We start from the raw sequence: 71,179 nt of genomic DNA, 5'->3' as shown, positions 1-71,179 counted from the left end.
AGAATTATTGGTAGCAAGCAGGGTTGCCACATGCCAACGGCCCTAGCGTACTGGAATCCTGAAGCTAGGAGATGCCGATGGCACAATAAATGGATACTAACGGACAGGGACGTGGAAAGGCGAGGCCCGGCCAATCCACCACTGCTCTGGGACCGGCCGGGAGCACGAAGGCCAGGAGCTGAAGAGCCCAAAGAGGGGGGCGGCACGTGGTCACGGACTGTTGGATCGAAGACGACACCGGATTTTCTCTTACGTGCAGTGCCCCGTCACTTTCCAGTTTCCAGAGCTTGGGCAGGCTGCAAAACCCATCCTTCTCAAGCTCCAAGCCAAGACCTCGTCATAGATTCCCTTGTTTGCATACGTTGAGGTTGAGGCACTCGAGGGCTTGAGGCAGGATTTCACAAGGATTTCCGTAATGCGTACAGTTACCTGTAATTCCTGCAAGATTATTGCGAAACTTCCGTGTTAAGAAGCCATCGCTGGGAAGTAGTGCGTGTACCGAAGGTCAGCCGGACATGGCCCTTCAGCCCGTCGTCCGCTCGAGGCCTCGAGTGTCCCGAGCCTTACACGTTACTCCACGAAAAGGAAAGGGGAATTGGAGATGGAGCTGGTGGAGTGGACGGCGTCTGATCTCTGGTGATGATCCAGTCCAGGTACTGTACAGGCGCCTGCACGGTTCGTTCTGCATCAGCCAGGTCGTACTAGTCGGTGTCGCCTTGGGGTTGGGGATGCCTGGGACGGATTTTTGCTCGTCTGCACGTGGAAGATTCCATGGGCAGGCAATCGCGATCGCGACCAGTGTGCGGTGCAGGCCGGCAGGCACGTACGATCGATCGTCGGGAGCCGGGACGGAGAAAGAACTACTATCTACGAGAAGGCCTTGACACGCTCACGTCGAACGCGAGCTACGCTGCCCGTGCTGCCGTGTCTCTGTCAGCCAGCTGACCAGTTTCCTCTTGGACCATGAGTGAATTGGTGAGTCATGGTCATGGCAATTTGGCAGCTACGGTACCCTCTCGGAGTCTCAGCGGAAAAGCATGTGGCAGCTACGGTACCCTCTCGGAGTCTCAGCGGAAAAGCTTTACCAGTTACCAAAGTGGGCGCAGGCTGGTGATTGGCAAATCCTCTGCCGGCCGGCGGTTTTGACACGAAGTTTTGTGTGTCAACGATCGGGCGGCCCGCGAAATTGCACTTTCCGTGGAACGAAGGCCCAGAACTGCCATGCATTGCAAATTCAGGCCCATTAAAACTAGCTTCTTCCCGCGCGCGAGGAGTTTTTTTTTGTGTCAGGCCCAGAACTGAGCGCGCGGTTCAGCACAGAACTTCAGGCCCAGTTTGTGTCTTGTTGTGTTTTAGATTTTTTTTGTTTTACTTTCTTTATTTTTAATTTTGCAACAATTTGTCCTACTAATTTGGTTCATGTTGATTTTTTAATATATAAGTATATGCTTTCGACAATTCAGGGAACTCGAGCCATTGATTTTCCAATACCTGATCCAACAATTTTAAGAAGTCAAGTTCAACAACTGTGAGGCCACCTCCGTGGTGAGTGGTGGCAATGCAGCTAGCGTTAAGACAAGCTAGGCAGAGCTGGCAGTTAAGTATAATCGACGGCAAGCAAACAAAATTTCAGTCGATTTATTAGGTAGGCAGTGCTTATTTTTGTGTACGAAAGCTGAACTAAAATTGGAATTTCACTCACGCTTAATTGTTGTTAAAAAAGGAAATATGGATCGGTAAGATGGAACATACTACGTCAACCAAAAGAACAGGGGATATGGATTCAAGATCTAGATTACAAAACAAATGCCTGTGGCTGTTTAAGTTATGTAATCAAGAAGATTTATGGCATGATTTGCTTAGAAAATATATGAGGAATAAAATTTTATCCTAGATAAGTAAAAGAGCAGGGGATTCACATTTTTATCAAGCCTAGTAGGGTAAAAGATGAAATCCTCAATCTAGGAAGGTTCAACCTAGTTAGCGGCAACCAAATCAGATTTTGGGAAGACAAATGGTTAGTACCAAAAGCTGAAAGTACAATACCCTAATTTGCTTAATATGGTACATAAAAAACATGCAACTGTGGTAGAGGTACTTAATTTGAGTCCACTCAATGTCTCCTTTCGGATAGCTATAGTTGGGGACAAGTTAACTGAGTGATATAGCCTTGTTGCACGATTTGCACCTATTAATCTAAATGAGGTGTTGGATTCTTTTGTGTGGAGCTTAAAAAAACGGAGCTTTCGCAGTTAATTAAATGTATAAGCACCTAGTCAATAACGGTATTAAAGCTACGCAAGAAATTTGACATATGAAAATTTCTCTCAAAATAAATTTTTTATGTGGTATCTTAAAAGAGGAGTGATCCTAATAAAAGATAACTTAGCTAGAAGGAATTGGAATGGTAGTAAAACTTGTTGCTTCTGTAGCAATTCAGAAACTATCCATCACCTATTTTTTGAGTGTCATTATGCAAAATTTTTATGGCGTGCAATTCACATTGTGTTTGGTACAGCACAGAACATCTTTTTAATAGCTAGTCTAAAGTCTAAGAGGGGGGGGGGGGGCAAGCACAATTTAATGATATTGACAGGAGCTGCAACTATTTGTTAGGCAATTTGGCTCACAAGAAATAATACCGTGTTTAATCATTGCAGACTAAAAAAAATTCAGGTTCTATTCAGGAGGACACACTGGCAACGATTCAGGGCTCTGTTGCAGCACATTGATGACCGGAGAGTTTTTCACGTGTCTTACGCTCATTAGTTTCTTATCCTTCCCTTCCTCTTTTGATGTGAAGGTGCACATCACTCATAGAACAAATTTTAGCTCCTGCCACATCGAATGTTTGGACACTAATTAGGAGTATTAAACATAGGCTAATTACAAAACCAATTTCACAACCCCTAGGCTAAATCGCGAGATGAATCTACTAAGTCTAATTAGTCCATGATTTGACAATATGGTGCTACAGTAAACATTCGTTAATGATGGATTAATTAGGCTTAATAGATTCATCTTGCGATTTAGCCTAGGGGTTCTACAATTAGTTTTGTAATTAGTTCATGTTTAGTCCTTCTAATTAGCATCCGAATATTCGATATGACATGGACTAAACTTTAGCTTCAGGATCCAAACACCCTCTAAATTGGAGTTAGTTTCTCTCTACCTTCCATTGGTGAACGCACATTCTTTGAGGCCTAAATTTGAAAGAATATATGAAACTTTCCCAAAGGGCGAGGAGCATGACGCCGGAAAGCAAAACAAATCATGCGACAATTTGATCGCTCGGCAAGTCTTGACAAATTTATCACACATCCAGATGCCCGTCAGCCGGCGCATCGGCGTGGCTTTTATTCCGACACGATCACCGATCGCATCAAAATCGAACCCGAGAGATTGTTCAAAACGCATACACGACTCTTGACGACTCAGAGTAATCCACGACACAGACCACACAAATTCAAAGCACTGGACGCACGCCGGCCGGCCGTTCTGGACGAAGCAAAACGGCCGGGGCTTATTGTTACACGGTACACGTACCAACTTGACACTGACACGGAACGAACGTACCACGGACACGATCGACGTGGCTGCAAGCCTGCAAGTACGTACGTGGAGGGGACGGCGACACGGCCGGACAATGCTCGACCGATCGCGTCGTCAGCGGCGGAAGCTGCGCTGCGTCCGCGGTGTCTCGCCGTTCTCGTCCCTGAGCTTCACGGCGGTGTACACGCCGGCCCCCGCCACCGCGCCGAGCGTCGGCGCCAGCAAGTAGATCCACAGCTGCCGGTAGTTCCCCGCCGCCACCGCCGGCCCCAGCGTCCTCACCGGGTTCATCGACCCGCCCGTCGTCGGCCTGCAAGCAAATGCCCGCTGATTCTATCAGCCAGAGGCGACACGCGCAGCTCATCATCAGCTCACCATGCATGCCATGTGACGATGGCTTACCCGGCCACGAGGATGTTCAGCGTCACGGCCGCTCCGACCGCGATCCCGGCGAGCTCACCCACCTGCAACAACGAAACCATCTATCAGGTCCGATCGAATCGGATCAGCACCAACAGGCATCCGAGAGCGGTCGAGATCGCGTACAGCGCGGGTGTCGGTGGCGACGGCAGTGACGACGAAGAGGAGGTTGAAGGTGATGATGAACTCGGTGAAGAACGCCTGGGCGGTGGAGATGGTGACGTCCGGCACGGTGACCCCGCCGGAGAGGAAGGGGTGGAAGACGCCCTTGAGCGCGAAGCTGGCGCAGATGGAGCCGAGCACCTGGACGGACACGTAGGCGGGCACCTGGAGCCAGGGGAAGTGGCGCAGCGCGGCGAAGGCGATGGTGAGGGACGGGTTGAGGTGGGCGCCCGAGATGTGGCCCGTCGACAGGATGATGATGGTCACCGCCAGCCCCGCGCACGCCGCGTTCCCGAACGGGCTGATCACGCCGCCGTACTTCTGGTTCACGATCGGCGCCGCCGTCGCGAAGAAGATGAGGATGAACGTGCCCATGAACTCCGCGCCCAGCTGCAATCAAAACGCACGCACGCACCAGTCGATTGCTGTCAGCTACAGGAGTTGTGCTACATTATCGTTTCCAATCAATGATCTTTTCCACCAACTTTTATCTGAAATTCAGAACAACATGCAGAACCGCGTATGATTGCAAACGACGAAATCAGCAAAAAAGGACGCCGGAACGTCCGGCATTCAGAGCTTCAAATGACAGCATGTCGTTGTTTTCCATCAACCAATAATCGCATGCCAAAATCCAATTGAACACCACAGTCCACAGTGCTATCATTCATTCATTCAGCCGCACCTCCTTTTTTTTTTCAGAAACTGCATGCGTCGCCGTGGGCCAATAATTCAGTGATGATCGTATCAACCCAACGACAGATTGGACGGACGTGACCGGCGGGAGAGCCAAAACCAGGCAACCACTCTCGTCACGGACGCCTGGAGCATCGTCCGGTCAACTTGAGTTTCTGCATTGGAGAATGGAGATAGAGGCCTTTCTGTTGGGTCACGTCACGTCCGAGCAACCTTATCACGAAATGATTGTACTTGGCCACCATTTCCTCTGGTTGGAAATACACTGTAGCTTCTTGTCTGATCGATCGACAATGCTATTAGGCTCGTGTGTTTTCAAACTAAAGATGACGGACACGACGGGCTACGATCTAGTACAATTCTTGCTCATATGGAGCTTTTGTTTAATTTTGAAGTACGGGAACTAGACCTCGCTTTGTCAAGGCTCATGACACATCACCTTTGGACTACAGAGAGAAGAATGGGATTGCTCTTGGAAGATGGATCTGATGAGATCTGACAATCAATTAAGAAGGAAAAAGTTTTACGATACACAGTGCCAAAAAAAAAAACAGGCAAACGAATACGTGCTGGGTCAGCAAAAGTTTATTTGTCCTGGAAAACTAAAAGTTTCGGATTTCACACGCAAGAACTTATATATTCATCACATGAAAAATCATTGATAGATTTGACATCTGAACACCTTATTACTAGTATATTTGATTGAGTACTTTAAAAAATTGGCCTGTCCTAGTGTCCTTATGTTTTTGTTATAGACTTCAACTCAAACTTCTCCGCAATTCACTGCTTCAAAAAAATGTTGGATCCACTACAAACTTTAAACAAGTATATCGTTTCCCGGAATTGGTTAACCGGAGAATGCAGATGCATGAAAGAAGCTGAATGGTGGCTGGTTAGGGGACATGATATGATGTGGACCCGCACGCAGCCTTCGTCGCAGGGTGGGCGCCGCCGAGCCAAGCCAAAAAATCCAGCAACTTGGTGTACTTCTAGTTCTAGGCTCAGAAAACCGTGACGCAGTCTGCAGGTGGCTTGGAGACAAGGCCATTACCCACGAGCCAAACTATGCTATACTTTTTTCTTATGCAGCAAATCATGATACCTGTCGATTGCAAAGCATGCTAGTTTAGGTGGTGAATATTAGTAAACGAAATATTCAAGATTTTTTGCCTTTCGGAGCAAGATTCCTTGATGCTTGAACACATTTCACACCCTGACACAGCCTGCCTCTGCATCTGACCGTAGGGAGTGGTTGGTGTACTGGCAGCCTGCACCGGATCCAACGTTCTGATGCCTCTTCACCCTTCGTTTATAGCTAGCTTGCTAGTATATTGATTCCAAAGAAAATACTAACTGGTTTGCAAAGTTTTATCTTACTATACTACTACGTGGTAGAAGCATCACCACCACTTCACCGATCGACTGAAACTGAAACCATCGTTAGTGGTGATGGTGCTCTTTTGTCTCATTGCTAGGTTAATCAATTATTAAGTTTAGAAGCTACGGTAGCTAGATGCAAATAATCAACTGTTTGCTTTCGCAAAAAAAAATAAAAATCGAGTGTTTGCAATCTAGAGGAAGGATCAATGTGGTGCTAAAAAAGAATCAGGATTATCTGCATGATTGATCCTTCTTCAGTTCTTCTAGAATGCAAATTTCAAATGAATAGTTCGTAGGCATCGTATATAAGATCACGCAAGCAAATTATCAGGAACTGGAAACAGGCACCCAAAAAAAAAAACAGTCAGCAGCTGGTGACATGGATCGCCGACATTTTTCTTTAACAAGTAGTACTGCCAGAGAAGCGTTGTTGGTACAGGCTTGCAGACACATGACTTTTGTAACGTAGCATTGACCTAATGCAGTATAAAATGTGGGGATCCATGTCTGTACCTCCAGTACTAATAACCAGCATAATGAACGCAGAAAACATCATCGAACAGAAACTTCAAAGATCAGACGCTTAGAAACATCAACAAAATAAACCGCGCACAAATAAAAATACCGCGCAGAGAAATGCAACGGCCATTAGTGGCCCTCTCAAGTCTCAAGGAGAGGGAGAGGGCGAGGAGGCGGAGGTGAAAAATGAGCAATGGGCACGTGCGGGGGGCATGTGCATGGGTGGCGTACCTTGCGGGTGAGCGAGACGTCCGGCGCGGGGATCTCGACGACGCAGGTGTGCGTGGCCAGCCCCCACCCCTCCACCGCCGGCAGGCACCTGCACCGCGGCATCGACTTGCGCTCGTACGACAGCGAGTCCACCCGCGGCCCGCCGGAGAACAGCGGCGCTGGCGTGCCCGGCGTCGCCGGCGCCGACCCGTTCGGCGGCGTCGACCCCGGCTCCATCACTGACGACCTCGAGGGAGCTCTAGCTGTTTCCTCTCTTTCTCTCTTCCTCTCACTCTCAAACACACACTGTTTTTTTGGGTTTTTTTAGACTACTGGCCGAGCAGCAGAAATGGGAGACGACGGGCTACTAATTACATGATTTGATGGTTTTTGCAGGGGTAATGCTACGACAATGGCCGGATTGGCTCCAGCAGGATCGCTGGACCGCGACTGCTGATGGACTCGGCTGCTGCTAAAGATATATGCTGGATTTTCTTCCTACTGCTACTTTTTTTTGTTTTTTTTTTCAGCTGGGCGTGTCAAGCAAAGATAGTGGCGAAACTTACATGATCCGGAGGCTTTTGTTGGTTTTGTGCTAAGGAATTAGTGGGGGTGTATCCAGTCTACCAACTTACGCTTTGCTTCGCACCGCCGATGCTTTTGGAGATCTTGAAAGTTGCTTCTTCTTTTTTTGTGATTTTTTGGGGTTGGGTTTGGATTTCGGATAGGGACTGCGTTACATGCTGCAAAGGTTTTTCTCGAGGTTGGGCTAAGGCGTAATGGGTGGGGAAGCGGTGTCCAGTAGGTCTCTCAAAAGAGCAGCATTAACTCTTTATCTAGATTGCTAGAAATGGATGAGCAGAGAGAGACACATGCGGAAGAGCAGCAAGAACTGTGTGCAAGAGATGCAAGAATGGTGGCGAGGTGAGGCGAGGAAGAAGGAGCGAATGGGGCAGGTGGGTGGTGATGGGTTTGGAGGGGGGGAGGCGGTATGGATGTGTGGGGCTGTGTATATAGGCTGCAGACGCACATGAGGGGGATGGATCGAGGTCAATGGCCTCCCTCCACTTGAGGCTGCAGCATCTCCCAACTGCTCTCGAATCATGCAAAATAAAAAAGTTAGGGCCCGGATGCAATGGCGTCATCTTGATTAAGGAGTGCTTGAAGTAGCTTGTTTAAGCCAAGAACCAAGCAAATGGAATCGAAGCTGCCAAGGTCTACTGTTTGGGGGGCCTGGATAAGTTTTTCTTTTAGAAAAAAGTATTCAGAAGGGTCTGAATAATTTGAATGGGAATTCTGAAGGAACTATGGTACCAACCAATGTTGCAAATAGCTGTTAGTTTCGTTGTCTCATCAGAGATTGCTCTCTTCTTGAAAAAGAATTGATACCCGAAAAGTAAAAAAACAATAAGTTTTTGTTGCATAATCCTTCTTACGTTCCAAATTGTACGTCGTTTTATCTAACGACCTACAACTTGGATCGGACAGATAGAGTATTGATCATGGCTTCGTTCTTTTCCCTGAAGACTTCCCTACGTACCTAGCGTGGGACGAGGAGTCGTATCAGGGCGATTTGAATATGCTGGTGCCTCATTTTTTTGACCAAATCGTTTCATCACCAAGCCTTTGTTTAGTTCACCCCCAACTCCCAACTTTAGCACTATGCAAAAAGAAGATTCCCCATCACATCAAACTTGCGGTACATGCATGGAGTACTAAATGTAGACGAAATTAAAAACTAATTGCACAGTTTTGTTGTACTTTGCGAGACGAATCTTTTGAGCCTAATTAGTCAATGTTTGGATAATAATTCACAAATACAAATGAAACGCTACAGTGTGCTACAGTGCTGTAACAGTAATTTGGCACCTCCAAACTTTGGCAACTAAACAAGGCCCAATTCACTATTGTATTAGTTCAGGGACTCATCATTGCACTCTGATTAATTTGGAACCCGCGTCCAGTGAAGCCCCCGTGCTAAAATATTTGGCGCATGTGCAATCTGATCGATGCTGCAATGGAAGATGCATGACACTTATTTTTCTGGAAAGAAAACTGAAGGTGATCTCATGCAGATGCGCAAAGTAGCAGGAGCAGGAAGCGAGAACAAGCCCATCCGAAGATTCCGAGCATAGGGGTACGTGTAAAATTGCGTTTGTCAGGCTGTCGATCGATCAGCAGGCACCTGATTAGGGCTGTCAACGAGCCGAGCTCGAGCGAGCTTGGAACCTCAAGCTCGAGCTTGACTAAACATCGAGCTGAGCTCGAGCCGAGCCTAAAATCTGTCCGAGCTTGTGATGAAGCTCGAGCTCGGCTGCTCGAGTAGGATCGACCTCGGCTCGAACAGGCTCGCTTCATGGAAGAAAATGAGAAAGCGTTGACCTTGCAGGCGGAGAACAGCAGTCCACTGCTTGGCTACTTGCGCCGTGGTGGTCTACAGCTACACAAATGAGTGTACACTGACCTACAGCTACACAAATGAGTGTACGCTGACAGGAAGGATAAAATCGCTGGGCCTCTTCCTCTCATTTATGACTGCACTGTTGGCCTGAGCATCACGTGGAGGATCAGAGGGAGTTGGCATTGTGCTGCGGTTGGCCCAACGGGAAACAGCACTATAGCGCACACACGTATATATGAGGGCTGTATAATGAAGCTCGTCGAAGGCTCGAGCTCGGCTCGCCAAAGCTCGCGAGCTTTTGTGTAAGCTCGAGCTCGGCTCGTTTCGCAGCCGAGCTGATCTCGAATCAAGCTTATAGCGGGCCGAGTTCGAATAGCTCGCGAGCCTCGAGGTTTTTTGACAGCCCTACACCTGATCTTAGTGTTCTAGCATGTAGAAATACTGCCATCTGCGAAGCGTGTGGCCCGCATGTCGGTGACTGTTCGCGTCAGTGGATTATTCGCAGGATCTTCGGAGGTCCGATGGAATGGAACATTTAATGCAGATCGAGCTTCCTTGTTGCTACACGATCTGGGCCATGTTTAGGCCATGTTTAGTTACTCCCAACTCCCAACTTTGACACTATGCAAAAAGAAGATTCCCCATCACATCAAACTTGCGGTACATGCATGGAGTACTAAATGTAGATGAAATTAAAAACTAATTGCACAGTTTTGTTGTACTTTGCAAGACGAATCTTTTGAGCCTAATTAGTCAATATTTGGACAATAATTCACAAATACAAACGAAACGCTACAGTGTGCTACAGTGCTGTAACAGTAATTTGGCACCTCCCAAATTCCCCAACTAAACAAGGCCATAGTTTTCCCGCTTTGGCACTATGCAAAAAGAAGATTCCCCGTCACATCAAACTTGCGGTACATGCATGGAGTACTAAATGTAGACGAAATCAAAAACTAATTGCACAGTTTTGTTGTACTTTGCGAGACGAATTTTTTGAGCCTAATTAGTCAATATTTGGACAATAATTTACAAATACAAACGAAATGCTACAGTTGCGCATTTATGACAAACTTCCAATTTTAGCACTCCCAAATTAAGAACTAAACAAGACCCTGAGCTCCCTGTTCATGGGCTGTGAAATCTCGACTCTGATGCGTCCTCTTCCTCTCTACAGTGAACCTGAGCGCCGGTAGTACAGTGACAGCATCGTTTTGGTCAGTGCCGTTACGTCCAGCTCCGACAAGTTGCCCGGAGATTTTCAGCCCCCACTGTGCGTTCCACTTGATCGCGTCCTTTTTTGCTCTTTTCGCGCCGTTCGCCCGTTCCCTATCCGAGTGCGGTGTTGCGGGAGGACTGTACGTGCACCGATCCAATGCTACTTGCTAGCCAAGTGTGCGTGGTTCTGAACTTGTCTGTGGTCAGCTCGAACCCTGTGTCTGTGACTGTGTGTGCACACATTGTCCACATGTTCAGTTCACACTTCAGGCCGGCGCCGATCGATAAGACTAGCTGCTGCGGCCGTGTTGCAGAGCTGATCGATCGTACACACACGTCGCGTGCACCTCCTGTGGTCTCGATCCAAAGGCACGTGATTGATTGGAGCTTTGATGAGCCAGGCATCAGCGCTTCGAGCGGAAACCTAGGTTAGCTGCTAACACGGGCACTAGAAAAAAGGATTATGCCTAGAACGTGGACGAGCAGTTTGCCCCACTGGTAGGATCCGCGCTTTACACTCCACGCCGAGCAACCGAGCGCCTCCGGCTCCGGGGGAAGTTCAGTGAACCGGAGCATCTTGGCCGATCGACCTGCCGTCTGCGGAAACCGAACCAAAGAAAAGCTCCTTCTAAAGCAGGAGCAGTTAGCACCTCTAAACAAACATAGTAGATGCGATACGAGGTGGGCTTTCCTGATCGTGCGCACTTAAGGAAGAAGATGGTCGTGCCCGACAGTTCTTGGACGGCGAAGTTTTGAGTGGATTGCAGAGATGATCGCGTCGGCGTCGCCGGCGGCTCCGGCTCCCGTCGCGGCGGCACGTTGGGGACGATGCCTTGCCCGCCTTGGTTGCCTTGACCCGCTTTGAGACGGTAGGCACTAGGCAGGAGCAGGATCGTCCATGCTGCAAGTGACTCTGACAGGATCACAGCGGTTACCGAAGGAGGTAGGATGGACAGATTCCCGCTTCCATGCGAGCTCTGACGATGTGTTTGCCGTGACGAGCGAACAAAGGTTGCAAAGCTCTCAGCTACTACACGCCCTTACGTGCGCTCGTCTGGCTAATGGTACTGTAGAAGTAGGTGGCCTTGCCGCTTTTGTCACCGGCACAGCACGGATCGGTACTGTTACGGCAGCAGGCACGGATGGACGAAAGAAGCCAGTGTTCTGTTCTCTTCTGTTCTGCAGCAGCAGGGGCAGGGCCTGCAGCGGCTCGGGCACTTTTGTTCTAGGCCATCAGTCCCACGCCGAGAAGGGATCCCTGAGGCCCCGCTTCCTTTACCCCGTCGGTAGGTTTCGTTTCAATTCAGCCCTGACGGATTTGACCGCTCGCCAACTCACCACCGATAGTCAAAGATGATGGAAATCAAGCGATCGCTTTCTCCCCCCCCCCCCCCCCCCCCCCCCCCCCCCCCCTGCCTCTGCCTGGAGAACGAACGAACGAACGAGACGAATGATCCGCGCGTCAGGCCTGATGAGTGGATGGTTGGCATGCCAAGGCCGCGCTGCGTGCGCCCGGGAGGGGCCCCGGCCCGGGCTGACGCGGACGTGAAGTGTGTGGCGCGCAGGGGGCCGAGGGCGCGTTCCTTCCAGGCCGTCCGCTGCGATCCGCCCGCGTGGGGGGGCAGGGGAATGATGGACCATCAGTTTCAGATGCCAAGCGAACAATCGAGCACGGGGACTCGGGGAGGCTTGGGGGGTTGGCCCCCCGCTCTGCTCGCCCTGTTTTTCGGCAGGGGAAAAGGCGCCACGCCACTTTCCCCTGGCGCCAGCGCCACCGCGAGCGGATCGGGCGGAGCAGGTGCGGTGGCCATGGACACGGAGACGGCGATCTAGCGCGGTCGTCGTCACAGGCTCGCCGAGGCCACATCAGATGTAATATAATGGCGACGCGGTTGCTATATCTTTCTTTGTTTGGAGGCAAGGAGCATGGCGTAATTGTTCTTCAATCTGTCGCGCGGTCTTCTCTGCTTAGGCCGCTCCTGTTCGGCGGTAGGACGGCGTCAGGACAAGAACTGAGCTGCTAACACTGCATGGCGATCTGATCTCATACAAGATCGGTCGAGGTCATTAAGAAAAGGGCCGCGCCTGCTTTAGCCCTTTCTCAGCACCCGTCAAATGTCCGACGGCGACGGATCTAGCAGGCCGCCTGGCGAAAAGCGCGCCGGCGATGCCAGCCACCCGAAAGTCGCCGGTAAAGGGGGAATAATAACAAGAGGTCCTCGATCGTCAATTGTCATCGGCAATCTTCTTCGTCGGGCCAATGATGCCCATGGGAGAAAGGAAAAGCGGGAGAGAATTTGTGCTCATCGTGGGGGCCAGGTCCAACAGGGCCCAAGACGGTAGCGGGGCCAGCCAGATGCTTGATCGCCGCAGCGATCAGGCGACACGGGCAGGCCATGGTGTATCGATTTGTCACCGGGAGACACATCACACATGGAATGTGCTGCGGTTGTAGAATGATCATTTGATCGATAGCGCTGCACACGATTGCTTGATTAGGATATTCTAGGTGCTAATTATCCAGGTTAAGGAGAGCAGAAGCGGTAGGTGAGAGCTTTGAACATGTGCAGGCAGCAGGCCTAACGATTTGCTGACGAGAAGATTCACACGGAACAAGACAGCGCCTGCACTTTTTTCATGGGACGGAGCGCGCGGGCAGGTGATGAGACGGCTGGTGCGGCCACTGTGCGCGGCGACCTCGAGCGGGGGAGGCTAAAAACGCGAGCACAGTGGCAATGCGGCATTTCCCGAAGCCTGATATAGTAAAAGCACCAGCACCTGCTAGCTGCCTGTGCGTGCAGGCCTGGGCCAGGAATAATGGATGTAAAGAGGCATGGATCGATCATTCAGCTGAGCTGATCGAGCAGAGCACCACGGGGCATCTGTTCCTGGCAGCTCGATCAGGATTCAGGCACACATGCGCTGCCGCACCACGCAGCACATCATGGACACCGGAACTGGCATGAGTACGTGACAGCACCAAAGCGAAGAAACTTGAGGCGGGGAAGGAGGCCGGCGGGCATCGCTTGGAGGTGAGCAAAAGCGAGATAGCTCGGGCCCGGCCATGGAGCGGAGCGACGCTGGCCTCTGGATTTCCCTTTTCCTCGCCATTGGTCACCGCCGCCCGGCCTTTTTGCTCTCTTTGGCGTTCGGCGATCACGCATGCGGCGGCAGATATGAGATACCTGACATGATCATCGCGCGGCGCGGTAGTGGGAGACAGGGGGGGAGGGGAGAGTACTGCACGGCTCCGCCAGGGACAGGGGCTGCTACTGGCCGTGGCTGTGGTGTTCGAGAATCGAGAGGAGCGACCGCGCGCACGCGCGCGCTGCCGAAGACGTGATCGCGGGCTGTACGCCACTCGTAAATTCGCGGTTCGTTCCACGGCGCAAGCCCGTCGTCTCGGCCGGGCCGGCTGCCGACAAATCCGTTCTGGGTGAGATCGATCACGTCGCCGCCGGTCAAATCGCGATCGCAGTAGCCTAGTCGTCCTAGGGTGATCGAGCGGAACGAGCCGAGCGCGCAAAGATGGGGCGACACTGAAACGACGGAACCGCGCGAAAGGCCACCCGGCCGGCCCACGGCCGGCGCCTGGCCTAGCTAGCTTAGCTACGGCTGCCGGCTCGTCGCTTTGCTGCATACGCACGCGTGGCCGTTGCCGGCCGGCTAGCTTGCTTCGGCCGCACTTCGGCGTCAGGCGTGGCGACGTGACGCCGGGTCGAATCGAGCCCGCCCGCGCCGGGCGGCGAGCTAGAGCCGTAGAGCGTAGCTAAGCTAGGCCGGAGCCGGCAGGGGAAGGCATCATCGCCAGCCGCTGCTTTACCCTACGTGATCGTGAAGCTTCTTCAGTTCGCTCCGGATCACCGGACGGGGTGATTTGATTTGATGCGAGCCAAGAGATTGCAATGTTTTACCGCGGTTGGCGAATGGGGCCCGGCGGCCAGCGGAGAATCATCATGCGGGTTTGAAAGGCAACGAGGGTGTGGTCGTGTAAAACTCTGCAATGCCGGCGACCAATTGGAACGTGCTGGTCGGACACTGCTGCCGATCGGCGATCATGGCGGCGGTGGAATGTTGCTGATCTTGCCGGTCAAGTTGTCTGAACTTGTGAGGCCACCAGCCAGTCACCGGGGGGGGGGGGGGGGGGGGGGGGGGGGGGGGGGGGTAGTCAACCGTAACGTAGGAGTACTTATTATCTTGAATTTTTCACTTTGTCCATTTAAAAAAAATCAATTTGTACGACAGGAACCAACAAACAGATGAGATTAGATTTGGAGGAAGGCACGATAAACCGGGAAAATGCGTGCCGCGTGCGTGTATATATATACCACCAGGCAGCGCAACGGTCGCCTATGGGCGCAAGGTCTAAACAAACCCTAAAATTTTAACTTTGGCACTATGCAAAAAGAAAATTCCCCATCACATTAAACTTACGGTACATGTATGGAGTACTGAATGTAGATGAAATCAAAAACTAATTGCACAGTTTGGTTGTACTTTGCGAGATGAATCTTTTGAGCCTAATTAGTCAATATTTGGACAATAATTCATAAATACAAACGAAACGCTACAGTATACTACAGTGCTGGCGCAGTAATTTTGGTTGTCCAAAATCAGGCAACTAAACAGGCCCCTGATTTCTGCGGTGGGCCTATTGGACCAGGTAGCTAGGCTTTTCATGATGCCCGGTCTATTATGTGGAGATGCATGGGCCTTTAGGGAGAAGGCGTTTAGCACGGCCCAAATAGTAATAAATCTCGATCTGGCCTCCGGCGACTGGCGTCCAAACGAACACGGCGAGAGGCCATCGAGAAAATGCAAAGTGGGTCTAAATGTTTCCAATATATCTGTTGGCGCTAGAAATCGGTCAACCGAATCCTTATCGTCTGACACACGACCCGGGAGAATCTGCTTAACTCCTGTTCGGGTGATTGCCCTGGTGCGGTTCGCGCGGCGTGCCAGCCAATCTGACCTGTTGATTGGCAAGGAAGAATACGTGTCAGGTCCGGAAGTCACGATCGGCTAAATTTCCGATCTCGAGAAAGCTTATCAGCGAATCGGTCGATTTGCCGTAATAAAGAAATCGGCTATAAAGCAGCCGATCACTGTAGCCGTGTAGACAAAAAATTACAAGAGTAATCGACACAATGCTTATAGTAACAACACTAGGAATAGATCTAATCGGCTATATGTGAAATAAGTGAATTTAATAGCGGAATGTAAAGAAAGCCGAAACCGCCGATTCCTAGCTGGATAACTGGTGATAAAACTAGAAAAACAGGTAAAACCTATGATCCTAGTAAATATCGATAACTAGTGAATAAATCTAAATGAAACGACAGCGATGCGCCCGAAGTTAAAGCTTAGAATTTACTCGGTAAACGGAACTTACAAGATCGGTCGGAGGTCAAGTTGATGCAGCCCCACCAACCTGTACGAACTCGTGAAAAAGGAGAAAGTATTTAGGGAAGTCGCCTGCTTGAAAGTAAGTACGAGGAAATAGTAGTTGGTTGTATTGATTTGTCGATGATTACAGATTTACAAAGGTAGCTATTTATAGCCCCGTACAGATGACTCCTTAACTGACTAGAACTCTATCCCTAATTCAAATAGAAAAAGAATATTTACAAGTACGATTCGTACTAGGTTGGTTATTATACGCTTCACGGGCTGATCTCCCCTTCATCCTTCTATTCCTTTCCAAGCCCATACCGGCCCAATTATTCCAACCTCCTAATCGGCCGATTCCTTATTGGCAAAAAGGTACCCGATCGGGAACCTGACGTGTCCGATCCGAACACCAAGGTTTAAGCGAGGCAGAAGTCATCGGCCGATCCCGTACTGTAGCGCCATTCGGCCGATTTCCAACTGTACTTTCCCATTTCCTCTACTCCTGGTGCCGATTTCACTCATGACGAAATCTGGCGTCAACACATGCCCCCCAGTTTCGGAGTAAAACATAATCTTTTGCTTCGAAATTCTTTTCAACTTCCCCTCCGAAACAGCCGCAATGAAAATATCCTTCCGTTTCGCGGTCTTCCAGCTGATGATTGCAATCTTTTCGAAACGGGCGCCCACGACAACCACTACTCTCGAAAAACTCGAAACGCCGGCGCGGTAAAAATTTCATTTTTACCCTTCATCGGGCACCCTTTAAATAGCAGTTCACCCCGCACTTCACTTTCGAGCTCACGTCCTTCTTCCTCAGTGCGCGCGCCTTCTTCTTCCCTCAGTACTTTTTCCTTAGCTCCGAAGCTTCCCATCGCCATCTTCCTGTTGCTTCTTCTCCTCTCCTCCAATGGCGGCACCTTCAGGCAACTCGCCCGCGCGCAATGTTCCGGAAATGGCACCTCCGGCGGAAGTGGCGACAGCGGTTGCTCCGTCGTCAGAAGAAGGAGCTTCATCGGAGATCCCAATGGCGATCCCCATAGCGGCCTCATCCTCCGCAGCTGCACCGGCGGTAACGCCGACTACTAGGAACTTCATCCCAGAGGTTATTACCGAATCCTCCCTCTATCGGCAATGCATTTACTTTAGATGTATTTCTTACTTTTGCACCCCCCCTTTCTCTTTTAGGCGGTTAGACATCGCATCACCATCCATCTTACGGGAAATCCTAGCCTTATTTGTCTCGGACCCATGGGGAACCCAGATCCAATAGAGCTCATCAATTTAGAAACCCACAGAATCCCCTTCAAACAATCCACCATGGACCTGGATCACTGGTTGGGCACCTTTAGGTCCTGGCCGAATGAAACCCCAGGTTGGAGGGAGTGGTACCAACGGATAGCCGAGCCGAAGAGAGTCCAATGGGACGAGCTCAAAATCGGCCAATGCATCAACCTATCTTTGTCCCAGATGGAGCGAAATGAACCATTGGTGATAGCAGCCTCTTACTTCTGGTCTGATGCCCTCAATGCTTTCTTATTTGGACATGGACCCATGACCCCCACACTGGCCGATGTGGTTCTACTGACCGGCCTAGACATCTCCTCTCCAGACACACCTTTCCGCCTTTTAGCCGCAACATCACATCGGCTGGACACAAAGGGAATCGGCGGGTGGAAAGGATTCATCAGATGCAACAAAAGGGCCGGGTCGGTTGAGAACAGGGAGCACACGGCCTTTTTAATGATGTGGTTGGAAAAACACTTCTTTTGTGGGAGAGCGGCCGGCCCATCAACCAACACCCAGGCTTTAGCCGAAACGCTATCGGCAGGAACCCCTGTTCCCCTTGGAAAACACTTGCTAGGGGTGGCCTACCACATGCTCCACCAAATCAGCACCAAACTTTCCAAAGGGGAGCCGATTGGAAATCCAGGCGGACCCTGGTGGTTCATCAATTTGTGGCTGAACCTTTATATGAGCAAGATCTCTCAGCAGAGGGTGGAACACATGATGTTCTCCAACATTGAATCGGCAGAAGATCCCACCGCTCGTCGCCGATGCACCTCTTATGGCGAAGCGGCGTCGGCCTTTCCAGGTTGCTCGTATTCTGCTACAAAGGTGGCCGAATACTTCCGATGCTTTTACAACAGCTTTAATGAAGATGCAACCGTTTGGTTCCCTTATCAGCGGGATGATCCAATCTTCGAACTCCCAACCTGCTTCGACTCAACCACTGGCCGATTCGACGAAGAACTCACCGATGAGCTAATCAAGCCAGGAATCCTGCCAGCCAACTTCTTTTCGGGGAAAGATGCCCCTACATATGAGTTCTACAATCCTTCTGCTGCAGCACGCCAACTCGGCATGGGTCAGCTGCCGATTCAAGCATATTTTGCTGGCCGAGTCAAATTCAGAGATGGGCTCACAACAGGTCTGGACTACAGTCGGGTGCGAGACCGGATCCCAGATTCCACCACTATTGACCTGAACAACTGGATAGTAGCCCCCTTCGCTGTCCAGCCATTCAAACTCTGGTGGGCCGAATGGAAACAATTCCTCTTCTGCAACTCCGCATCGGCGTACTGCAATCTCCTGGACCCAACCAACACGGACCCAAACGCCGATGTATTTTCTCTAAGCTAATTTTTTATTCTTTTTTCAACACGATTGAACACTAATGTTTTACTATTTCTTCAGGCTGAGAATCGTGTCCCTCCTACACACAGCCGGAGTGGTCGGCTAATAGAAGATCATCATCCATACACCGCCTATCCTCTCATCGGCTATGATGCTCCGTCTGTGGACGTGATTGCTGGCCGATCGAAGCAAACACAGAAGAGAGTTACCAAGAAGACCAGCCGCCGAGTCCGGGTTCGTATAGAATCGGCGGATCCTCCCATGCTCGTATCGGCAGAGACTTCGGCCGCGTCACCCCCTCAAGCTACCAGAGATATCGACACTCAAGTCGTCGCACAAGCTGGGGCAGCCGCCGCGTCACTGCTGTTAGAGGCCGTACAGGTAAACTCATGTTTAATCCTTCCGATTGTCATTTCGATATTAATCCTTCTTATCTTAGACTGCACAGAGTACCCCCGTGGACACACAACAATCGGCAGCAACCCAATCGGCCATCGCCGCGCCCCCACTTCCATCCGTTGAGGTACAACACAATTTCACCGATTCCCTTAGTATTTCAATAATATGCTTACTCAACCTTCTGACACAGGTCATCGGCACGCCAAGCGCTCCTCAACCATTGGCTCCCTCTCGGGAAGCTGGCTCAAGCATAGCGCCGATCATCGTGGAGTCTTCCTCTTCTGATGAACCCATGGTACCAGCCCCTAAGCCGAGGACGACGGCTTCCCGAATGCAACTTGAAGAGATTCGATTCAGAGAGGTAAGATATCTTTCAACTTCTTTTAGCCGATATGCTTTCACCATCAGCCGATTTATTTTTCTTCTTTACTATTTCCAGGAACAGGACACCCCTGACAACAGCCTCTTCACTTTTGCGGTCGCCCTCTCTGACGATGAAGAAGTCGCCTCCCGCCAGATCGCCTTGAGCTCCATCCCTGACGACGTCTGAGCCAAGCTTACCAACATCCGATCCCTTCTTCAAGGAGACATCGGCCGATTGGTAGAAGATGCCTCGCCGATTCGGCAGCTCTTTGGCGACGTTAGCGGACGAGTGCCGGAAGAAGCGGAGGAAGCATTGGCGCCGGCTGCATTTATCGAGTCCATGAGGATCCCAGTCTTCAGAGCCCTTCGTCACATGGCCGATCGCGCCAAGCTGGCCAAGACTCGTGAAGAAGAGGACGCGTACAAACGTCAAGCTCAAGAGGTGCACCAACGTATTCATTTTCTGGAGGACTCCCGCCCAGGGATCGTCGGCGAGATAGACCGCCTCAAACGCCGAAGGGCAGAGCTCGCCAAGGAAATGGAGCAGGTGACCAAGGCAATCAGCGCCGAAGAGAAAAGGCTCCAAGAACTCCCTTCTGTCATTGCCGATTTAAAACAGGAGAGGCAGCACTTGGCCCATGAAGCCCTGAAGCTCCACCGTAGCGCGTCAGAAGTCCCCGGATCGGCGGATGAAGACCAACGGGTCTTGGACTCTGCCGATCAGATCCGGCGTCGGGCGATTGCGGCTATCGATACCCTTCTGGGTAATCTGTAAAAGCACTGACTATTTTGTACGAACCTTTAATAACTGCTTTGACCGTCCTTCGCGACGCCTCTTTTATTTATTGCCCCTCTTACTTCCGATGGGACGCACCCTTACCAAATATCCACGCCTCTTTCTCTTATAAATGCCGGCCTAGACTCCCCCTTCCGAGAGTACCAGTTTGGCTTCGGCTTTATTTTCTCAACCCGTTCTCGCCGGCGCGACTTTCTGTCATGTCTTCATCGTCTTCCTCTTCCTCTGTCAACCAGGTGAAACTCTGGCCTTGATTCTCTTCTTTCTTTTTAATTCTTTGGAAGAGGATCACCCTTTTTAATCTTTATTTCTTTCAGCCACGGCGTCTTAGCCCCGAGCTCGAACGCGCCATCGAGCTCATGCACTCTGATGACCCGTTGTCGTCAGAGGACAAGGATTTCATCAGGGCTCATCGTGACGAACTTCAAGAACATGTCTCTGCGGACGCCTGTCGGGTCTTGGAGTTTTTGACTGACAACACCCGCCGACGACCTCAAGCCGACAGAAGTCATCCGCTCCCTCCACAGGTCATCCTTGAAGATGCGGCGGCAGGAACTTCGCGCCCGGCCATGGATCGGAGCCACCCTCTCCCCCGTCAAGTCGAAGCGGAGGCTTCGATGAAAGAGACAGAAGAAGAGTACATTCGTCGTATGATAGAGTTAGGTCGGGCTGAGAGAGAGCGTAAGAAAAAGAGCGGCGAGGCTTCAACGAAAGAGATGGACGAAGAGTACATCCGTCTCATGATAGAATCAGGTCGGGCTGAGAGAGAGCGCAAGAAGAAGAATGGTTAATTATTATTTTTGTTCTAAGGGCGACTTGTAGCTTGTCGGCCGTGTAACCCACCGTCCGTACCGAATGAATACATCGGCCGATTTGGACGATTACATGTTTTTTGGGGCGTTGTATTGTGGCTACTCCTTTATGCTCCGACCCATATACTAGGGTAGTATCTTTTCAAGTACCTTCCGTTCAGAGCCCTAGTAAACTCTTCTCCCTCGATTGTTTCCAAAATATAAGCATTTCTGGAGCACATCTGCCGATTTTATACGGCCCTTCCCATGTAGGAGACCATTTTCCGAATTTAGGATCTTTCGACCCAATCGGCAACACTAACTTCCAAACCAAGTCCCCAGGGGAGAATTGTTTAACTCTGACCTTCTTATCGTACCACCTGGCTACTTTCTTTTTGTTTTCCTCAATGCTTATCAAAGCTCTCAATCGCTGGCCAACCAAGTCATCAAGTTCCCTTTTCATGAGTGACGAATAGTCATCGGCCGTTAGCTGGTCTTGGAGCGAAATGCGCCTTGATCCCGCCCTTGATTCCCATGGTAGTACTGCATCGTGACCGTACACCAATTGATAAGGGGATAACTTGGTGGCCCCATGACAAGCCATCCTGTACGCCCATAGGGCTTCGGTTAAACATAGGTGCCATTTCTTCGGCTGCTCCTCTATTTTTCTTTTGATTAACTTAATTATCCCTTTGTTGGAAGATTCGGCCTGGCCGTTGGCCTGGGCGTAGTACGGAGAGGAGTTTAACAATTTGATCCCCATATCGGCTGTAAATTCTTCGAATTCCCCCGATGTGAACATTGTTCCCTGATCGGTTGTAATAGTCTAGGGAATGCCGAATCGGTAGACGATATGATCCCTTACGAAGTCGGCCATGATAGCCGATGTTACGGCTCTTAATGGAATTGCTTCCACCCATTTGGTAAAGTAATCGGTAGCCACCAGAATAAATTTGTGCCCTTTGCTTGATGGTGGGTAAATTTGGCCGATAAGGTCTATTCCCCATCCTCTGAACGACCACGGTTTGATAATGGGATTCATGGCCGATGCAGGTGCACGTTGGACATTCCCAAATTTCTGACAATCCTGGTATCCCTTATAATATTTGAAACAATCTTCGAGGATCGTTGGCCAGTAATACCCATTATTCCTGATCATCCATTTCATCTTATGGGCCGATTGGTGGGCTCCACATACCCGTTCATGGATTTCTCCCATCAGAGTCTTAGCTTCCTCCGTTCCCAGACATTTGAGCAGGACGCCGTCAATTGTTCGGTAGAATAAGTCGTCTTCGAGCAGTACGTACTTAGTAGCATGAAAACGCACTCGTCGTTCCACCTTCTTAGACGGATCTTTCAGGTAGTCGGCAATTTCTTTCCGCCACTCATCGGTCGCGAGTTCCAGAGCCATGGCGCCTAGAATTGGCCGATATCCAGATGCGTGCTGGGCGAGCTTGTTGGCATCCTCGTTGTGGTCCCTTGGGATGCGCTCGATTACTGCCGATTTAAATTCTTTTAAGAGCTGCAGGCAATCTTCGTATTAAATTCTTAGTACATCGTCCTTGCATTCGGACCTCCCTGTTAATTGATCCACAATAAGCATGGAATCCCCGAAGACTTCAACAGAATCGGCCTTCACTTCTCTTAGTAGTTGTAAGCCCTTCAATACAGCCCGGTACTCCGCTTGATTGTTAGTGGCGGTGGCTTCTATCGGCAGAGAAAAATCATAGCTTGCCCCCCGAGGCGATATGAGAACGGTGCCGATTCCTGATCCGACCCCACATGACGACCCATCAAAGTATAAAGTCCAAGGCACCGGTTCTACGAAGGTAATCTCCGGTCCGCAGTGTTGGGCGACGAAATCGGCCATGACCTGACCCTTGACGGCTTTTGCCGATTCATACCGCAGGTCAAACTCTGACAAGGCTAAGATCCATTTACCGATTCGCCCTTTCAAGATCGGCAGTGATAGCATGTATTTTACTACGTCGTCTTTGCATACGACCACGCATTCTGCCGACAGTAAATAGTGCCTGAGTTTGGTGCATGAGAAGTAAAGACATAGGCACAACCGCTCCACTGGAGGATATCTTGTTTCAGCGTCCAGAAGTCTTCTATTGACATAATAAATCACTCGTTCCTTTCCTTCGAATTCCTGTACTAGAGCCGACCCAATAGCTTTTTCATCGGCTGATAAGTATAATTTAAATGGCTTACCAGTTTGGGAAGGAACCAATACCGGTGGTGAGACCAAGTACTGCTTGATATCTTCCAATGCTTTGCGCTGCTCTTCCCCCCATATGAACTCCTGGTCAGGCTTCAACTTCAACAGTGGTGTGAACGCCTGAATCCGCCCAGATAGATTAGATATGAATCTTCTGATGAAATTCACCTTGCCGATTAAAGACTGCAATTCAGTTTTATTCTGCGGGGCCACGACTTTGTTGATAGCCGCTATGGTCTTCCGATTGATTTCTATTCCCCGCTCGTGCACCATGAATCCTAAGAACTGTCCGGCGGACACGCCGAAGGCACATTTATTGGGGTTCATCTTCAGCCCATGTTTCTTGGTGCACTCTAGCACTCCTCGCAAATCGGCCAGATGCTCTTCGTGTCCTTTGGACTTAACCACGACGTCGTCGATGTAGATTTCTACCAGAATGCCGATGAGTTTGTGAAATATGTAATTCATGGCTCTCTGATACGTGGCGCCGGCGTTCTTCAAGCCAAAAGTCATCACCACCCACTCGAATAAACCAAGGTGGCCCGGGCATCTGAAGGCCGTTTTGGGTATGTCCTCTTCGGCCATAAGTATTTGATTGTACCCAGCGTTTCCATCCATGAAGCTAATAATCTTGTGTCCCGCGGCAGCGTCTATCAGCACATCGGCCGTCGGCATGGGGTATTCGTCCATCGGTGTGGCCTGATTAAGATTCCTGAAATCAACGCATACGCGTAACTTTCCGTTCTTTTTGTACACTGGTACAATGTTGGAGATCCATTCGGCATAACAGCATTGCCGAATAAATTTTGCTTCGATTAGCCGAGTTATTTCGGCTTTTATGTCTGGTAGAATTTTAGGATTGCAGCGCTGTGCAGGCTGTTGGTACGGCCGATACCCTGGTTTTATGGGTAGCCGATGTTCAACAATAGATCGATCCAAACCGGGCATCTCATGATACTCCCAAGCAAAACAATCCTTAAATTCTCTTAACAAGTTTGTCAATTTACATTTGTATTCTGGGTCTAAATTTGCACTAATATAAGTCGGCCTTGGTTTGGTACCATCGCCTAAGTCTATCATCTCTAATGAATCGGCCGACGTGAACCCGTGCCCTAGCTTCCCATCTTCTCGGGCGAACTGATCCATTTATTCTGAGTCTTCGGAGCCGACTGCTCGGATCGGCTGTAGGCCAAAATCGGACACCTTCAGGAAATCGGTATCCCATACTCTGCCGGATATGCACTTGACGGTTTCGCAGCTCCACTGTTGCGTGTCGGCTGCTGCGATGCTGTATGCGGAATCGGCGTTGACTACCTCTATGTTGTCGCTGACCCATTGTACAAGACATTGATGCATTGTTGATGGGATGCAGCAATTTGCGTGTATCCAGTCCCGGCCGAGTAGCATGTTGTAGGATCCCTTGCCATTAATAATAAAGAAGGTAGTGGGAAGGGTCTTACTGCCGATGGTGAGGTCGACGCAGAGGGCGCCACGAGCGGGAGACACGTTGCCTTCGAAGTCTTTGAGCATCATGTATGTCTTGGTCAAGTCATCATCGCTCTTCCCAAGCTTCCGGAGCACGACATATGGCATGATATTGACTGCAACTCCTCCGTCTACCATTAATCTGGTGAGGGGGCGGCCGTTGACATGCCCTTTGAGGAACAATGCTTTCAGGTGTTGTCGTTCGTCGTCCTCAGGCTTCTCGAACGTGGCTATCATTGGCTCCAAAGCCAACTGTGCCATCTGTCCTTCTATCGCCGACACATCCTGTCGATCGGCAGGAGTCATAAATTCCATCGGCAGTATGAAAACCATGCCGATATCGGCTGCCGATTCATCACCCGTCGATTCGTCGCCCCCTCTATCGTTTCTTTTGGGGCGCCATACCCGAGGCCTTCCTTCCTTCTTGTCCGTCGTGCTCTGTTGTTCCTCTTCCTGCTGTTCCCACTGGCGGAGACGTTGGATCCTTCATTTTTGAGATTTGGTCAATCCGTCGGGACACCACCTGGGGTTTATTGGTTTGGTTCCTGACTTGGCGCGTTCCCACTCCGGCTCGCGTCCTAAAGGGTTTTCGTCTGTCACCCGAGCGTCGGCCATCTCTTCGAGCCGACTGTGAACGTTGGCCCTGTTTTCTGGCCGGTCGTGTCGATCAACCCTGCCCCCCGGTCTGTCACGGCGTCTGTCTTCTGACCGGTCATATCGGTCACTTCTGCCCCCCAGCCGATCACGCACGGGAGGGCGCTGGTCATCTTGGTTGCGCTAGTTCCTACTGATCGGTTCTGGTCTTCCGTCTCTGGAGCGAGACCTGTTGAACGGCCGATTACCACGATACGGGCCGTTGCATTCTGGGCAATTATCGGCCGAAGGTAGCCTGAGGTTGCTTTCCCAACAGTGGATGAAGAACGGGCATCTCCAGTGATCTTCGTGCCGCCGCATCGCTTCTTCCCGGGATCTTGAGCGTTCATGTTGACGCTGATATTTCTGGAGCAGGAACTGGGAAGTAATGTGTGGCTCTTCTGATTCGCCATCGTCGTCCTCCATCCGCCGCTTTCCCTTGACGTCCTCAGGCGTTGCTTGATTTCTGGGGTCTACGGCACCACTCTTTTTAGCCGATTCGGACGTCAGCACCTTCGTTTGGAGTGAGTTCTTCCCCGTATCAACCATGTTGGTGGGGAAGGGGTGCTGGTCGATCTTCATCGACTTGGCTGATTTTGTTGGCACTTCAAATTTTAGTCTGCCCTGCTCAATGGCCGACTGTATCTGCTGCCTGAAGATTTTACACTCATTAGTATCATGGGATGTAGCGTTGTGCCACTTGCAATATTTCATGTTTTTTAGTTGTTCAGCAGAAGTTATTGTATGATATGGCGAGAGCTTGATCTGTCCTTCCTGGAGGAGAAGGTCGAAGATTTTATCGGCCTTCGTCGTGTCAAAACCGAACGCTTCTGGCTCCTTTTTGCCGAACGGGCATGATATTGGCTTCTTTCCCTTGACCCATTCCGCAAGACCGACCTCAACATCTTCTTCGGCCTCCACCTCTTCCAGGAACGCCACCTTCTTCTGGAAGTTCCTCCGTGGATCGAAAGAACGTACTTCCTGTCCAGACAATCGGTGGACGATTTGGCTTAAACTCTCGAACTCCTGTGAGGCGTACTTTTCTTTGATGTGGGGCAGGAGGCCTTGAAAGGCTATATCGGCCAGCTGCGCGTCGTTTAGAGCCAAAGAATAGCATTTGTTCCTGATTTCCCGAAACCTCTGTACATATGAGGATATTGGCTCATCACTTCTCTGCTTGAGGCTGGTCAAATCGGACAGCTTCATCTCATGTACCCCGGCGTAGAAGTATTTATGAAACTGTCTTTCCAAATCGGCCCATGTAATAATCGAATTCGGCGGTAATGTCGTGAACCACTGGAAGGCCGACCCGGACAAGGATGATGAGAATAGCCGCACCCGTAGAGCATCTTGTGTGGCCGCTTCTCTGCATTGGATGATAAATCTATTCACGTGCTCCACGGTTGAAGTGTCATCCATCCCCGAGAACTTGGTGAAGTCAGGAACTTTATACCGATGGGGAAACGGTAGTAGATCGTATGTGGAAGGGTATGGTGTCCTATAGGTGTAAGTTTGTACCTTCGGCTTCAAGCCGAATTGTTCTTGAATCACTTCTGCAATACGTGCCGACCAATCCGGCTGTTGCTGGTGAACCGTCGGCTGAGGTATTGACACGTGCTGGTATACCGGAGGTGGAATAGCCTGATGCTGAGTGAAAGCAGGTGGCATTTGAGTGAAAGCCGACTGTGTATTCAGGGTCCGCTGTTTGAATGAGCCACTCGTTTCATCATATAGTACGAGCTCTGCTGCTTTGCTCATCCCTGGTGCAACAGGCTGGTACGGCGGCATGGTTGGTCGAGTGGCCGCTTGGAAAGATGCCTGGAATTGGGGACTTCCCTGACTGGCCGATTGATTTTGACCGGCCGTGGCTGATGGTGCCCCCCAAGGCGCTGGGCTAACCGGAGGGAACGGCGCAGAAGACATCTGGACGGAGTTATACCCCATAGGAATTAATGATGAGGAAGCGCCTGAACCCCCAACAGGAAATTGGATCGGCTGAGAAACCGAATTCAAATAACCCTGGTTAGGTGGAATCGGCTGAGTATATGCCGGTCCCTTGTATCCTTGAGGTACCCCGCTAGCGAAGGAGCTGATAACGGCATTGTACACCGTATTTGCAAGCACCGGGGATTGATCAATGAAGGCGTGATAAACGGACTGTTGGACCATCTCGGCCATTTTGTCCGAGTCCTCGGAGATTGTGATCTGGCGGGGAGTTGGAAACGGAGACTTTTTGATAGTCTCCCCGCTTCTGGAGCGACTGAAAGACTGCAAGCAAGCTTTCCGGAACTGTGCCGTATGCTTCTCCAGTTCTTCCTTCTGGTCGTCCTTGAGATCTGCTTCCGTCACTTCGATGACATTATCTTCGGAGACTTCAGCAGCTTTCGACATGGCGGCGGTTGTATTGGTCCCACCGAGCGTGCCAAAAGTGTGTTGGCGCTAGAAATCGGTCAACTGAATCCCCAGCGTCTGACACACGACCCGGGAGAATCTGCTTAACTCCTGTTCGGGTGATTGCCCTGGTGCGGTTCGCGCGGCGTGCCAGCCAATCTGACCTGTTGATTGGCGAGGAAGAATACGTGTCAGGTCCGGAAGTCACGATCGGCTAAATTTCCGATCTCGAGAAAGCTTATCAGCGAATCGGCCGATTTGCCGTAATAAAGAAATCGGCTATAAAGCAGCCGATCACTGTAGCCGTGTAGACAAAAAACTACTGGAGTAATCGACACAATGCTTATAGTAACAACACTAGGAATAGATCTAATCGGCTATATGTGAAATAAGTGAATTTAATAGCGGAATGTAAAGAAAGCCGAAACCGCCGATTCCTAGCTGGATAACTGGTGATAAAACTAGAAAAACAGGTAAAACCTATGATCCTAGTAAATATCGATAACTAGTGAATAAATCTAAACGAAACGACAGCGATGCGCTCGAAGTTAAAGCTTAGAATTTACTCGGTAAACAGAACTTACAAGATCGGCCGGAGGTCAAGTTGATGCAGCCCCACCAACCCGTACGAACTCGTGAAAAAGGAGAAAGTATTTGGCGAAGTCGCCTGCTTGAAAGTAAGTACGAGGAAATAGTAGTTGGTTGTATTGATTTGTCGATGATTACAGATTTACAAAGGTAGCTATTTATAGCCCCGTACAGATGACTCCTTAACTGACTAGAACTCTATCCCTAATTCAAATAGAAAATGAATATTTACAAGTACGATTCGTACTAGGTTGGTTATTATACGCTTCACGGGCTGATCTCCCCTTCATCCTTCTATTCCTTTCCAAGCCCACACCGGCCCAATTATTCCAACCTCCTAAATGGCCGATTCCTTATTGGCAAAAAGGTACCCGATCGGGAACCTGACGTGTCCGATCCGAACCCCAAGGTTTAAGCGAGGCAGAAGTCATCGGCCGATCCCGTACTGTAGCGCCATTCGGCCGATTTCCAACTGTACTTTCCCATTTCCTCTACTCCTGGTGCCGATTTCACTCGTGACGAAATCTGGCGTCAACAATATCCTAATATCACTTTAATCGTTATTGAAAAAGTTGCTTTTGCAAGCTTCTAATAATTTCATCCCAATCCAACTACCATATTAGGAGAGTCACAACTCGTCATTTATCTAGTGAGAATGGGGGGTGAATTATTAGGTTGTTCCAATAATTATTGGAAAAATGGAAAGGTAAAAGGAGATTGATGTAGCACTATTTTCTTAACAACTCTCCTAATATAATAATTGGATTGGGAAAAGGAAAATTGCTGGAGATGCTCTAACGCTGGACTCGGATGCTCAGAGAATTGATCAGGATTTCGTTCCTTTTTATTTTATGAAACCTTTATAGAATTCTCACTAAGAAATGCTATACCACCGTAATTTCTCTCACTTTCACGATTACAACTTTTCAAGGATGGAAGTGGGTGGCTAGCTGCTTCATCTGTATCGTTGTTTTATACCCGGCAACCTAGCAAGGGGGTACCCGAGGTAGTAGATTGGTTGGTGGGGAATCGCCGGATCTGGAACTTGAAGGTAAACGTAAGGATACAAGACACGGATTTATATAGGTTTGGGCCGCTGGAGTAGTGTAATACTCTACGTCCTATTTGTGGTGTTGTATATTGCGCCCTGCGCTTAGGTATTGAGATACGAGGATTTGATCCTCTGTTCTGAGGGTTGTGCCAATCTAGGTACCCATGCACTCCTTTATATACTCTAGGGAGCAGGATTACTAGTCGGTTACAGGGAGAAGTCTTAATAGGATTACATGGTATGAGTCCTAGTTTGAATAAAGGAGAATCCTAGTAGAAGTCCATCTTCCTTCTTCCTTGCGGGTACTGGGGATCTATCCCCGACAAGCCCCCGAGCTCTTCATAGTCGAATGCAGCAGTTTTCGAGTAGTTTTAAGATCCTCGCCGAGTAGTTCTGGTGTTCTTTGAGTACTTTATCTAGCTGAATCTTCAAAGTTTGTCAAAGCTGCCATGAGGCTATGGTGTGCTCAAAGCCTTTGATCGTCTTGATTCTGTAATCTTCATATATGGAGGGCGGTGAAAGTCGTACTCCATATGGAGTAGCCGCCGAGCCTTAGGTTGAATTGTAGAATTAGGCTGAGGGTCAATAAAATCTTAAATCTTCTTCCTTTACCTTAAAAAAATAATTGTTTGGGTGTAGCTTATCAGCCCCCCGAGCCTTGGATTGATTGAATAATCAATTTAAGGATTTGAATCTTCACACAAGTCATCATTCGATTAGTTTTTTTGCGGCATCCTACCCCCGAGCTTATGTGCTAGGTGAGCCGTAGGAGCCACGTCGAGTAGTTATTGGTGCTTAGCCCCTGAGCTTGGAAGCTAGCTGAGCCACTGAAAGTATTCTGAGTAGTAATTGGCGCTTAGCCCCCGAGTTTGGGTGCCTTTGGAGGTACGCTTAGCGTCCTGGAGTATCATCACTGAAGCTTGACCTGAAAGAAAAGATGTGTACATTATGTAGTATATTTATAAAATATTGAAACTACTGAAATTTATTCAGTGATCAATATAAATATTGTGTGTCATGCTCTTGTTTCGGCCATATCTCTCCTGAGTAGTTAGCCCGTTAGGTTTAGACTCTCAGTCTCTGTTTAGTCGTAGCAACTGCGTGGCGAGATCTTTATCTCTTGTACGCGTATGGGTACTGCCATTTGCATAGCTGAGATCTTTATCTTGTGTATGTGTGCTGGCACTTAGGTGTGACAGATGCACATGAGGATTTTACGAATTAAGGCGTGTTCTGCTCAAGGAGATTATCAACGGCTAAGAGAAGACATAAGTAGTCGGCATTGCGACAAAAAGAGAGTGCGATTTCACTCAAGAGTTTGCTGTCCTCCGGCGAATAGTTGGCAAAGTGTAGCTCTGTAGGGTAATTACCGTCGAGTGGCGTACAAAAATAAGTAGTCGGTGTGAAACAAGCCAGAAAAAAGCAACTTAGCTTAACTCGTGGTTGATTGTCGACGAAGCTGTAGTGATTGTTGATGAAGCCAACTAGTCGGAGTCGATTCTATCTAGTTGTTGATCATGTGGAAACCGTCCTCGACTAGTTTTCTAGTCGAGACGAGGAGTTGACGTAGCCGTTGGCGACTTGATGCGGGTAGACGTTGGGGTAGCAGTGCTCGCCTGCCAGGTAGTCGAGATGAGTAGTTGAAGTAGATCGTCCTTGACTATTTTCCTAGTCGAGATGAGTAGTTGAGGTTGTCGTCGATGAAGCCGCGACGGTTATTGGTAAAGCCAACTAGTCAAAGTCGGTTCTGACTAGTCTTCGATGGTGCGAGGCTTGTCCTGACTAGTTGTCGAGACGAGTAGTCGTTGAAGTTGCTGGTGTGGTGACAAGCATCATGGCGAGTTCAGCATCGTAGTTCATGTAGCCTTCTTGGTGCATGTGCCAAGAGTTTGGAGCCTTCTGGTATGATCTTTTGGGTGCACGAAGCCACATAGCTAAATTGTCATGATGCACCGTGAATCAATTTTTGGTAGTAGCGCAGCAGATTCTCTTGTCGGTCTTGATGCGTGTTTTCTCTTCTTTCTTGATCAGCAACGACACGACATAGCGTGATAATATTGATATGGTGGATCGATGAAATCTGACCAGACTCCGTAGATCAGGATCTTTGATCGTGTTTTGCTTCATGTCGGTCAGGGAGATCGATTCTTGCTCGGAATCCGCCCTGATGCTGCAACAGGAACAAGTCGCCGAGTAGTAATCCTCCGTGAGCTCCTATCGGTGATGTGATCAGATTGAACAGGAACATTGCGTCGCTTGAATCCGCCTTTTGACTTGACGCGTGCAGGGTCGTCGATTTGCCGTACGGAATATCAACCACACGCGCTGAATAGATTGATCTTCATAAGTAGGTCCTTCAGGCTCGCCTGATGATCTCGACGATCACCCCTACCTGGCGCGCCAGATGTCGGTGTTTTATACCCGGCAACCTACCAAGGGGGTACCCGAGGTAGTAGATTGGTTGGTGGAGAATTGCTGGATCTGGAACTCGAAGGTAAAAGCAAGAATATGAGATAAAGATTTATATAGGTTCGGGCCGCTAGAGTAGCGTAACCCTACGTCCTGTTTGGGGTGTTGTATATTGGGCCCTTGGGTGTTGAGGTATGAGGATTTGATCCTTTGTTCTGAGGATTCTGCCGATCTAGGTACCCTTGCCCTCGTTTATATACTCCAGGGGGCAGGATTACTAGTCGGTTACAAGGAGGAGTTCTAGTAGAATTACATGGTATGAGTCCTAGTAGGAACATAGGGGAATCTTAGTAGAAGTCCGTCTTTTTCCTTCCTTGCGGGTACTGGGGATTTGGTCCTCGGTTACCACCCGTATTTTCTTCACATTCACGATTACAACTGTGCAAGGATGGAAGTGGGTGGCTAGCTTCTTCATCCGTGGAGTAAGCAGCCAGGACGCCAGGTTCAAATCCTGTCGGGCGCATCTTCACTAGAGCAGAAGGTGGTAGGCTAGGGTAATCTCGGTGCCTAGCATTTTTAACACAGGGATTCCCTACAACTTTGTAAGGATTACAATGCCTATGACACCAACACGCATGCTCAATCAGCTACACCACATTTTTCCCGTGCGTTAGGGAATCTTGACTATTAAGAGGAGCTCAATAAACCTTTTTTTAGCGTGCGTAACAAATGTGATTGCATATGTGTGCGTTTTCATCGTACCCGAAAAACCGCACAAGTGGTAGTAGCAGTGTAGCACGTGGAGGAACGCGGGCGAGGAAGGAAGGCAAGCTTCACAAATGCCAGCCTCTCCTTAAAATCAGGCAATCTTTAGGCATTAAAGCATCACACCCGGGATTAAGCAAGGCCACGTCACCAATTCCTGGCAAGAAAATGACTCGCCACGACGAAATACATAAAAAAAAACAATGGGCCTAATCGCGCCGACCACAAAACGGTAAACCAACCGGCAGGCGGTGAGCTGGCGCGCCCATCCCGTGCCTGATGGGCCCCACGTTGAAAAAATATCAGAGGCTCAGAGCCCAACGGCTTGCTATATTGCTACCACCACGGCCCAACCCAGCTCATCTCAACGGCCGTCTGGATCTTTCCACCGTTCACATTGCCTTTCCCCTTCTTCTCTCCTCCCTTCCCAGCCTCGCGCTCTCACCCAACGAACGGCAAAGGAGTTAAGCGCACACACCACACAGCGAGCCTTCGCAGCTTTTGCGAACGCAACCCCCGGTTCGTCGAGCTCGCATCGAGTCCGCGCCCGCGCCCGGATCCAGGTATGGGGATCCCTTTGCTCGACCTGCAGCTTTGGCTCTCGATCTGGTCGTTATCGGGGTCGAGGGGAGCGGTAGATTTCGCTCAAATTTGGGGAAAGTCGAGGTGAATCTGTGGGCAGTAGATTCGCTGTGGCTTGTGATTTGTTCGATCCTGCGGATATGCTATTGTATTCAGAGGCTCGCATGGCCGCGTTCTAATAGCCCCGCAATTTTTGCTAGTGTAGTACTCTAGTGCGTTTAGGGTATGAGGCGCCGACGCGGTAGGCAACTTCCTGGTGTACCGCGCTTGCTGATGTAGTGCGCTCAAGTGTGCTAGGAGTATCACTAGGGTTTTGTAGCTTGAGTGAAGGCTTGTCCTTGAACCGAATCGAGGAAGAATCTTCCAGAAAGATACCAAGCGTGGGTAGATTTCACACTGCAGAGTGCTATTAGCTTATTAACATCACGTGTGGTGTTTGTGTCCATAGAGCTTATATGTTATTTCGTGTTGTAAAGATTTGCTTCTGACCTGCTGTGTTTGTGCTGTGAATTCCTGAACTGAAGCTTTGCTTTGATTGCAGCGGAGATGAGCCGCGCACACGACGGGCACAGGTCCTTCTTCCCCGTCGGGAACCCCTTCAGGATGATCCTTCCAAGAGGAGCCCGCCTGACGCCGAAGCTGACCGAGGTGCTCACGTCGTACGAGGATGGCCTAGCCTCGAGCTTGAGGAAGCTCAAGCCAGAGGCTGCCTCAAGTGTGCTCACCCTGTCATGGATGAGGCTTGCGGTGGATTGCTTATCGGAGCTGCACACCAACATAGCGACCCTGATCACCGAGCTTGAGCTGCCTGTCTCGGATTGGGACGAAAAATGGGTGGACATTTATCTGAACAGCAGTGTGAAGCTGCTGGACATCTGCATCGCATTGAGCTCTGAGCTTGCTCGGTTGGATCAAGGGCAGCTGCTAGTGCAGTATGTCCTGCATGTGTTGGACTCTGGAAACCAAGTGCCGTCACAAGAGCAACTGAAGAGAGCTGAGGTGTCGCTTAAGGAATGGATGGAGCGCTCAAGCGAGAGGTCTCCGAGGCTTGATAATTGCTCGACAGCATTACAGGAGCTTTCTGGGAACCTTTGCTTGATGAAGGTTAAGCATTCTGCTAAGGGGAAGGTTCTCATGCGGGCATTGTATGGAATTGAGGCCGTTACGGTCTTCATCTGCAGTGTGCTTGTAGCCGTACTGTTGGGAAGCTCAAAGCCGCTGATGGAGTTCAATGTCCCTGAGAAATTTGGTTGGTCTAAAGCCTTCAATGATCTCCATAAGGCCATAAGTGGGGAACTTAGCAGGCAACTATCCGGAGATCGTGTTGCAGCTGTAAAAGAGCTGGAGGAAGTTGAGGTATGTGCTAGACAGCTGCATGCATTGACTAGTGCTGCTCAGCTTGAAGAGGATAATGCCAGTCTGGTTCATGCTGTTAGTCATTCAAAGGAAGTGGCCATGTCAGATACTACCTCCCAGGAAGGAGGCCATGAGGATAATCTTAAGCTGACTGAGGACAATAGCCGTGAGCGTGAAGTAATCATGCTTCAGAGTATTACTAAAGAAGATGGAATAGATACAGCCGACATTAAGGAGGATGGCAAGACTATCAGCCATACAAAAGAATTGATGGTGCTTGAGGGAACCAGTGGTGGACACCAAGATGATAACAGAAATCAGCAAGATGATAACAGAAATCAGTCCGCTGGTGTCGGCAGCGAGATCACTGGCTTGGAAAGGAGAGAGCAGCTGCTGAACTGCATCTCCAGCATGTCGAAAAGCGCCAAAGGGCTCCGGCTGGGGTTGGACTCGCTGTCAAAGCGGGTTGGGGACTTCTTCCAGATCGTGCTTACAGGCCGCGATGCATTGCTCTGCAACCTCAGGATTTCAGATGGGAGCAAGGTTGGTGCTGAGGTCAGGTCTTAGTATGCTACGTCATGTTTGTGCTGTGTAATGTGTGTATATGCAGCTCGACAGCTCATCTTTATGATAGGTGCTTCTGACTTCTGGCACCTGCTCAGTCTCAACAACACTAAGCTGGGGCCAGATCTCAGAAGTATTGTGCATAATCATGTGCTGCTAGTTGCAATGAAGCTTTTATTTATGCCTTGTAGCACGAGGTTTCTGTGGAGCGGGACTGTGGTATGTAGGTTATTTACAGTTCTTGCCCTCATTTTGGTGAGTAGTAACTAGAGTGTTGTGAGTAAATAGTGTGGTGTTGAGATGGTGTTGGTGGAATGCACAATGGCGAGACTAGAGTAACCGTATGTATGCTCAAGTGTGCTGGTAATGGAGATGAAAATGAGTTGCAAAATGTTAATCCCTGTCTTAGTTAACTTGGACTGGTGCCTAACGTTTTGCTTTGTTCTTGCCTTCTGGGGCGCTTCCACGAATTTGTGTACGAGAATGAAGTTCAGAGACGATTTTAGCAGTCCTGGGCTCCTGGCCACATCACCTGTCATATCTATCCATTCCAGTTCTGCTGTTTGTTACCGAGGAAAGAAAAGCTCTGTTGGCCCCACCAGCGGAGCCACCCCTCAAAGGCTCAAGCTGATTGAACCGGGCCCATCTGCCCAGTTTCTCTCGATCTCGCACTTCGCTTGCGTTGCGCGATCTCGAGTTCTCCGCCGCCACCGCTGATGGACGTGGACGACATCGTCGAAGAGATCCTCTGCCGCTTGCCGCCGGACGACCCCGCGAGCCTCGCCCGCGCCGCGCTCGTCTGCAAGCGCTGGTACCGCCTCGTCACCGATCCCCACTGCCGCCGCAGATTCCGCAGGTTCCACCGATCTGCCCCCATGCTCGGCGTCTTCTCTGACGGCGCCATTATCAATGGCCGCTTCTTCGTCTCCACCACCTCCTTCCGCCCGCCCAGCCGTAGAGACTTCGTTCGGGACGCTCGCCACGGCCGCGTCCTCCTCCAAGATTCGTGGCCTCGTCGCACTGGCTTCGTCGGCCTCGTCGTGTGGGATCCCATCACAAACAAGCAGCGGCAACTGCCCGATCTGCCTCGCCAGTGGCTTCAACATGACACGTTGAACTGGAACACCGCGGTGCTCTGCGCCGCCACTGCGGACCGCACCTGCGACCATCTGGAATGCCACCACGGACACTTCCTCGTCGTCTTTGTGGCCAGCACCTTCGAGCTGGTACAGACCTGCGTGTACTCATCGAAGTCCGGTGCTTGGAGCAATCACAGCTCTGCTCTACTCGGCGGATGTCGTGGTGTCACTTTGGGGCCGTGTGCTCTTGTGGGAAGTGCCCTCTACTTCGACACGCCAGATAAAAGTATCCTCAAGTATGATCTGGGAACGAACAAAATGTCCCTGATTGGGGTACCATCGGAATGCTGGCATAGTCGCAAAGTCCCCACTGCTATGGAGGACGGCGGCCTGGGATTCGCTTGTGTGAAATGTAATCCTCTACATTTGGTCGAGGGTGGTTGCTCCTGAAGGATGGGCACAAAGGAGAGTAATTGAGCTAGATACACTCCTCCACGTTAATGCTCATCCAACTTCGATGGTTGTGTCTGGCTTTGCAGGCAGAGTTGGTGTCATTTTTGTGCATACCCATGGTGTATGTTTCATGATTAATCTGAATTCCAATCGGGTCACAAAGCTATTCAGGGGCGTTAATGTCAACGGCATTTTCCCTTACATCAGCTTCTGCACTCCAGGTACTGGCGTCCCCTGTCTATCTGTGGTCTAGTTCAGGTTTCTGTATTTGAAATTTATATCAGTGTTCATTGTGGATGATAATTCGGTTGGTAACATGAAACTACATTCTTGAAATTGTCTAAGCATGCCTAGGAATTTATCTATTTATTGCACCTGTTATGGACAGATGATGGGGTCTTGAGAACTCATCAAAACTAAGGCTGAGCCCATAAGGTACTCAAATTGGGAAGAAACGGAAAAAGAAAACGACGTTACCTACATAAACATCTGAAACCCTTTACATTCCTTGCTATGATCTGGCAATGCCACTTAACAACAGAGGATATGGATGATGATATGTCTGTTAAACCCAAGATAGGTTTTCCTCTTTCTCAACATGGCCTGATGGCAGTTGCAGCGCAAGCTGCATGACTGGGCATTGGCTTCTTACTTATATGGGAATGACTTGTTCTTGGACTTTGGATCATGGTCTTCCATGCTCCTCTTTGTTCATGAAAAATGGTGTATTTCAGTGTATTGTTCTTTATTTCCCAGCCACTGGCCACATAATACAGATGCGCCATAAAAATTCAGCTGGTCAGGATGTAATGTAACATATGTAGGTCCTATCGACAATGAAATCAAACGGTCTGTCATGCTCATGCAAATGCTTGGGTGGATTATGAGTTTACATATTGTAAGCCTTGGCCCTAAGCTAAATGTTAGGTAAAGGGAGGGTCACAAGATCTTCCATTGATTTTTTTTTGAAATGCAAAAATCAAATGTTCTATAATCTTTCATGTGACTGATGCACCAAATGCTCCCAAGGAATTGAAACTCCAATTGCCAACACCAGTCATTTCCTAGGTGTTGCTCTTCCTGGAAATTTAGTGCCTTTTAGTTTTGATAATTGTCAATCACTTGGAAATTTAATTCTCGCCAATTATGTAAAACTGCATATTATTTAGCTTAATGAAGTGACTTAGCCTTCAAGTGACTGAAAGAATTGGTGTTTTTGTTAGTATTTATTGTCTTCTAAAGAAAATGCCAAACCAAGTGGGGGCTATGGCCACCTTTTGTCTCAAGGAACTCCACCACTCAGTGCTCATTTATCTAAATTTCTCATGACAGGTGGCTGTGGTGAAGATGATGATGCAAATGCTATTGCTTGACATCAGCAACGTGATCGATAATGCAGGAACTTTTTGTAACGCTGCTTATTTCTCTTCAATAAGGTGTTGAAAGGAAGAATTAGTCTGTCGTCCTTTCATTCAGCACTGCTTTTAGTCGTTGGCCTTAAATCTGTGTTGTGGTGGTATTTACACAAGGGTGATCAAGGATTAGTGTGCTGTGCTATGCATTGAGCATTTCTGCTAATTTTGGAAGGCAATAACTTCTTAGTGCAGAAACTTATTTTGTTTTTTGGCTACCTTATTACTTAGTTTGCTTCTTGTACTCATCAGTCTGATGATTGTTAGAAGCAGCTTTTACAAGTGGTCCTGTTTTCGAGTGAATTTTGTTTGAGATCAGTTGCATTTGCATCAACGTGTGTTTGTTGTACAAAGCACAACCAGAAACCATTAGTCCTGATCGTCAAGACAATCTGGATTTTGATAGTGAAATTGGACTTCACATGCTACATCCTACCGTTTTCAGATGGAGGCAAAAGTTGCTGCCGAGATCAGATCATATATAGGCTCCCTTTGGTTGGGCTTTTCAACCTGCTTTTTCTTTTGCAAAAGTCAAAAGCCAACCAAAGGGTTCCAAAACCATTGATGCTTTTGCCCAAAAGCAGCTTTCATAGTAGTACAAATCCAAAAGAACCTCTCCCCCTACTTTCAAGTGCTTTTGGGGCCAAAAATTACCCACCTGCCACTGTTTATGATGTACCCTTTCAGATCTATTTTTTCTCCCGCACGCGAAAACAACCAGACCTCTCCTCTCCCCCGTTCACCCGCACAGCGCCATCTCGCCACCCGTCGCACCGTCCGCCTCCCCTGGCCGCCAGGCCTCGCGCCGCCGCCCCCTAACGGCCGTCCGTGTGACGACCGACCCCTAAATCTTCCGAGTTAATCTTAATCCGAGCCCCTGATCACCTGTCTTAGCTTTCCAAGCCGAAGTGATCAACCTCCAGTCCGGTCCCGACCCCTGAGACCCGACCCCTCTCCGCTGGCCTCCAGTTCCGACCCCGCCGACACCAACTCACCCGCCGGATCTTTCTGAGTCATCCCCCAACACCTCCCTTCGGTTCGACCGGTGGACCCACGAGATCTTTTCCCCCAGATCCTCCACCACAGGCGCACTCGAGTTGCATGCCCGCTTCAGAGTTCCCCCGCCGCGTGGCTCGACTCCTCCGACGTCCGCCGCTCCGCCTCGTCTTCGGCCCGCGACCGAATGGATTCTCGCGCCCCCTTCCCCAATCGCAGCGGAAGCCCCTCTGCAACCTTTCTGCAGCACCTCGACGCCCGCGCCCATCATCACATCTCCAGATCCTGGCCGCAGAGCCCGATGTCGCCCGTCTTTTCCGTCACCTCCCCACAGTCGCGCCGCCTGGTCTTCGCTACCCGACGATTCCTCCTCCGCCAACCTCGACCATGGCAGCGACAGCTCCTTTTCCCGCCCTGTCAGAAGCCGCCCGACAATCTGTTGCTCCGTGCTCGCCCGCGCGCCCGCGGCCGCCTGTCTTCTCACCTGTGCGCCCTCGTTCCTAGCGCCGTTATCCCGGTCACTTCCATCAGCTCCACCGCACGACGACGCCCGCCTCCGCCAAATCTCAACCACCGGCAAACCCGCGCCTGCGCCGCCTTGACGCCAGAGCCCAATGACCGCTGGCGTCATCCCCGAAGTCCTGCTCTACCGCCCTCGTCGCTCAATCGCCGCCCGGGCAGAGCACTCCATTGCTTCTTCCCCGGCCTTCGCGCCGCTCCCCTTCTCACTCCCGCGCCGCTATAAAAGGGAATGCGCAAGCCCCGCCGGAGTTCCCCTTGCCCTAGCTGCCATTTCTCTTGCTCCCTGTTCGAGCTCCCAGCGCCACCACACTAAGTCCCTGAGGAACTCTCCTCTCAGCTCCACACCATTTTCTCCAATCCACCCAGCCGCTTGCTCCTCCGTGCTGCGTAAGAGCTTACTTGTGATCCACAAGAAGCACCACCGCCGCCGGAGCACTGCCGGACCTCGCCGCTGTTCAAAGCCTTAGTCCCTCCGCCCAAGTCTGCTTCTTCCCGACCCCAAGCTCTCCTTGTAAGACGAAGGTAAGCTGCCGACCCCTTGTCCGCCTCGTCCGACCCCCTTTGTTCGTCCGACCTTTTTCCGCCTCGTCCGACCCTTGTCCGCTTCGCTCGACCCCTCTTATCCGCCCGACCCTGGTTCCGTCTCGCCCGACCCTGTCTGTTCCGCCAACCCTTTTCCGCATCGCCCGAGGACTCGGCTGTATCCTTTTTCTTCGAACCGAGGGTGTATGTGTAAAACTTGGGGACCCTTCAGCATTGAGTCTGAGGAACCCTAGCCCACCAAATCCTCTAGATTAAGGGTCAGATCATAAGTTCCTTTCCTCCGACCCTTACCTCTTGATCTCCATCAACTCCATTGAACTTCCCACCCTCCTGTATCTTGTCGCAAGTTTCTGGGCTCAGACTTGCAAGTGTTGCTGTTGAAATAACCGTCTATACTAACTAATGCATTGCATTCGTGTAGAGCTGCGTCTCGCCGACGGCTACTACGAGCTGCACCCGGCGCCAGAAGACGAAGCTGTAGCCGAGCTCCTGCCCCCAGAAGCCGAAGCTGCCCCAGAAGTCGAGCGGTTCCCTTCCTCTTTGCTTGAAGGCAAGCCCCGGATGCATGAAAACCCCTATGTTTTTCCAAACTTGCGCATGCCTTCTGCTTTTTGTTTGTGCATTTACGTATAGGAGTTGTTTGCAACCCTAGATGCATGACTTAGCTCCCATGATCTGAACACTAGCTGTTGGACCGAGTAGATGCCTTGCTTAAATAGGAGACGGTAAAAGCCGAGTGATTTCCTGTCACTCGCGAGTTGTAGGAGTTGGATGTCTACCCTTCTGTTACAACTGTAAGGACGATGGACGGGGCAGGGTTTTTGGGTAACTCTTTGGTGGTCGGTTGATCACCCCGTCTGTTTATGAAACTTGCTAAGGCCCGACAGTGGTGGTGTTCGTGATCAAGTGTTTGAAGGTACTAATCTCATACCTAGTATGGGATGGGGAAGCCTAGTACCTGATTGAACTAGGGCGCGGCTTATACCCCTGCTGTCCCTGGAACGAGGTTCCCATGGTGCATCATGTGGGTGCAAGTGCGATCACAGTACGGTAGAGGCCGGGACTGTGGAGCATTGCATGCCAAGGGAAGTTTGGACCTGACACGCGCCTGGGAATTGATGGGGACGGCCGACACAGGAAGCGGCCCTTGTGGTGCGCGGATGTCGTGAGATTAGGTCCGTCATGCATGGTTAAGAAACTCGAATCGATTCGTCTGCCTCTCACAGTTTGAGACTGCTTGATCGCTATGTCACCCTGAGTAAATAAGGAATCTAATGATGACATTGTTTTGTTGATGATGTATATACCTTTTGGTTGGTTCTATGATTGCTTAGAATAGGTTGCAAAACTTAGACCGGACAATGAACTTAGAACCGGAGCTAAAACTTGAAAATAGGGTTTTACGTAGTGCTTCTTGGCAAACAAACCCCCCCCTCAGCCAAAGAGCCTTGCATGTCTAGAAGTGGTGGAGTAGTTACTCCCTGTCGGTTAAGTCTTGTTGAGCTTAGTAGCTCAGCCTTGTTGTGGCTCCTGTTTTTCAGGTAAAGTTGCTGCTCCCGAGCCCTCCTCTGTTGGCACTTGGCCGCCCCAGCTCCCTCCGGGTTGGACGGTCGAGTGGGATCCCTCCTCGGACGGCGAGGAGAGGGATCAGTGATGTCCCGGTTGGCCTCACCAGGGATGTCCGACCCCGATGTTCTGCTTCCGCTAGTGGATTTACCTTCTGTTGTTTTTCTTTTGAACATTGTAAAACTCTGATGTTTATTTCATAACCAAACTAAACGGTTAAGTTGTTAACTCGGTGGACTTGTTGTATTCGCTGGAACCGCTCACCTTCGTGTGGGTTTGCTAAATGGTCCTGTTCAAGTGGTTAATCAGTTGAAATCTGACGGCACTTCGTGTTAACTTGGCTTAGGCATGGGTGTCGCATGTTAGGCGGCTTAACCCTGTTTAATCAAGCTAATCCGAAGTGGATCCACCACAGTCCGCCACCCCCATCGTCGGGCCCCCGCCGCCGTCCCCCATCGCTGGGCCGCCGTCGCCGGGCCATCTGACGGCTGCCACCGCCCCCTAATTGCCGCCGCCAGGCCCCATCACCGCCCCCCCGACGCTCGCTGCCGCTCCCATCATTGGGCCCCGCCGCCGGCCCCGTGACGCCCACCGCCGTCCCCCATCGCCGGGCCGCCGTCGCCGTCGCCGTGCCATCTGACGGCCGCCGCCGCCCCCTAATTGCTGCCGCCGGGCCCCCATCGCCGTCCCCCCGACGCTCGCCACCGCCCCCCTAACGGCCGCCGCCGGGCTCTCGTCGCCGCCCCCCTGAGGCCCGCCGCCAGCCCCCTGATGGCCGCCTCCTCCTCCTGACGCCCGCCGCCGGGGCCCCATCGCCGCCCCCCGCCGCCCGCCGCCTTCCCTGGCTGCCGGGGCTCCATCGCCGCCCCCCGACGCCGGCCGCCCGCCGCCGGGCCCTGAGCGCCCCCCTGAGCGCCCTCCGCCCCCTTGAACAGGAGGGTGCCCCATTGCCAGCGCCCCCCATCGCCGGCTCCTGCCCCTGCTCCTGGTGACTGACCAGGAGCATATACACCCAAGGTATGTATCAACTAATTTTTTTATAATTTATAACACTTGTTTCGTATAAATTATTTACACTAATTCAATTGTTTTATGTTGTCAGGTACAATTACAACACAAAATCAAATAGGAAGCTACCTGCGAAAAGGAATTTCTTGAGGTATGAACAATCAATTGTACTGGCCTCTTACTGTTTCTTTTCTGAGATAAATCTCATTTGTTGTTGCTGGCATCCTCGGTTGTTTTGTCAGAAGTTGAGAGGGGAACTTTTTATATGTATTGTACTAGTATTTGACTTACCTATCAACATCCACTATAGCCTGCTTATGAGATAAAGCACTTCTCTACTATCAGTGATAATTCAAAACTATATAATGGATGAACGTTTGTACTTTGACATCTATGCTTATTTATTTCTCATTAGTTTAATAGTTGGATAGTTGGCTTCATAGTTATGTCTTAGCTTAGTTCTTATGAGTTTTCTTTGATTGGTTGAAGAATGGGTGATAAGGTGGATTGGGGTGATACTTTCTAAGGTATTTGATTGATGCTTGCAAAGAAGAGATTGAAGCAGGGAATAGGCCGATGGGAATGTTCACTACTACGGGTTGGAAGAACGCTGTTTCCAAGTTTGCAGAAAAATCCAGTGATACAAGAAAAATAATAATTGAAGAATAAGTTACATCTTCTGAAAAAGGAGTATGTCACGTTTATGGAGTTCAAGAATTGTGCAACTGGTCTTGGATGGGATGAGGCAAAACAAACTGTTGACTGCTCAGACGAATGGTGGGACGAACACCTTGCTTATATTCTTCCCATTCTTTGTTATGGTGTGCCTTGCTAATTTTTTTTCTAATTGTAGAGATGCAACAATCATGAGAAAGGAATCAAATGCCACCATATTAAGTTTCGAAAATAAGGACCCAAGTTTCTTGATGACCTGCATATCTTGTTTGGCAAGGCACATGTAACTGGGTCTTCTGCATCCTGTCCTGGAGATATATCATCCGATGAGGCAAGTGATGAGAATGTGGATGAGGTAGTGAAACCTACGCAGAAGGATATGACAGTGAACCTAGGAAAAAGGAAACGCAAGGGTACCTCTATTGGTGTTGAAGAGAAGGATGAGAAGAGCCCATTCTTTCATTTGTACAAGTCCACTTGTTTGAAGACCTCTATTGGTGTTGAAGAGAAGGATGAGAAGAGCCCATTCTTTCATTTGTACAAGTCCACTTGTTTGAAGATAGAAAATGCTGCAGAGAGGATCTCCACAAGTGTTGAAGCATCATCAGCTCCTTCAACTAACCTAGTTCCTACCATTACAGAGACTATGAAGATTGTGAAAGAATGTGGGGTGCAAGAAGGAACTGCTCTAATGCACACAGCCGCTTCCCTAATTGTTAAACCTGAATTTAGGGAGCTCTTTAGCTCTCTAGAAACAGCAAAAGGCAGACTGGATTTGATTGAGAGGGAGCTAGAAAAGGAGTTGATGAAGCGCCACTGATTTGTTTCCATGTTTGTCAAATTATTTATTGTCATATGTGACAACAATTTCCCTATGTTGAACCATAATTTGTTACCCTATATTGAAACATTATTTATCTATTAGTGTGTTATGTTGAGCTTTTTCATTTAGTATTGTCAAGATATTTGTTGTATTTAATTATTAATGTACTAATGTCTCATGTAGATGGATGATAGATTGGGAGATGTGGCTAAAGGAGGACAAAAAGGACTACTACTGCTAGCTGAACTTGCACAGCATGCTAGTGCTATTGGAGAAATGGGCAACTTGTATACTGAGCGGTATTTGCACAAAGCTGAATACAGGAAACGTCAGAAATTGGAATTCAATGGGTGATGAGGTGTATGTCACGTCCGATATATTTTTATAAGATGTTTCGGATGAGCACCGAGATTTTCGATAAACTTCATAATTTGCTAGTCTCTACTTACGGATTAACCTCAACCAACAATATTTCGTCTATTGAGTCATTGGCAATGTTCTTATGGATCATCGGAGGACCACAATCTTTTTCACAAGCTGAAAATCGTTTCACACGGTCACTTTGGACAGTTCACATGAAATTTCACGAAGTGTTGAAATGTTTGCGCAAGTTAGCTAAGGATAATATTAAGCCGAGAGATCCTACTTTTTCTACGGAGCATGAAAGGGTGAGAGAGGACCGTTTTTGGCCATACTTTAAAGGCGCAATTGGAGCAATAGATGGTTCACATGTCAAAGTGGTAGTACCAGTGGACGAAGTTGTTAACCACAAATGCCGTCATGGATATACATCTCAAAATGTGCTAGCTATTTGTGACTTTGATATGAGGTTCACCTTTGCGGTTGCCGGGTGGCCGGGTTCTGCACATGACACACGTATCCTCAATCATGCATTGGCAAATTTTCCTTCATTTCCCATGCCTCCTAAAGGTATACATGGTTTTTTCAACAAATTAGCAATATTTGTATTATTATGTACCTTAACCACTGATTTTGTAGGAAAGTATTATCTCGTGGACTCAGGTTACCCAAACCGAATTGGGTATCTTGCGCCTTTCAAAGGAAGCACATACCATATACCAGAATTTCAGCATCGTTCGGGGCCTCCTCAAGGAAAGTACGAGATGTTCAATTTTTTGCATTCATCTCTTCGTAATGTCATTGAAAGGTCTTTTGGAGTCTTAAAGCAGAAGTGACGTATTTTGAAGGACATGCCAAGTTTCTCACCTCGTACTCAGAAACATATCATTATAGCTTGTCTTGCATTGCATAATTTTATTCGTGATAGCAATTTGTGTGATAAGGAGTTCAAGAGATGTGATGATGATGAGGATTACTTGGTACAACATACATGTGGTATGAGACAAATACAAGGAGATGATAGTGACGATGTGGAGAATGAGGATACCATGAATACCATTCGCACTAGGATAGCTGATGCTTTGGTTAGTGCGAGAGGAGGAGAGTAATGTTGAGGGATGGCATCCTTGTATAGAACTTTTTGATGGATATAGTTCTATTTATGTGGACCAATTACTTTAATGGATGAAAAACATATAAAATTAATTTTTTTTCTTCCTAAAATAGTGGTTTACATTTGAACTAGTGAACGCATCATTTTGTTACGAGCAATTTGCATATAAACACACTCACAGACCTTTAGGGGCATTACAGGTATTTCTTACACAACCTACAGTTTCACAGCTTCTCTACCCAAACGGTCTTCTGCTTTTCCTACAGCTGCTTTCTCACAGCTGCTTCTTCACAACCCACAGCTCACAGCAGCTTTTTCCAAAAGCCACAGCCCAACCAAACGCACCCATAGTATGCTTTATAACAAATTGTGATAGTGCAGCTTTATACGTGTCGCTTATGACTTCTGTTCTCCTGCTTAGTCCAATCAAAACATTGTGTTGTGCGAACCTTGTGCAGTGCATAGCATGCGGTCTTTGGTGATGTAGTGCAACTTTTAGAGGTCGACAGTCTGTTGTCTTTGTGCAAATTACGGTAAGTAATAACTTGAATGTTGAGTCAATTTGTGTGTTGTTGAATTGGTTTCAGTGTAACATACAATGGCGAGCTTACAGTAACCGTATGCATGCTCATAGGCGCTGCTGCTGCTTGAGATGAAAATGCTGATCCGTATCCTATCCTTTCCTATGCATCGGGCCGCTCGCTCTTCACACTCTCACCGTAAAGGCATCCTGTTTTGGTGCAGAATTTTTAATATTTTTGGTGCAGAGAAATTGCCGCTGGCGTCTTCTCTTCGTTCGCCTTGTTTAGCTGCTCGACTTTGGGTGCTAAAATTACTGGAGCAACACTGTAGCGTTTCGTTTGTATTTATGAATTATTATTCAAACATTGACTAATTAGGTTCAAAAGCTTCGTCTCGCAAAGTGCAACAAAACTGTGCAATTAGTTTTTAATTTCGTCTATATTTAGTACTCCATGCATATACTGCAAGTTTGATGTGATGGAGAATTTTTTTTTTGCATAGTATCAAAATTAGGATTTGGGGAACATGGAAAGAGATGCGTGCCAGCCATGACCTCGATAGCCACGAGAGCCTGAAGCTCCATTTCCTCCCCAGCTACACATCAGCGTAGACAGACTTTGGAAGCAGAGCACGAGGACTTCGCCATGGGCACACAGCTCCTCCTCCTCGCCGCCCTCCTCCTCCTGCCCCTCGCCGCCCTCCTGCTCGCGAGGCAGCGCGGGGTCCGCGGGGGCAAGAGCGGCGCCCGCGTCCCGCCGGGCCCACCGGGCCTGCCGTTCCTCGGCAACCTGCTCCTGCTGAGGCGCTCCTCGTCCGACGTGGAGGCCCTGCTCCGGCGCCTCGTCGCGCGGTACGGCCCCGTTGTGTCCCTGCGCGTGGGCTCCACCCTGTCGATCTTCATCTCCGACCGCCGCGTCGCGCACGCCGCCCTGGTCGGGAGCGGCGCCGCGCTCGCCGACCGCCCCGCGGTCACGCGCGGGCTCCTGGGGGAGAACGGCAACACCATCTCGCGCTCTAGCTACGGGCCCGTGTGGCGCCTCCTCCGCCGGAACCTCGTCGCCGAGACGCTGCACCCGTCGCGGGTGAAGCTGTTCGGGCCGGCCCGCGCCTGGGTGCGCCGCGTGCTCGCGGAGATGCTCGGGCGGGAGGCCGAGGAGGCCAGGGCCCAGGCGCGGGCGCCGGCCCCCGTGATGGAGACTTTCCGGTACGCCATGTTCTGCCTCCTGGTGCTCATGTGCTTCGGCGAGCGGCTGGACGAGCCGGCGGTGCGCGACATCGCCGCCGCGCAGCAGGCCTGGCTCATGTTCGTGGGCCAGAATGCCACCGTGCTCGCGTTCTGGCCGGCGCTGACCAGGATTCTCTTACGCGGCCGCCTCCAGAAGGGGCTCGATGCGCGGCGGCGCCAGAAGGAGCTCTTCGTGCCACTCATCGAGGCGCGCCGGGAGCGCAAGAAGCAGCTGGACAGCCCAGTTGGCGGCGGGGCCGCCGCGGCGGCGCCGGAGAAGGAGACGTTCGAGCACTCGTACGTGGACACGCTGCTCGACCTCAGGCTCGCCGACGAGGGGAACCGCGCGCTGACCGACGAAGAGATGGCGAACCTCTGCTCCGAGTTCCTCACCGCCGGGACCGACACGACGTCCACGGCGCTGCAGTGGATCATGGCGGAGCTCGTCAAGAACCCGGCCGTCCAGGAGAAGCTCTACGGCGAGATCAAGGCGGCGTGCGGCGGCGAGCAAGAGGAGGTTGGCGAGGAGGACACGCACAGGATGCCGTACCTCAAGGCCGTCGTCCTCGAGGGCCTGCGCCGGCACCCTCCGGCGCACTTCCTGCTGGCGCACAAGGCGGCGGAGGACATCGAGGTCGGCGGGTACCTAATCCCCAAGGGCGCGACGGTGAACTTCACGGTGGCGGAGATGGGCTGGGACGAGCGGGAGTGGGACAGGCCCAGAGAGTTCGTGCCGGAGCGGTTCCTGCCCGGTGGCGACGGCGAGGGCGTGGACGTGACGGGCAGCAGGGAGATCAAGATGATGCCGTTCGGCGTCGGGCGGCGGATCTGCGCCGGGCTCGGCATCGCCATGCTTCACTTGGAGTACTTCGTGGCCAACTTGGTCAGGGAATTCGAGTGGAAGGGGGTGCCCGGCGAGGAGGTGGACTTGACCGAGACGCGCGAGTTCACCACCGTCATGAAGATACCACTCCGCGCGCGGTTGCTGCGCAGAACCGCTGGCTGAATGCCCCAGCCATCACCGCGTCTGAGGAGGAAGCCATCGGCAGAGTAGCTATCTGTTGGACGGACGGCCAGACGGGAAACGCCTGCGAAAACGAAGCCGACGGGATTCCTGGGCCGGGCCGAGAACTCCAGGAGTTTTGGGCTGCGTAAATTGCTTTATCTGGTGGACGCTTTTAATGGCTCAGATGGTCTAAAGTGTTGGGATGGGCCATACCCATAAGGCCCTACTGTCAGGAATGTTTCGTCAGGATGTCAGAGCTGAAATTTCATTCCTTCTACCCTTCCCCTTCATTTCACCTCTTGTCGGGATAGATCCCATTACCTCTACCTCGCAACGAACTGCAAGGAACTGTAATTCTAATAGAACTACTGGAACTCATCCTTATAACCGACTAAAGGGATCATCCTTATAACCGACTAAAGGGCTTATAACCGACTAAAGCCGACTAAAGGGCTTATAACCGACTAAAGGGGTCATCCTTATAACCGACTAAAGAGCTTATAACCGACTAAAGGGGTTCCTAGATTGGTAAGTTAAGACCTCATACAACCACAATAGAGGACCAAATCCTCAACACCAAACAACACCTAAGCGCATGGTACAATATACAACACCCCAAATAAGATGTAAGGTATTACACTACTCTGGCGACCTATATAAATATGTATCTTGTGTCCTCGCTTTTACCTTCGAGTTCCAGGCCCGACGATTCCCCACCAACTAATCTACTACCTCGGGATATTCCTTGGTAGGTTGTCGGGCATAAAACACCGACACCTCTTTCTATTTTCTCTTCCTAAAAATAAGGAATCGTTGGATATAATACAGGACAGAGCAATAAAAATATAAAAGGCAGTCCATCAGGAGGTTACCCAAGTGGTTGATTTGTAGGTGGAGGGGATTGCAAAACCAAGAACTCGAAGGTGATTGCAAGAACACGAGGGACATGAGGGTTTTAGACAGATTCGGACCTCTGGAGACTAATAATCTACGTCCTGTATGCTGATGGTTTGTATTGCTTGAGAGTCGATGTTGTTGGGTTGCCCTCGAGAGGCTCACTTGGCCGCCTTATATAGGCAGACGACCTAGGGTTACCAGTCGGGTTCAATCTAATTTACTTGGTAGTTACATGGAAGGTGATCTGAGTTAGGTTACAATACGTATCCCGCAATATCCGGGCTGATTTAAATCGCTTGGCCTCCTTGACATGTACTCCAAGTATCTTCATATCCTTAACCCGCACATTCTGGTCGGGCGGGCCCACTTGTTAGGATCGGTCAGTATCATGGTCCGGTAGGGATCCCATGAGGTACCCATATCCCTCGAGCCGCTGAGTGGCCGGCGCCGTCGCGCGTGATGGCCGGAGCCAACACAGCTGGGCGGGAGGGAGCGGAGGCGGAGTGGTCGTCGGTGCGGCTTCGCGTGGGGTCGGAGCAGCCGCCCGTGGGGGGCAGAGCGGCCGCCACCGCGCATGGTGGCCGCCTGGCCGGAGGCCCAACGCCCGTGGGGGCTTGGTGGCTTCTGCAGGAGCTGCACAGGAGCCCACTGCACGGCCACCGCTCGTCTGGATTCATGGGCGGAGGATAAGAACGGATGGGCTGTTTTCTTTTTTTTATTTAACTCCCCCACCTTATCCTTTCACACCAGACCATCAGCTCCTCGCTCTTTCCCTTGGGTGACGTTTGGATGCATCGTGGAAAAGCGAAATAAGGTGTGATATGTTGAAGAAAAAATGGGATAGGGTCATGAGGTTTGTATCCGTATCCCATGTTTGGCTATTTGTTGGGTTTGATTTGGGTTACGTGGGTCCCTTGATTTTTTAGAGTACGTGGGTCCCATGATTAAGGGGTTTTTGGGAGCACTCCACTCCACAAAAAATTGCTTCACTCCACCAACTTCGAAAATTTCGCAGCCAAACGCGTCTAGCTCCAGCAACTCTGGCTCCAGGAAAAAGGTGGAGCAGGGGGTAGATCCACATTTTTTGTGGAGTACCTCAAGAGGTGCTCAAAAACCCCATGTACAGACCTCCTCGTGAAGTTGGTGGGTATTTACCCACCATTACCATTCGTTACACAGTACCGGTTTGTGAAAAAAACTCCCGTCGCCCCGTCCTACCCGCGCACCGCCCGCCGCGCCGCTTACCCGCCGCCCGCTAGACAGCCATCACCTGCAGCAAGCGTTCCAGTAGCAACTCTTTGATCAGATCCCAGCTGGTGCAGTGGACAGTGGCGACAACATCATCCATGGCCGCTCCGACACACTGGCAGATGAGTTTGAGAGCAAGTCATGCAGCGAGAACCCCGATGGCACCTCTGGCGATGACGGCCAGGAAGACCCCAACCAACGGCCGAACATGTAGCACTGTTTAAAACTGAGAAGAGAAGAGGAGAGGAGAGAGAGGAAGAAGAGAGGAGAAAATAGAAGAGTATGCCATGTGAGTCCATTCACAAAGGGTAAAATAGACCATTCACAACAAGTGCTCATATTTTAGAGCTGGAGCACTGCCATCAGCCAAACACGTGCAGCAGCTCCATATTTTTTTGGAGTTGGTAGAGTGGAGCTAGGAAAGTGTGGAGTTGGTAGAGTGGAGCTGGTTTTTCTAGAGTGGAGTGCTCCCAAACAGGCCCTAAGTTATCTCCCCTTGTTTGGATAAACCGAAGAGAAAATAGGGGTAAATTTGCAAAGTTAGAAAAGGAGGGCAAACCTGTAGTTAGAGGTTAAAATTAGGATACATAAGCAATTATCCCTAAAATAAAATTCCCTGTACCATTTGATCCCTCGGTAATACCTGTTTGGATTCGCCCATCTAAATTTTAGCTGGAAAGTTTAGAAATAGCTAAATTTTAGTTGGAGGTGTTTAGATCCACTAAATGCTACTTGTTACCATACTACCTTTTGTGGATAAAATCTCAACTAGCTCATCAATATTGTTGCTCTCAGTTAGTGGCCATAGCCACTGACATCTTGATCAACAAAATGAAGGTGCCCATGTATGACATGTGAATAAACAAAACAACTCAACTCCTCTTATCCTCATCTCTATCCTTCCGTGGCTTTTATCCACTGCCTCTCTCCCTATTATTCCCGTAGCTACCGATGTAGAGATCTAGGTTGCAACAGGCAAAGGATGTACATGCAGATGCAACAGGCGGAGGCTGAGCAAAGGAGCACGAGGGTGGCCCCACAGCGCCCAGGATGCAGGGTCGAGGTCGATCTTAAGGTCGCAGGATGCCAAGGGTTGGGGCCGCCGCCGCTGAGGGGCGCGACGCGGGGAGGCGGCGCCGGAGGGAAAGGGAGCGCAGAGGCTGACGGCGCGCAGGGAGAGGCGGGAGCGCGGGGGAGCAGGAGGGGAACATCTCTGGATTTCCCGAGGTAGGTGGGGAGCTAAAGTTTAGGATGGTTATGTTTGTTTTCAAAGTGGCTAAATTTAGCGAGAGGGATCCAAACAAGGTCTACTTAGCAGTGAAGCTCTAAATTCAATCAACCACGTAGGTTAGCAAATAAGGCCTAATTCGCACCCGGCCTTGGGTGTGCATAGATCAAGAATACCACATACAAAGAGGATGTTCAATATCCGGAATAGAGATAAAGAATTAGAGGTACACGATTAAGAAGGTTGTCTAATAATTGTATGGCTATCAATTTCAAGGTCAAATAGGATGATCACGTGGGCATGCTACTGGGCCTTGATGAAATGTCACGTGAACTTCAAATTTATTACTGGTAAGTTTAACTCTTCTTAGCTTTATGCGACCCTTAGCGATGTTATTTTTTTAAGAAAAATTAACACACATTCATATCAAGAGAATAAAATCCGAAATTATTGATTTGAATTCACACGGGTATGAAATCTTCTGCACGTAATTTTAGTTGTGAGTTGTTTATTGATTGTTGGGTCAATAATTGTTGCTGCCCATCACGTCACAAGCACGGCCATTACCTAGTCCAAGAGAGAGAGAGAGAGAGTTTATTTAGTACAAAAACTAAAAAGGGGGCAGATGATGAAGAAGAGGAAGGGGTAAGGAAGAGGATAACTTGATCAAAAACCACATTGAGAAATATGGCATTGGGCGTAGTTGGTAGGCGCTCTGCAACACTGTAGGTTTGCATTTTTGAACCGCATCAGGCCATCACCAATCATTTATGTTGATGTATGACTGGGTAGCTATGCCTCCCCACTCCCCCAACGCGCCGCTCCACCCCCTATCGTCGGCGTCGCCAACCCCGGCGGCACTGCCCAAGCTCCTCCGCTGCTAGCCTACGCGCATCCGCACGCCCTTGTGGATCCCTCCCGCCTCCGCCGCCCCATCCCCTCCACGCTCCACCGCCTCCACCGTCCCACCCCCTTTGTGTTCCCCAGATCCAGCTCTGTTCTGGAGAGAGACCCCTCCTCCGCCGCCACGCCCCCGCCGCACCGGTTCGTGGGATGACCTTGTCGTCCTCGACACGCCGGAGCACGAGCTCCCATCCTTCACGGAGGTGGTATGGAGAGGGGTGTCCGCCTTCAAGTCGCTAGCTCACCCCCAACAACCAAGACCATGCTACCTCAGATCCACCATTACCATACCTCCGAGGAGCACTTACTACCCTGGCCAAGCCATGCCTCGCCGTCCTCCAGGCGTCATCTCTAGGAGTAATGACCCTCTGCGCCACCATGCTCCTTCGAGCCCTGAGCAGCGGCGCCCCCCGCGCGAGATCCGCTCCGGATCCGTGTCTAACTCCACGCCTCGCCATCCCCCACCAGTCACCTCAAGGAGTAATGGCCCCTTGCGCCATTCCGCTCCTTCAAGCCTCGAGCAACAGCGCCCCCCGCACGAGATTCGCTTCGAATCCAAGTCTGAGCCAGAGCGAGGGTGGACCCACATAAGTTGGCGTTAGCGACAGGGACGGACACGGCGGCTTCAGCCCGCTGTCATCAACCACGCCCAGGACGATTGGCATTCAAGGCGCTCCTCAACAACCGACACCACGACACCATTCAACACCACTCCAACACTGCTGCCCGCGCTGCTTTCTGGCAGAAGACCCAAGGCCGCTGCTTTAGGTGCCTTGGCCGCGACCATAGAGCCAACGCGTGCAGCGACCCCATCCGGTGCCTGCGCTGCCTCTGCTTGGGGCACAAGCAGCGGGATGCCGCTCTGATCTATGTCTGCAGGCTGCCCGTCCACCGCGACACCGGCAACATCGATGGGAGCTGCGGCCAGCGGCTTCCACCGACAAGATGGTGACAATCCGAGTCGGCGACCCTACCCTGCGGCCCAATGAGGACACCCTCCACATCCCCACCTCCTTCGAGATCGACCGCGAGCTACGCAATTGGGAGGGAAACGCCCTGGTCACTTGAGCCATGCGCATTCCGCCGAGCACCACTGTGAGGAACATTAAGGACCATCCTAGCTGAGTTTCGGCTTCGCCCTAGCGAGGTCACCATAACCAGGCACCACCCGGAGGGGTTCCTGATTCGCTTCCAGTTCCGGCAGCACTGTGAAGAGGTCAACGCTAAGGGCTCCATCAAGGACCATGGCAACAAAGTCTACATCAGGCCATGGCGTAGTCTCACCGGAGCTCTCGGCGCGGCCTTATTCTACCGTGTCCGCGTCTACCTTGATGGGGTGCCGACGCATGCCTGGCTACTGGACATCATTGAGCGGTTCATCGGCCGGAACTGCGCAGTGCAATGCATCGACACCAATCTCCTTCATCCGATGGACACGCGCGGCATTGAGCTATGGGCATGGACGGTCGACCCAAGCAAGATCACAAAGGTGATGTGGCTTATCTTCACAACCCGCTCCATGGATGGCTCGTCCTCCTCTGTGCAGATCAAGGAAGTCCCGCCCGAGCGTTGGCAACGCAGGATAAAGCACCGTGTCCTCATCCATTTGTGGGAAATCCACAACTACTCCACGGTCACCGCGGACCCGCACGATCCAGACGTGCTGGTTGGAGAGCTGGAGAAGTAGCGGCTACCCTGGTACTGGGGAGTCAAGGACGGTGACCTGGAGCTGGTGCCAGCCTTCCCACCGTTCCAGCACCCGCCTCCACCACGCATGGAACAACGCGATGAGCGCAGGGATAGCGACCGCTGTGGCGGTGCACGACATGAATGCGGCGACAACCACCCTGACTACCACAACTAGCAGGGATGGCGGGAGGCAACGACGACAACGATAATGATGACTGGTAGTGTGACACGCGTGGCCACGGAGTTTCCAGGGACTCCAGAGGATCCAAGCGCGACACGCAGCGGCGAAAACGCTCTCACTCGCAGCGGTGTCGTGAATGGGGCACCGACAACCATGGAGGCAGGTGCGGGAACATGGATGGAGAAGCCTCGTCGTGTGCTAAGCATCGCAAGGCAATGTACTTCAAGCTCCTCTTCGACCTTCAGGTCGGCTCCATGGCGGAAGCCGCGCAGAAGATGTTCAACTTGCAAGGGGTGCGTCCCCCGTCAGCTGCGCTACACCCGGTACTAGACATCCTTGGGAAGGCTGTGGCGTCCCGCCCCCCCGGGGCTAGGCCCGCATACACCTGGCAGCTCTCTAGGATATCAAGAATTCCCTCACAGACCAACACAAGTCTTTTCTACGCACTTTGTCCTCACTCGTGCGCACCCGGGAAGAACTTCCCGATCGGTCACCCATCTCGAAATTGCTCCGGGCCAAGCACGCTTAACTCCGGAGTTCTTTGAGGATGAGCTTTCGGAAAAGAAGTTGCAACGTATTGGTATGAGTATTCTATCAATCCTATTAAGCCTTGGGCTAGGATGTCACATACTCACCCCCTTAGAAGACCGCCCTCGTCGGTCAACCCCAAGCCAGGAACGTCCCCTCTTGGCCACGTCCGTGTGTTCGGTCACCCATCCCAAAATTGCTCCGGGCCAAGCACGCTTAACCCCGGAGTTCTTTGAGGATGAGCTTCCGGAAAAGAAGTTGCAACTTATTGGTATGAGTATTCTATCAATCCTATTAAGCCTTGGGCCATAATGTCACAAAGGCATCAAACATCGTTGAGATATTCGGGGATGAAGCCTGGTTCGACGACAACGGCAACAACAAGGACACCACAGAGGTAACAACACCAAACGTTCAACCGGATGTGCCTCTCCATCGAGTTATCACCAGAATCACCTCTGCCCTGCCTCTCCCAAACTACCCATCGGTCAAGGAGGTGGGTGACACGCTGCGTAGGCTCTCTATTCAGCTGGAGCCGCCCGAGCACACACACCAGGGGGACCAGCTTGTGGAGCAGGGGGCGTGCGACACCGGTACGCACGAACGCTTGCTCACTGCACCGCCGAACACGGAGCGTGTCATCGACGAACAAGCCCTACCGGTAGAAGTAGAACATGCAAGCCTCTTCACCACACCTGCACAGCTGATTCTGCAACCACTGGAATAGCCAAGAGCACCTTCACCAACACTTGCTCCAGCTCGTCGCCGCCAACATCGCGTCTTCGACATGACTTTGGTACGTCGCATCATTGGTCTCTCCACGGTTCGTCCTATGACGGCAATGCAGCGGGCGCAACGCAAGCTATGTAGGAAACTTGGGCTCCTAGGTGATGAACTTGACCCTATGGAGATTGCCCTGCAGGAGTTCCTTGCTATGTTCACAGGAGTGCTGCCATAGGACATCATTGCGGCGCTGACAGAGATCTTCAACATCAACAATGACGACACTGATGAGCTGGATGATGCCATGCTTGCAATGGTGGGTGGACCTTCCAGTGGAGATGGCTGCTGCGCAAGCCGTGGCATGACCACACACCGTCCCTACCGTGCATCATTCTAGTTACAAATGAATTGCAAAATTCATCTACTATCTTGCTCTTTAGAGGCAGCGTACTGCGGAGGCCTCATGTATCCTAGCTCAGCTTTCAATTGGGTTGTAACTCTTAACATAACAATCTGCGGTCAGAACTTTGATTTGGTTGTAACCTTTAAGACAATATCCTGCCATAGTTTTGACTGGGCGATGATTGTGCTATGCAACGGTTATGGTTGAAGCCCACACCCGCAAATCGCTTATGCAACACTCCTGAGATATTCATCCCCTCATGATTGACGTCAACTTGAATATCATTAGCTGGAACGTGAGAGGTCTTAACCAGCAAGCCATAAAAGATACAGTGCACCAGTTTATGACCTCCACTTTTTGCCACTTAGCCTGCCTACAGAAAACTAAATTGGCCAACATCGATCCGTTCACAGCTGCGTATCTAGGCGGCTATCGTATGCGCAAACATGCATATAAACCGGCTAGGAGTCCTTCACGAACAAGAGGTGGCATCCTCCTCCTTTGGAACGAAGACTATATTGAGATTTCCAGCATCGCAATAGGTGAATTCAGCATAATGGCAGATGTCCTAGTTAGAGAATGCCTACAGAGTTTTAAACTCATGGTAGTCTATGGTCCTTCACGTCAAAATGAACAACAATGGTTCCTCAGCGAACTTCGGACAAAAAAACCTGTTGAACCAACCAAATGGCTAGTTGTGGGAGATTTCAACCTAATCTACAAAGCCTTGGATAAAAACAACAACAACCTCAACTGACGCCTTATGAGCGACTTCAGGGACACGCTCGATTGGTGTGACCTCATGGAATTCCTCTACAAAATCGGAAATTCACATGGAGCAACGAACAATTGCAACCAGCTATGGTAAAGCTAGACAGATTTTTTTGCAACCCCGACTGGGACATAAGCTTCAGGTCACACACACTACAGGCGCTATCCCGTAACATTTCGACCACTGCCCGTTGTTACTATCAAATCGCACGGGGCCAAGGAAGCCACAATCGTTCAAATTCGAAACTTTTTGGGCAAAAATACTGAGATTCAAGGAAATTGTCACGAACACATGGAACGTGCCAACGGAACATCACGAGCCTTTCCACATAGTGTACCATAAAATCCTTCGCACCTCACGGGAGCTGCGAGCATGGAGCAATGGTCTCATATCCAACGCAAGACAGCAACTATATATGGTAATGGAGGTCATCTTGTGTCTGGACATTGCGCAAGAGCACCGAACACTCACCCAAGGCGAGCAACAACTACGAGCACAACTCAAAAAGAGGGTGCTAGGGCTAGCTGCAATTGAAAGAATGAGAAGGAAACAAGCATCACGCATAACAAATCTCAAGGCAGGAGATGCGAACTCGCGCATCTTCCATCGCAAAGTAAACGTAAGGATACAAGACACGGATTTATATAGGTGTGGGCCGCTGGAGTAGCATAATACTCTACGTCCTATTTGGGGTGTTGTATATTGCGCCCTGCACTTGGGTATTTGTGGCGGAACTGCCCAAATTAACCTAACTAAAATGCATTTAAGTCGCCTGACACGCGATTATGCACTTTAAGCAAGTCAACCTGGTTGACCATCGGATTTCATCCGATGAACCACATACACAGGATCGAGAAGCATCGCTCACACGAAGGTGAGTAGCACAGAGATTACAACATTCCCATCACATTAACTTAGTTCCACAATTTATTACATCAGAGTTTCTAAAATTCAAACAAGTTGCAAGGTTCGAAAAGTCAGATAAAACAAGCGGAAGCTAAACGTCGATACATGATATCACGACGAAGCCGATCATGACATCAAAAATCTCTACCCTCGCCGTCCGAGGAGGGATCCCACTCGACTGTCCAGCCCGGAGGGAGCTGGGTAGGCCAAGTGGTGCCAGTAGCCAACTATTAACATCACCTGAAAAGATTAAGCCACAACAAGGCTGAGCAACTAATACTCAGCAAGACGGACCCGTCAGGTAAATTGTTTTACCAAGACCTAGACATGCAAGGCTTTTCTGGCTCTGGGATTGCTTTGCCAAAAGCGTCTACAATCGGTCCTTACTTTCAATATTTTAGCTCAAGTTCTACGTTTTTTAACCAGTCTAGATTAGCAACTTATACTAAGCAAGCATAGTTTCCAAGCAGTTAAAGAACAAGCATCAACTTAATCTTGTAATCATGTTTCATCGTTACTCAGTGCAGAATAGCGATCAAGTAGTCCCAAACTGTGAGAGGCAGACGAATCGATTCAAATTTATTAACCATGCAAGACGAACCTAATCTCATGACATCCGCGCACCACGAGGGGTCGCTTCATTTGTCAGCCGTCCCCATGGATCCCTTAGACACGTGTCAGGGCCAACTGCCTTTGGCATGCGATGCTTCATAATCCCGGCCTCTGCCGTACTATGACCGCACTTGCACCCACATGATGCACCATGGGAACGACGTTCCAAGGACAGCCGGGGGAGTATGCCACGCCCCAGTTCAATCAGGTACTAGGCTTCCCCATCCCATACTAGGTATGAGATTAGTACTTTCAAACACTTGATCACGAACGCCGACACATTTCGACCTTAGATCAATTTCCTTTAGACAGACCCTGACCCCGTCCGTCATCCTTATAGTTGCAACATAAATAAACATTCAACTCCTATAACTCGCGAGTGACAGGAAATCACTCTTCTTTTACCGGAACCTATTAAGCATTGCAACTACTCGACCTTAGCAACTAGTATTCAAATATGGTACTAAGTTCATGCATCTACGGTTTCAATCAACTCCTATCAACGTTAATGCACAATCATAAGCATCAACAATTTGCATAAAGTAAAACAGGGAAATCATGCACCAGGGCTTGCCTTCAGGAAAAGTTAGCGGGTCCTCAGGGTCTTGATCCAGTTCGAGCTCACCTTCCAAGTTGTGAAGCTCCGCAACGGGGTCTTCCTCCGGTGCCGGGTAGAGCTCGTAGGTTCCGTCGGTGAGATTTGCTTCTATACGACATGCACATGTAAGAGTTTAGTTGGACTCGCGCGTTTATTCAATGACACAAGGTATGGCTTAAAGACAAGGAGTTGCAACAGCCACATTCACTTTGACGAGGTTTAACTTTCTTTTAACTTCAAACGAATGTGGTCGGTTTAAACTTGAGTTCGAGTTGGATGGCGATTGTGTACATATATAGTTTCTTGCAACTTAGAGTTGCATAAAGAGAGTCAAAGGTCGTGTTTGGGTGGTTGAAGTGCATTAGGAGAGTTACTTACTTCTGAATGTTTTTATGTACCTCTTTCAATTTCCACTTATTTATCGTATTAGGATTTGTGCTTTTCTTTTATTCCTTTAGTTTGATTAATTAACCAAAATGACTTCATAGCCAAACAATAGCTAAAGGTACTGATAAAATTACAGCACCTCACTTAAGCCATCACTAGGTTACTGTAAAATTTTGGGGGCCATTGGATGACTCAAAAAGGAATTACATGCATTTTATTATTAAAGGTAATATGAGCTTAACTTTTTCTATCTTCAAAGTTACAGTGCAAAAGAGGGTGAAATTTAACCAGTATGTTAAGGGTATGTTACAGGAGCTTTGGTGAATTTTTCATAATTTTTGGAGAAGGATAACTATTTACTCTATTTTCCTTTTAATTAAACATGCTTAACAAGGAAGGTGTTTTTCTTTCTGATTTGCACAACAACTTATATTTTTCCTGCAAGCTACACATCAAAACAAAATTAACCCAACTAGTTTCACATTTTTCTGAGCTCCGGATCAAAACTTATGCAAAAAGGAAGATTTAATCTTAGATTCCCAAATTAAAGTTAAATCAGTGACTTAAAGTGCTAGACTAGAGCCCTAAACCATAGAAACAAGCATCACAGAGTTGGTTTTACATTTTTCCCACTTTTCTTCTATTTATTAGGATTTAAAAGGCCTAAACCATGATTAAAATCATAGGATATTATTTACAACATTAACATGAGCAAACTTATTTTTCTTAGGAACTAGACAGAGCAAGGATTCCAAGAAAAGTGGTTTGGCATTTTTATGATTTTTCTACGATTTACTGGGCATTTACAAAGTTCAACTATATTTCTACCTATTATTAAAAGAAAAAGGCGTGGTAAACTTACAAGCTAGCCCTTGAGTCTACGGGTTAACTACGCAGAGGTCCCTGAGTTTTGCGCCCAGGCCCCTGGAAAGAATGGGGAAGACGCAATGTCATCCCCGGGGCGCGCGCGGTGGCGGCGAGGAAATCCTCGGCGGTTCGCCGGCGGGGAAGGGGCAACAAGTGGCTGGAGTGGCGCAGGGGCTCACCTGAGCTCGGTTTGGCGGGGTTGGAGCGACGGAGATGGCCGGCAGGGGGTTGAAACGCGGCGGCGGCGGCAGAGCTTGGCTGGCGGCGGTGCAGGCGGCGTTCCGACACACCGGCGGCGTTGGGGAGGCCACGGGCTGCTCGGAGACGTGCGCGGAGGGGTGGTGAAGTGGGCGGAGAGGTCGTCGGAGTGCGGGGTGGCGCGGAGGTGTGAGCTCCACGGGAGCCTAGCGGCGATGCAGAGGAGGAAGCAGAGGCGCGGTTGCTGGCGGTGGCAAAGGGTGGCGTTGACGGCGAGTGTGACCCTTTTATAGGGCAGCGGTGGAGCGGAGGGTCGAGGCGGGGCTCCAGTGGAGGGAGGATAAGGCCGGGGAGCGGCGGGTGCGCGGGCGAGGCGGCCATTGGCCAGCGGCGCCATTGGGCAAGGGAGGCGGAGCTCCGGGCGTTCTCTTGCCACGATTGGCCTTGGGCGATGCGTGTGTGAGGGCCTCCGGTTTGTCGGGCGGGCGAAGCGGAGGGCCACCGCGGGGGTTGGGCGAGCGGGCGGAGGCGCGGGACATCGTCGGTGTGGCGGCTTCTCCGGCGGGCGGGCGAAGTGTGGTTGGGCGGAGCAGATACGTGGCAGGGGGAAAGGCACGCGCGCGGCCGGTGGTTGGCCAGCCCGGCGTTCGTCCCGTCCTGTCGTAGGCGCAGGTTGGGCGCCGTGGCTCTCGCCTTGTCGCTGTCTCACCGATGATAGGGTGCCGGCGAGCTGCCGGTGGCTGGCGGCCACGCGGCGCGCGGCACGCGGATGAACATGGCCCGGCGCGCGGGCGTCGAGGCTCCTTCGGGCAGTAAGCCCGACCAGCTTGGAGAGCTCCTTACTCAAGGTTTTGCAACTAAAGTTTCAAAACTCTTTTAAGCAAACTTGTTCAACTCTGGACATAGTTCAAACTTGGTTTAAGGTGCTTGTTTATATTGTGAAAGGATTTGGAGATATCTCGTGCCAAAGTTTGCCAAAAATCTGGGAATCCAGACTTAGCCAAATCGGCCGGAGAGGTGGAATTTCAGAGGTTTAGCTATCTTTGACTCGATTTTTGGGTAGCTTATGAGTTGAATTAGACTTAAGCGTTATTGAAGGAGTTGCTCTCCAAACTGAGCACTTCAACTTCTATTTAGGGTATTTATTGAGTTTAGTTCAGAAATTTGGAGGAACGCCCTCGCCAAGAGGTGCACTCTGAGCAGTTTTCCAGACTTAGCGTTGTGGTGCTCAGGGGTTGAGTTGACCATTTTACCCAACTTTGACCAAGGTTTTGAACAGGTTCTGATTCGATTTGGACCTGGGTTAGTGTAACAAAGTTGGAATACACTCGAGGGACTAAAAGTTTTATTAAGGGTCCGACTTGAGTTTAAATATGAAATCGTGAGATAACAGGTTGCAAAGTTGGAGGAAAACTTGAATTCCAGGACTTAGGAGGTTTATATGGTTCTTTAGTACTCCGGTTTTGATTCCTGTTTTTGACTTCCTCCCACTCTAAATTAGTCAAAGTGCCTTTAACAAATGTTATTTGAAATTAAAAGGTTTACAACTCTTATTTGGGTAGAATTCTAAGTTTGCATATAAAATCTCAAGTTTTATTTTAAACTCCAAAAAGAGCTTCTTAGGGTTAAAATGGTCATTTCACCTCTTTACTTAGTGATTAACCACTGGTTTATATTTAAAAGCACTTACTTTAGGTAGTGTTGTTATAGCCTACCCCCTTAAAGGAATCTCACCCCAAGATTCAAGTGCAGAAAGGAACTAGTGTGGCTGGTGCAACGTACCTCCCTGGTCGAAAAGAAAATCGCGGAAGTTAGTGTTGAGATACTCTTCCGTCTCCCACATCGCTTCGTATTCTGTATGGTTGCTCCACTCAATTTTGTACATTTTTACCATTTGCCTACGAGTATGTCTTTCTTTCCGGTCGAGGATCTTAACAGGATACTCCTTGTATGATAAATCGGGTTCGATCTCCAATTCTTCCGGGGCAATGATTTCAGTTGGAACCCGAATGCACTTCTTGAGTTGTGAGACATGGAAAACATCGTGTATCGCTGCAATCTTCTCTGAAAGTTTAACTCGATACGCTACGGGTCCACAAATTTCTACAATCTCATAGGGACCAATATAGCGCGGAGCCAACTTTCCTTTTACTCCAAAACATTGTATGCCTTTGGTCGGTGAAACCCGCAGGTATACAAAATCCCCAACCTCAAATTGGATAGGTCTTCTTCTTTGATCGGAATAGTTCTTTTGTCGAGACTGAGCGGCCTTGAGATTTTCGCGGATAACTCTCACTTTTTCTTCGGCCTCCATGACCAGGTCAGGTCCATACACTGTTTGCTCTCCGGGTTGCGACCAGCTTAGCGGGGTTCGGCATCTACGTCCATACAAGGCTTCAAAAGGTGCCATTTTCAGGCTGGCTTGGTAACTATTGTTGTATGAGAATTCCGCTAATGGCAAACACTTATCCCAATTCTTGTCATAATGAATGGCACAGGAACGTAGCATATCCTCCAAAATCTGGTTAACCCTTTCAATTTGTCTATCGGTTTGAGGATGATATGTGGAACTACGAATCAACTTAGTGCCAAGTGAAAGCTGCAACTGCTCCCAAAAGCGTGCTACAAACTGACTACCTCGATCAGAGATGATCGTTTTAGGTACACCATGCAAGGAAACAATCCAGTCTAGGTATAGTTCTGCGTATTTCTGTATGGTGTGGGTGGTGTGTACTGGAAGGAAATGCGCTGTTTTGGTAAGTCGGTTTACTATAACCCATATGGAATCATGCTTGCGCGAGGTATTGGGTAGTCCGATTATAAAGTCCATACTTATGTCCTCCCACTTCCACGAGGGAATAGGCAGCGGCTGCAAGGGGCCAGCTACCCTTAAGTGGCTTGCTTTGACTCGCTGACAGGTATCACACTCTGAAACATATCGTGCAATGTCGGGTTTCATCCCACTCGACCAGAAATTTTGTCGGAGGTCGTGGTACATCTTGGTACTACCAGGGTGAATCGAAAACTTGGAAAGGTGTGCTTCATCCAGGATTTGTTTCTTAAGATCGGGATCATTTGGAACAACGAGTCGAGCTTCATAATGTACCACTCCTTTCCAATCCTGTCGGAAATGCTTATATCCTTCATCCTCCTGTGCGAGTTTCTCCTTGGTAAGGTTTATCTCTTCATCCTCCAATTGTGCTAAAACTATTTGGTCAAGCAGGGTAGGCTCCAGAGAAATATGACTTAAGGTGTCGTGAGGAATAATTTCCAAGTTAGGTTTAGCCATTTCATGACACAAGGTCTCGGCATAATTAATCGTCGATAAGCAGTTATAATGGATCTTGCGGCTGAGAGCACACTACTAGATTTATGGTCTAATGCAACGGCGGAAAAATGTTGCAATATGCCAAAATCGATGCAATATCTAGCAATTGCAACGGCGACTGGTTGGTTAGCAGGCGTGGCAAGTACTGGCGTGGCAATAGCTCTTTGCAACGTTTTTTGTGGGCCGTAGCAACTTATGGTAATTGCCACACACATTTTCATTGCATTATAGAGTATGGCAATGGAGGATTTCGTTGCATTAGCATGTATTGCAACGCAAGCAGTCATTGCTATAGTACGTAGTTGCAACGTACAAACTCTGTGGTAATATGGTTTTTCGCAACGATTTACATGGTGGTAAGAGAATATATTGCCACGGAAATTTGACGTAGTGACATATCCTATGACAACTAAATTTCTTTCGTGGAAATACACTATATTGCAAAAACCATTTTCGATGGCAATAATTAGTTTTGCAACGGAAACGATTACGTGGGGACTTTTTGTATGGCAACACAAATGCTTTCGTGGCAATAACTTATATTGCCACGGAAACATGTTTGGTGGCGATAATTTGGTTTGCAATGGAAAATATTACGTTGTGACAGATCATATGGCAACACAATTGGTTTCGTCAAAATAAACTATATTGCCATGGAAACATATGTGGTGGCAATAACTCATGTTGCAACGGACAATATTTAGAAGCAAGATGATATGTTGCAACTAATTAGCGGTGAAGGTTTTTATGTATTTTTGCAACTTTTATCTTCCGTGGCAATAAGTTGTTGTGCAATTGAAAGTATATAGATGCAATAAAAGATGTTGCAACGAACTGGGGTTGCTGCAATTATTTGTTTTTGCAATAGGTGGATGTATTTCTTTTCGCAACTGGAAGATGTTTTTCGCATCGGATTGGATTTATATATTTGTATATCGAATCGTTTGTGCAACGAAATGGTTTAACCAAAAAATAAATTGCATCATCATGAATATAAAACCAAGCCATCTTGACATTCATAAAGTCAAAGTGCCAAATACATATTCCAAATTGAAAATAGTTCATAACTAGTGTTGGTATATCAATAATACTAAATCCTTGTAATGTAGGCTACAGGAATCATGCAATACATTGATTTTCCTTGAGTGAACCATGTCATGACTCTGAGCCCATGCGATCCATTGAAGAAGAATGTTTCTATCCAAAAAAAAGAATGCAGTGCATCAGCAAAAGGGTCTCATAGTGCAGTAGTATATGTACTAACAAACATGATCTTGGTAATTTATCTTGTGCTTGTGGACACGTGGTCTGACACAGAGCATATTATTCGCACACAGGAGACTGCTCTAAGTTTACTGATGCACTTAAACATAGATTATAAATCAGGTTTACTTCTGCATGCCTGTTGGCTTCTTGTGCGCACATGTTTTGTAGCAGCATTCAGTAGTTGCCGTGTACTAATATATGCTCCTGCAACATTGTTGCTTTTGCTATTTTGAAAAAGACCTCGAGACACTGTACTAGTTCTATGTTTGCTAGCATTTTTCTCAACTGTTGGCGTAGCATCACTTGGGATGATGCTCCTTGGGTCAGTCTGCATAGGAAAAATAGGTGGAAGTAATTTAGGGACAAAACACATTCCAATATGCTAATTTGTGTAACAAATATCCAAATTGCCTTTACCTGTAGTAATGGGGTTTCTCTCTGTTCAGCAAACTTCGATAGCATCTCTTTCATGATATCTTCCCTAAGTGCTTGCCTTTTGTTATTTTCCTCTTCTTGAATCTGTAGCAATTTTTCTTCCAATATCCTTTCCCTTTCAGCCTTTTCATTTGCAAGTTGTTCTTCTAACTTGTCAACCTTTTGTTGGAGCGTATTATTTTTCTGGTTGGCCACTTCTGTAGCACGGGCTTGCTCTTGGATTTGAGCTTTCAGCAATTCACTGCGTGATGGAGTTTTAGACAAGTAACCATGACCATGGGTTCTGTGGGTTTTGCATCCTGTACTTTGCTTGTAGCATATTTGGAAAACATTGTTTTCCTCTGCAGTGGAGATGGGATTTGTATCATCATTGCGATCTCTCTCGGAAAGCCTTAGGCATGCATTGTCCTAATTTAAACAGCAGCATTGGTGTCAGTATTGGACATTAAAAATAATAAGAATAATGTTGTTAATAGTGAACTATGTAGATTACTTACATACACAGCCTTAGATGCTTCATCTGACCATTGCCCATTCTTCATATGAGTACTAAACCAAAGATTTAAATCACTTGGTTCTTCTCCCATATCCGGGTCTCTCTAAAGATGGCATGAATGAAGCACATTAGCTTGACATGTCTGCAAAAAGACCATACCATACAGCAAGTCTAAGCATTACCTGCTCATGGCTCATGTTGGAAAATGATCTGGACCCCATGACATGGTTCTTCTTTGCTTCTTTACGATTCTTGGAGTTCTGGTTGCTAGCTTTCTATACAGGGTGTAAGTAAAAAAGTACATCAGTAGTGCATTGATCGAACTAGTAATAAATACATGGGATATATGGAATGACGAAAAGGAAATGCTATGAGACCTTGAAATCTGGAGATCCAAAATGCAAGATAAGGTAGTGCCATTCTGCAATGTCAAGGTCTTCTGGCTTGTGTTTCATTCGTGCTGCGTAACTATCGTATGCCTTGTACGTGGCACTAAGTGATGATCTCCATCCTTTGTATCGCGCCATCGCGATGGTCCAAATCTTTTCCTTTTCATCATCAACGTCTACAAGCTCCCACCTATTCTGTTTATGTGATAACACATTCAGACGGAGAATTATTTGGCTATTTGAGGATTATTATAGCAATCATGTAACAGAATTAAACATCGTACGTACCAGTATGTCGGATGCTATAGAATTTTTCACATTTTCATGTATGTCTTTCCATTTGTTGACTTCAATAAGAGGAGCCCTTTTCCTTGTAAACATTACAATTTCATCCACAAATGACCGGACGTTAGGGCCTACGAGACCTCCCAGCTTTGTGGAAAATTCAATTTTTAGTTTCTGTGAGCCGCTCCTTATCCTCTTTATGGCTGCTGATAAACCCTTAAGGGCACCACGTCCTCCTTTTATCGCTTTTTTGTCACGCCGAGCATGAGTTGGTCTATCTGATGGTGGTGATTGCACGGCTTCAAGACCTTCATCATCGGGAAGGTTTTCAACTTTGTCATTGTCATCTTGATCTAAATAAGATACTACATATCATACAATTGATCCACATCAGTCTATACATTTTTTGTTCACAAGTAATATTAACTTTGATTGCTGAATGAATGAATAGAAATTACTAATGTCTTGAAGATACTCTTTACGCTTTAACCATTCTTTATATGTCTCGATGGTTTCATCCCTGTAATCATCTTTAAATTCTGCACATAACGAATATGTAAGTGCAATGAATAATACAACACATAGCTTATATAAATTGTGACTGGAGGAATTGTACCTACCTGTGTCCGGTTCATCCTGCTGCAGGTTTTGAAGCCATATCTTGTAAGCATCTATTTGTTCTCCTGTCCTTCGTCCTTCTGTAGTTGTTTGCCTTCATCAGTTCAAGGGAGTTATGGTTACCTGCAAGTTAGTCTGTTGATCCCTTGTTAGGAGGATCCTGATTTTCCTGTCTTTTGAATTGCTTTGTAACATGGCTGGGATTTGGTGGTCATAATCAAGAGGGATGAGGGATGCTGTGTTCCTGCCACATCGCTCCTTATAATACAAGAAGGCACGTCCACAGTAGCCGAGCTTTGACTTCAAACAAACCAAGTTAAAAAATGTGATATTAGCCCTATCACAGGTGAACTGGGCAGTTTCATGACCCGAAGGTGCCCCGACGCAATCGATAATTACACTCCACCTCTCACCAGTGAGTCTGCAATCAAACTCATATGCAATCATTCAATGACCAAGGTAATGTCCTTACTCTTACACAAGAATATTAATCTATAAATTCAATAGAGGACTATATATAACCCTAGTAGTAGAAACTAGGCATGTATCGAGATCTTCCAATTTGAGATAGGAATATAACCCTAGGCATGTATCCATATCATCCAATATCACATAGGACTATAACCCTATGCGAATTTTCGATTGGATTTGCAATAGTCTAAGAAAACATACCTGGTTCGGGGAGGTTCAAACAAAAACTCATCAGGACCATCGTCTTCAGTCGCCATCTCTCGGTCGCCGGCGGTGTGGGGCGGAGTCGGCCTCCTGCCGTCGAATCCAGTCGCCATGTGTTGGTCGCCGACGGTGTGGGGCGGACTCGGCCTCCTGTCATCATCTTCAGTCGCCATCTCGACAAGGAACCGAGAGTCGTCGGGTCGCGTCACCCCCCTCTGCCCCACGAACGTCAAGGAAACGTGATTAATGGCGCCGGAATTTTAGTAGATGGGGATTGGTAAAAATATATGGAAGGGTTATTTCGGCGGGCTAGGGGGAAATTTGGGCAGGGCAAGCGGGAAAAATTTGGCTGGGGAGGAGGAGGAGGTATTTTGGTATATATCGACACGTTATGTTTCTTGCGTGTTTAATTGGAACATTTGAGCAATGTGTTCAATATTGAAATCACTATGCACATTGCTTCATCTGCACATGTATATATTCACGTGGCACACAATAAGCTCCCCTTTGGCATGGCTCATCCAAATAAAACGGCTTCACCGGTAAAGCCAATGCCTGTGAAGCCAATAAACATAAGGCATATCCCTTAGTGAGAGAGAAAGCATTAAGATTGCATTGGAAAGTATATATCAATTAGCGTGGAATAGAGACGAACAATCTAATGAAACTAAGTTGACACCATAAAGTTGAGATACTTGACTCTCCAATATTCTTGGAATGACTTACAATTTGGTACTTTGAAACTCCAAGGTTCTTGGAATGACTTATAATTTGGTCAAAGTAGAGATACTTGACTCTCCAAGATTCTTAGAATGACTTACAATTTGGTCAAACTTGAGATACTTGACTCTCCAAGATGGAATTATCTTCTAGTAGAAAAACAAGCATAAGCACTTAAGGTCGAGAACAAGGGATACACTAATGCATATGAAACTACACCATGAAATTTTCATCTAGATGAAACTATGTATGCACAGTTACCAACACAGTTTGTGTCTTAGCTTGCATGTACTAATGCATATGAAACTACACCATGAAATTTTGCATTGTATAGGTAGTTTCAAACACAATTTCATTTTCATGTTGCTTACGTACTCCGTATGTGGCTATCGTGCAGCCCCTCCTAGTCGAAGCAGGCGTGTAGCCCTTGTCTTGTCTCCTAACGAAAGCTTAAAGTGCTACGGATTATAAGAGGCGACATCCACTCAGCCTGTCTTGTCTCACGACATCAGCCCAACTGAGTGGTGGGCTGGGCTTGATGTGTAGTAGACCGTCGCGGTGTCCTCGCCGCGCTTGCACCACAGCGGCAGCGAGGGTGGCGCGCAGGCTTGAGTTGGAGTCGTGGGGCCATGTTTAGAAGCTAACTTTGCAATCGTATATTTTTAACTAGCCGTGCATCCCAATTTTGTGAGGTAATACACGGGTTCTGCGTGTCTGTCAACACTGCAAAAGCAAGCTTGAAATCCGGCACCGTGCAAATAAGAGTCGGTCGATCGGATCTGATTGACTCATTAATCATGCGTCCCATCCTTCTTGAGAGAGAGAGAGAGAGAGGGAGCGGGCGAGCTCGACCTGCGACACACGGTGAGAAATGAATGAGGAACGGCGCGGCATGCGAAGCGGGCGACACACGGTGAGTCCAGAATTAAAGCGTGCCATTAGCTCCAAGGAGTTGTTGGCACTGTGCCATTGCGCCACATGTGCCAGCGGCTCTGCGGTACTGCGCCCGTGCCAGGATTACGTCGCGCGTGCAGGTTCCCCATGCATACCCCAATTAACACAGCAGTTGATGCCCTGCCTCGCGACGTTTCGCGCCGTCCAGCCACCCTTTAACCGGTCCTTCGGCTGCTCTGTGTCCCTTCAGTTCCCCAGTCAAGAGGCGTCTCCTCTCCCGACGTGCGCGGTTGCGTTAATGCTCTATCTCTCATGCACGCACGCATATATAAGGGCCCTTCCACCCGCGCGCAACAAGCCCTCTACACACTGCACCCTCCCGCAACAAGCCCTCGCCATGCCTCGCCGCTTGAAGACTACTTGAGCAATGCTCAGCCCTTCCTCCTCCGCTCCTCGCTCCCCGATGACGCGTCCTCCCCCGCCGTCGTCCGATGATTCGGAACGCTCCTCCCCACCTCGCTCGCCGACGCCGCCGCCTCCCCTGCCGTCGTTCGACTCATCAGACCTCGACGTCAACCTCGAGGAGGATCCGGATCGGGAGACCAATTCAGAAGAGGAGGATTTGGTGATGGCTTAGCAGGGGCCATGTCCGGAGGACGTTGCTGTCGTCCACTCCTTTGAGACGGCACGCCAGGAGGAGGAGGACTGGCGCCTGCGTGCCATCACACAAAAGGAGACTGAGGACTGCATGCTCAGGCGCACACTGGAGATCTCCGCCGCAGAAGCGGAGCAGGCCGCTCAAAGGGAGGAGCAACGGGTGGCGATGGAGGTGGAACGCCGCCGGCGCGTGGCTGCAAGGAATGAACGGGAGGAGGAGGCGGCAGTTAAGGAGCGGAAAGCGCACCAAAACTAGTTTATATGTAAATGTTGTCAATGTAATGAACTGGTCTTTTGTTTCGGTTGTCGAAGTTGTTCTTTTTATGTTTTAACGATAGTGGTATTGTGAACCAGTTAGTAGTAGTTTTATCTTGTTCTTGGAGTTTTTGCCAATGTTACCAGTTAGCAAATTAACCTAAAAACATGGAGTTTTATCTTGTTTCGGTTGTCCAACACTCACTTGAGTAGGCGACGATCAACATCATGTCACAGCAGTGTAAATGTGGCGATCAACATCAAGTCACATCAGTCGTCGCCCAGCCCATTTTCACGTAAAACACTTCTATTCCGTACGTAGTACTCACTTACTCCTGTAAGTACTGCTGAAACGGCACATCTACACAAGCGGCTTAAAACCAAATGCGCATCTACACACAAGAAGAGACCTCAGAGACAGTGGCATGAAATCATACATAGTGACATGTAATCATATGTTTCACAAGTCTTAACTAAAATTATTGGGAATTTGGTAGGTTCTACAATGTTCGTTAATCTAAAAAAATGCACAATGTATGTAGTAAAAAAAATGAAAGGTAAAAAAAAGGACCACTACCGAAGGGGGCCCGATGAGGCTCAACCTCATAGGGAGCCTAATAGAAGGCTCAACCACAGAGGGAGCCCAACTGAGCCTACGAAGAGCAAGCAGTCAGGTAGCTAATCAGGTGGCATATCAGATGGTAGGTCGGAGGATTTCGATGCTGCTTGTGCACCTC

General features: G+C 49.3%; 4 protein-coding genes across 4 annotated transcripts; 3 read left to right on the top strand and 1 right to left on the bottom strand.

Annotated features, from left to right (window-relative positions):
- Positions 1–3,301: 3,301 nt before the first annotated feature.
- LOC117838811 (aquaporin NIP3-1) lies at positions 3,302–7,956 on the bottom strand. Its single transcript, XM_034718981.2, has 4 exons — positions 6,961–7,956; positions 4,099–4,524; positions 3,955–4,016; positions 3,302–3,862 (listed from the first exon to the last, which is right to left on the bottom strand). The coding sequence occupies exons 1-4, from the start codon at positions 7,174–7,176 to the stop codon at positions 3,667–3,669; spliced, it is 900 nt and encodes a 299-aa protein (XP_034574872.1). The 5' UTR covers positions 7,177–7,956; the 3' UTR covers positions 3,302–3,666.
- A 24,877-nt stretch (positions 7,957–32,833) lies between these two features.
- On the top strand, positions 32,834–35,170 carry LOC117839034 (UPF0496 protein 4). Its single transcript, XM_034719267.2, has 2 exons — positions 32,834–33,041; positions 33,602–35,170. Exon 2 carries the CDS (start codon positions 33,607–33,609, stop codon positions 34,981–34,983), a length of 1,377 nt encoding a protein of 458 aa, XP_034575158.1. The 5' UTR covers positions 32,834–33,041; positions 33,602–33,606; the 3' UTR covers positions 34,984–35,170.
- A 75-nt stretch (positions 35,171–35,245) lies between these two features.
- On the top strand, positions 35,246–38,242 carry LOC117839035 (uncharacterized). Its single transcript, XM_034719268.1, has 2 exons — positions 35,246–36,733; positions 37,845–38,242. The coding sequence occupies exon 1, from the start codon at positions 35,697–35,699 to the stop codon at positions 36,507–36,509; it is 813 nt and encodes a 270-aa protein (XP_034575159.1). The 5' UTR covers positions 35,246–35,696; the 3' UTR covers positions 36,510–36,733; positions 37,845–38,242.
- Positions 38,243–46,540: 8,298 nt separating this feature from the next.
- On the top strand, positions 46,541–48,574 carry LOC117836117 (cytochrome P450 89A2). Its single transcript, XM_034715492.2, has one exon. The coding sequence runs from the start codon at positions 46,698–46,700 to the stop codon at positions 48,282–48,284; it is 1,587 nt and encodes a 528-aa protein (XP_034571383.1). The 5' UTR covers positions 46,541–46,697; the 3' UTR covers positions 48,285–48,574.
- Positions 48,575–71,179: the final 22,605 nt, after the last annotated feature.

This window comes from Setaria viridis, chromosome 9 (assembly GCF_005286985.2).
Source record: "Setaria viridis chromosome 9, Setaria_viridis_v4.0, whole genome shotgun sequence".
Lineage (NCBI taxonomy): Eukaryota > Viridiplantae > Streptophyta > Magnoliopsida > Poales > Poaceae > Setaria > Setaria viridis.
The sequence above is the reverse complement of the archived record's forward strand: the minus strand, read 5'-3'. Positions and strand labels throughout refer to the sequence as shown.

Bases quoted from the DNA above. Each gene is read 5' to 3' on its own strand.
- LOC117838811 (XM_034718981.2), bottom strand. From the start codon at position 7,176: ATGGAGCCGGGGTCGACGCCGCCGAACGGGTCGGCGCCGGCGACGCCG. The intron at 4,525-6,960 runs GTACGCCACCCA...TTTTGATTGCAG, and splicing joins ACGTCTCGCTCACCCGCAAG to CTGGGCGCGGAGTTCATGGG. The intron at 3,863-3,954 runs GTAAGCCATCGT...ATTTGCTTGCAG, and splicing joins CTGAACATCCTCGTGGCCGG to GCCGACGACGGGCGGGTCGA.
- LOC117839034 (XM_034719267.2), top strand. From the start codon at position 33,607: ATGAGCCGCGCACACGACGGGCACAGGTCCTTCTTCCCCGTCGGGAAC.
- LOC117839035 (XM_034719268.1), top strand. From the start codon at position 35,697: ATGGACGTGGACGACATCGTCGAAGAGATCCTCTGCCGCTTGCCGCCG.
- LOC117836117 (XM_034715492.2), top strand. From the start codon at position 46,698: ATGGGCACACAGCTCCTCCTCCTCGCCGCCCTCCTCCTCCTGCCCCTC.